The sequence below is a fragment of the Pseudophryne corroboree genome, unplaced genomic scaffold, assembly GCF_028390025.1.
Source record: "Pseudophryne corroboree isolate aPseCor3 unplaced genomic scaffold, aPseCor3.hap2 scaffold_845, whole genome shotgun sequence".
In the NCBI taxonomy this organism is placed as follows: domain Eukaryota; kingdom Metazoa; phylum Chordata; class Amphibia; order Anura; family Myobatrachidae; genus Pseudophryne; species Pseudophryne corroboree.
This window is the reverse complement of record NW_026970424.1, coordinates 91,323-163,411: the sequence shown is the minus strand read 5'-3', so window position 1 is coordinate 163,411 and position 72,089 is coordinate 91,323. Positions and strand designations below refer to the sequence as shown.

Here is a 72,089-nt window from a genome sequence, read left to right as displayed (position 1 = left end):
CCTTTCCCGCCAGAGGATAGGTCACGTTGGGAAACACCCCCTAGGGTAGATAAAGCGCTTACACGTTTATCAAAAAAGGTGGCACTACCGTCTCCGGATACGGCCACCCTAAAGGAACCTGCTGATAGAAAGCAGGAGACTACCCTTAAAGCTATATACACACACGGGCATTATATTGCGACCAGCGATTGCATCGGCATGGATGTGCAGTTCTGCTGCTGCGTGGTCAGATTCCCTGTCGGATAATATTGATACTCTGGATAGGGACAATATTTTGCTGACGATAGAGCATATAAAAGACGCTGTCTTATACATGCGTGATGCACAGAGGGATATTTGCCGGCTGGCATCAAAAATAAGCGCAATGTCCATTGCCACCAGAAGGGGGTTATGGACTCGGCAGTGGTCAGGTGATGCCGATTCAAAAAGGCACATGGAAGTTTTGCCTTATAAGGGGGTGGAACTGTTTGGGGATGGTCTTTCAGATCTCGTTTCCACAGCTACAGCTGGGAAATCGACATTTTTGCCACAGGCTACCCCACAGCAAAAGAAAGCACCGTATTATCAAGTACAGTCCTTTCGGCCCCATAAAAACAAGAGGGCTAGAGGCGCATCCTTTCTGCCGAGAGGCAAAGGTAGAGGGAAAAAACTGCAGCATACAGCCAGTTCCCAAGAGCAGAAGTCCTCCCCCGTGTCCGGTAAGTCCACAGCATGACGCTGGGGCTTCACAGGCGGACCCGGGTACGGTGGGGGCCCGTCTCAGAAATTTCAGCGCACAGTGGGCTCTCTCACAGGTGGATCCCTGGATCCTTCAAGTAGTATCTCAGGGGTACAGGCTGGAATTCGAGACGTCTCCCCCCTGCCGTTTCCTAAAATCTGTCTTACCAGCAACTCCCTCTGCCAGGGAGGCAGTGTTGGTGGCTATCCAAAAACTGTATTCACAGCAAGTGATTGTTAAGGTACCCCTCCTTCAACAAGGAAAGGGTTACTATTCCACAATGTTTATGGTACCGAAACCGGACGGTTCGGTGAGACCCATCTTAAATTTAAAATCCTTGAACACATATATCAAAAGATTCAAGTTCAAGATGGAATCGCTCAGGGCGGTTATTGCAAGCCTGGACAAGGGGGATTACATGGTCTCCCTGGACATCAAGGATGCCAACCTGCATGTCCCCATTTACCCTCCTCACCAGGAGTACCTCAGGTTTGTGGTACAGGACTGTCACTATCAGTTCCAGACGCTGCCGTTTGGGTTATCCACGGCACCGAGGGTCTTTACCAAGGTAATGGCCGAAATGATGATACTCCTTCGGAAGAAGGGGGTTTTAATTATCCCGTACTTGGACGATCTCCTGATAAAGGCGAGGTCCAAGGAACAGTTGTTGGTGGGGGTAGCACTTTCTCGGGAAGTGCTGCAGCAGCACGGCTGGATTCTCAATATCCCAAAGTCACAGCTGGTCCCGACGACACGTCTTCTGTTCCTGGGAATGATTCTGGACACAGACCAGAAAAAAGTGTTTCTTCCAGTGGAAAAAGCCGAGGAGTTGTCATCTCTAGTCAGAAACCTCCTAAAACCAGGACAGGTGTCGGTACATCAATGCACGCAAGTCCTGGGAAAAATGGTAGCTTCGTACGAAGCAATTCCATTCGGAAGGTTCCACGCAAGGATTTTCCAGTGGGTCCTGTTGGACCAATGGTCCGGGTCGCATCTCCAGATGCAGCAGCGGATAACCCTGTCGGCAAGGACCAGGGTGTCACTACTGTGGTGGCTGCAGAGGGCTCATCTCCTAGAGGGCCGCAGATTCGGAATACAGGACTGGGTCCTGGTGACCACGGATGCCAGCCTTCGGGGCTGGGGAGCAGTCACACAGGGAAGAAATTTCCAAGGGCTGTGGTCAAATCAGGAGATTTCACTACACATAAATATCCTGGAGCTAAGAGCCATTTACAATGCCCTATGCCAAGCAGGTTCCCTGCTTCAAAACAAACCGGTTCTGAGCCAATCAGACAACATCACGGCGGTCGCCCATGTAAACAGACAGGGCGGCACAAGAAGCAGGAGGGCAATGGCAGAAGCCACAAGGTTTCTCCGGTGGGCGGAAAATCACGTGCTAGCACTGTCAGCAGTGTTCATTCCGGGAGTGGATAACTGGGAAGCAGACTTCCTCAGCAGACACGACCTTCACCCGGGAGAGTGGGGGCTTCATCCAGAAGTCTTCCAATTGATTGTAAACCGTTGGGAAAGACCACAGGTAGATATCATGGCGTCCCGCCTCAACAAAAAGCTAAAAAGATATTGCGCCAGGTCAAGGGACCCTCAGGCGATAGCTGTGGACGCTCTAGTGACACCGTGGGTGTACCAGTCAGTTCACGTGTTTCCCCCTCTGCCTCTTATTCCCAAGGTGCTGAGAATAATACGAAGGGGAAGAGTGAGAACTATACTTGTGGTTCCGGATTGGCCAAGAAGAACTTGGTACCCGGAACTTCAAGAGATGCTCTCAGAGGACCCATGGCCTCTACCACTAAGGCGGGACCTGCTGCAGCAGGGGGCCTGCCTGTTCCAAGACTTACCGCGGCTGCGTATGACGGCATGGCGGTTGAACGCCGGATCCTGAAGGAAAAAGGTATTCCGGAGGAATTCATTCCTACCCTGATCAAGGCCAGGAAGGATGTGACTGCAACCCACTATCACCGCATTTGGCGAAAATATGTGGGTTGGTGTGAGGCCAAGAAGGCCCCAACGGAGGAATTTCAACTGGGTCGTTTCCTGCATTTCCTGCAAGCAGGGGTGACGATGGGCCTCAAATTGGGGTCCATTAAGGTCCAGATTTCGGCTCTGTCGATTTTCTTTCAAAAGGAACTGGCTTCGTTGCCTGAAGTTCAGACTTTTGTCAAGGGAGTTCTGCATATTCAACCTCCTTACGTGCCTCCAGTGGCACCTTGGGATCTCAATGTGGTTTTGGGATTCCTGAAGTCACATTGGTTCGAGCCACTTAAAACCGTGGATTTGTAATATCTCACGTGGAAAGTGGTCATGTTGTTGGCCCTGGCTTTGGCCAGGCGTGTATCAGAATTGGCGGCTTTGTTGTGTAAAAGCCCTTATCTGATTTTCCATTTGGATAGGGCAGAGTAGAGGACTCGTCCTCAGTTTCTCCCGAAGGTACTATCAGCGTTTCACTTGAACCAACCTATTGTGGTGCCTGCGGCTACTAGGGACTTGGAGGATTCCAAGTTGCTGGACGTAGTCAGGGCCCTGAAAATGTATGTTTCCAGGACGGCTGGAGTCAGGAAAACTGATTCGCTGTTTATCCTGTATGCACCCAATAAGCTGGGTGCTCCTGCTTCTAAGCAGACCATTGCTCACTGGATTTGTAACACTATTCAGCTTGCGCATTCTACGGTAGGACTACCGCAGCCAAAATCAGTAAAAGCCCACTCCACAAGGAAGGTGGGTTCATCTTGGGCGGCTGCCCGAGGGGTCTCGGCACTGCAACTTTGCCGAGCGCCTACTTGGTCAGGGTCTAACACTTTTGCTAAATTTTACAAAATTGATACCCTGGCTGAGGAGGACCTTGAGTTTGCTCATTCGGTGCTACAGAGTCATCCGCACTCTCCCGCCCGTTTGGGAGCTTTGGTATAATCCCCATGGTCCTTACGGAGTCCCCAGCATCCACTAGGACGTCAGAGAAAATAAGAATTTACTCACCGGTAATTCTATTTCTCGTAGTCCGTAGTGGATGCTGGGCGCCCATCCCAAGTGCGGATTGTCTGCAATACTTGTAAATAGTTATTGTTCCACAAATCGGGTTGTTATTGCGAGCCATCTGATCAGAGGCTCCGTTGTTATCATACTGTTAACCGAGGTTCATATCACGAGTTGTACTGTGTGATTGGTGTGGCTGGTCTGAGTCTTACATGGGATTCAAAATCCTTCCTTATTGTGTACGCTCTTCCGGGCACAGTATCTTAACTGGGGTCTGGAGGAGGGTCATAGGGGGAGGAGCCAGTGCACAGCAGATAGTCCTGAATCTTTCTTTAATTGTGCCCAGTCTCCTGCGGAGCCGCTATTCCCCATGGTCCTTACGGAGTCCCCAGCATCCACTAGGACGTCAGAGAAAATATAAATCAGTCAGATAACGAGTAGTAACCAGTGACTAGTAATGACGTCTGTATGCAATGACTCCACATATCAGGAGAACCACCTTTCTGTATCTCCAGCACCCGCTACAGAAATATAACATCTGAAGAATGAATGAGGCTGGGGAGAGAGTAGCAGCCTGTAATAATGATAATATATGCTGTTATATAAACAGTGCTATAACCATTCTTCTGGTAGAGATCCTTCCTCTGATAGATATAAAGAAGCTCTGGTGTATATAGGCTGAATCCCCCTTCTACTTTTGTCCCATGTGCCGTGGGGCAGTGACTGGGAACAATGAGAGCAGGGAAAGCACCAACACCAGAGCAGAAGGAAAGATGAAGTGCAGCAGCTTCTGCTGTCCCCGGGATCAGTCGCTCCCTCCCCTGTTGCGGGTACACATTGCAGAGGAGGTGAGCGGTATCCCGGGAATGAGACAGCCGCTCTGAGTACCTGCCCGAAATGCTGGCTGCAGTGTCAATGCCGCTGGGGAATCTGTAGCGCTGCGGAGAGAGCGGTGTCAGTACCGCTAGGAGACCTGTAACGCTGCACTGGGAGCCGCTCGAGAGCACAGACGCCGGGTCGGGGTTTGAAAGCCACACACCCGGAGACAGTGTACGTCTGAGCTTCCGATGACGTACGTTTCATGTTTGCTTGATCACATCGGTGCCTGGGTTTTACAATGATATACGTGTTATAGGAAAACATTTCCTCTCAATACCAATATTATTACATATGTGCTGAATTGTACATATATGTTTCTTTGTGCCTGTGAGAACGATCCTACTGTTATACATTATAGGGAGTAACACTGTCTTAACGTGTGATACGCTACAGGTAGTAACAAAGTGATCATTGTAACACATAGCGGTTACCAGAAAAGGCCACTTAGGTTGTATGCAGTAGTAACGCTCTGCAGGGAGCACTTAGGTTGTATGCAGTAGTAACGCTCTGCAGGGAGCACTTAGGTTGTATGCAGTAGTAACGCTCTGCAGGGAGCACTTAGGTTGTATACAGTAGTAACGCTCTGCAGGGAGCACTTAGGTTGTATACAGTAGTAACGCTCTGCAGGGCGCATCTTTAAAAGAGTTTTTTTCTGAGCTCACAATCCCATTGTGAAAGGATCTCATAAATTTGATAAATAAAACCTGTGTTTAAATCCCTTTTCTATTTCACTTGCTTATATCAGTTATTGCTCTACACATATACCCATACATAGGTAGTGCTGGTAAATCAATTATTTTATTTCTTTCATTAATTTTTGTCTTTCCTAGGCTGACAATCAATTGCCTTATGTCATGCCTATTAAAAAAATCTATCTTAAATAAAAATAATAAGTTATGTTTTCATTTATTCTTGAAACAAAAAAGAGCGCGCCACACATTAAGGCTTCTTTATATATAAACCCTCCATCCACAATTCCCACATACTTAATGGAATCGCTCCGTCTTAGCTCCTACTTCAATTTCTCCAGCTGATTCTGTAAAAGCCTGATGAGGGGAATCACCTGACTCAAGCTGGCAGTGTCTGAACTGGCTTCACGTGTGGCAAGTTTGAAGGGTTTGAGAACCTTGCAAAACACAGAAATCAATCTCCATTGCGCTTGAGTTGATGTATTCCCCCTCCTTTGCCTGTATCGTAGGTGGATGTGTTGGATTGGCCTTTTGCTGCTCCTCCATCCTCTGAAGTATATAGAGTGTTGAATTCCCCTCGTTACCACTGTCTTTCCTCGTGGTGGTTCTACACATTAGACATGCCCCACATCTATGAAAACCCTGATTACAAGTTCTAACTAAAGAGTTCTCAGGCAGATTAGTTAAGAGTAGCCTGCCTGAGAACTCTTTAGTTAGAACTTGTAATCAGGGTTTTCATAGATGTGGGGCATGTCTAATGTGTAGAACCACCACGAGGAAAGACATTCCACGTAAAACCACAGGTCTTACTGCTAGGTCCACGTAAAACCACAGAGTTCACAGTGAATGGTAAAAAATATAAAATAAAAGATTTCATAACCTGTCATTCCAGAAATGTCATCTACTTGCTGGAATGCAGATGTGGACAGATTTATGTGGGAAAAACATCTAGACCCCTAAAAACTAGAATGGCGGAGCATGTATATAATATCCGCAAGGGTCTAGATGGTCACCCGTTCTCAGAACATTTTAACAGAGTACATAAAAAATGTGAAAACCATATCATAAGATATTTGGGGATCCAACATGTGAAACCTAGTTGGAAGAACAGGGATCTTGATAAACGCCTCGCACAAAGCGAGATGCGTTGGATATTTGATTTTAATTCCTTACGACCCAACGGTCATAATGTAGACTTTGAATTAAAATGGTTTTTAGATTAAAATACGTACTCATATATTCAGTTTTATTTTTTCACCATTTTTTTATAGTCTGTACTTGATTTTAAACTTATTTGTTCTTCTCTTTTTCATATATATGAATTATGGAAACTTCATGCACGGACGCACTTTATGTGGAAAACCTGCCTCAAAGTATTTGAAGGAGATCCTCATCGGGTAATAGGGATGGACATGTGGGAATACGAAGTACCACTTAGTTTGGTCAGATGAGGTGTCTTCTCCCTATTTGTTTTAAAAGGAGCAATTCCCGTCCAAAAAAGGTGTGCATATGGAATAATTTCAGTAAACATCTGTGGTTCCCTTATTCAAGATGGCGGAGATGTCTTCAAGTTATAACCTTACATCCATACAGCCTATAATTGTTCTTGGAAAAGACACACTTTGAAAGAATGTACAATTCTCCCATGACATGTCCATCTAAAAATTGTGTTATGTATACTTTTTGTTATGTGCACAATGGAACTGCCTGCTATAACAGATGACACGATCACTGCCCTTTTAGTCCTGGAACGCAAAAAATACCGCTTCCGGGTGTGGATTGAGATCTCACGTGCAGTATTCAACTTCCGTCTGTGTAAGTTTGGAGCGCATCACTTCCGGCGCGACTGGAACGCACGCGGCAATGGTTCCAAGCTGACGTCGGTAAAATGACGTGGAGCTCAAACACTGCCGGCAATGTAGGAGCACTGAGTACATAATTTCCTATGGGACTGGAACGCACGTGGAGATCATTCGGGGCTGACGCTTCCGCAATGTCACGGATGCGCCATGACAGGTGTAAGTGGTCTTAATTAGAAAAAGGGTATAAATATGGATTCAATACTAGTTCCTCTATTCATTACTTGAAAAAGGTCACAGAGGAGTGACCGAAACGCGTTGTATTCGAACAGAGGACTTCATCGGGTGAGCAGCTATACCAGTGGAAGGACCGTTACGCTGAAAGAAACTCACTGCGGTGGTGCTGGGCTATTTTCAGCCTAGGACCTCATTGCTTTATTTAAAGCTAGCCCACCGCAGCTCCAATACATGGTGAGAGATCCATATCTATTCTTTGCACGGCCACTTCCATCAAACTTTTGCTGCTAAGTCACCATTTGCACTTTATTCGTGTTTTATGTCAGTTTGTATTAATAAATTTTTATCTTGTGAGATTTCATAAATTGGTCCGCAATTTGTCATCAATTCATCCCCACACAATTTAGGGGTTGGTCTGTAAACTCAGAGCGCCAAAGGTTACCGCACACATCTATTTGTCATATGTAATAATGTGTAATGGGCATAACGGTGTGTAATAATGTGTAATGGGCATTACGGTGTGTAATAATGTGTAATGGGCAATACAGTGTGTAATAATGTGTAATGGGCATAACGGTGTGTAATAATGTGTAATGGGCATTACGGTGTGTAATATTGTGTAATGGGCATTATGGTGTGTAATAATGTGTAATGGGCATTACGTGTGTAATAATGTGTAATGAGCATTATGGTGTGTAATAATGTGTAATGGGCATTAAGTGTGTAATAATGTTTAATGGGCATTACGTGTGTAATAATGTGTAATGAGCATTATGGTGTGTAATAATGTATAATGGGGGTAATTCCAAGTTGATCGCAGCAGGAAATTTTTTAGCAGTTGGGCAAAACCATGTGCTCTGCAGGGGGGGCAGATATAACATGTGCAGAGAGAGTTAGATTTGGGTGGGGTGAGTTCAATCTGCAATCTAAATTGCAGTGTAAAAAGATAGCAGCCAGTATTTACCCTGCACAGAAACAAAATAACCCACCCAAATCTAACTCTCTCTGCAAATGTGATATCTGCCCCCCCCTGCAGTGCACATGGTTTTGCCCAACTGCTAAAAAATTTCCTGCTGCGATCAACTTGGAATTACCCCCAATGGGCATTACAGTGTGTAATGAGCATTACGGTTTGTAATAATGTGTAATGGTCATTACAGTGTGTAATAATGTGTAATGGGCATTACAGTGTGTAATAATGTGTAATGTCATTACGGTGTGTAATAATATGTAATGTGCATTATTGTGTGTAATAATGTGTAATGGTCATTACGGTGTGTAATAATGTGTAATGGGCATAACAGTGTGTAATAATGTGTAATGGGCATTATGTGTGTAATAATGTGAAATGGGCATAACAGTGTGTAATAATGTGTAATGTGCATAACGGTGTGTAATGTATATTGGGCATTATGATGTGTAATAATGTGTAATGGGCATAACAGTGTGTAATAATGTGTAATGGGCATTATGTGTGTAATAATGTGTAATGGGCATAACAGTGTGTAATAATGTGTAATGTGCATAACGGTGTGTAATAATGTATATTGGGCATTATGATGTGTAATAATGTGTAACGGTGCTGGAGATAAGTTTCTATTTTTCAGCTGGAAGCTCATAATTCAAGTTGCTGTTTGTGCGTGTTAAGCACACCAGTGCTGACAGGAGTATACCGGTGTATGAACAGAGAGGGATGCAAAGCAAACGAACTCACAGACAGACATGGGAGTATAACATAACATACACAGAAGGTGATGGAATAACTAATAAACACAAAGTGAACAAAGAAGCTTGAAGGCTCAGGAATTGGGTGTCTCCCTAGTGTCAGGAATGCTCAGATGGAATAGAGCGGACAATGAGGCGAGATGTAGTGATTTAACATGTGGAGCACCCGAAATGATGTTGCTAAGAGCAACAGAAGGAACCCTAAAGGGTTACCAACGGGTGTGGAAATAAACTCCTTGGTCAGAGATAGAAGTATAGACACAAGGACAGTATCCACAATCCTAACCCCCACTTGCAGGGCACAGGTTCAGCTTACTGTCACTAAACTGACACCTGGACGCCCTGCACAGTGAGAGAGGCAGGCAGGTCTGAGAGTACAGCCGCAAATCTGCTGGGTTCACAGAATAGCAAAAGAACCCCTGCAGGTTAAACAACTGACTCCAGTCTTACTGCTAGGTCCGGATTGGCAGAATGATGTACCGAATCCCAAGGCCTATTTGTAGTAAGCAACAAGTAAATACAAAGTAACACAGCACTAGCTAACTCTCTGGAACTGACTAACAAACAAAGATTCAGCAGCATTTGCATAGCCTGAGAGGATGGTTTATATAGCAGGTGCTGTCCACGCGCCACTCAGACCTCACAGACTGTGAGCACAAAACTAGCGCGGATTCCCTGCCGTGCAGAGCCTGTAACCACTGCACAGTAAAAACCCGGACCGGAGTATCAGCTGCGCTCAGGTTACTTCGCTAACACTTGCCTCCCGGTTGCCATGGCGATGTGGCAGCACAGAGCAGGAGATCCTAACAGTGCGTTACTATACAGGTTGTATGACACAGGTGTGTACATTACACTAGTACTTTGTAGTTAACTTGTGTGTAATATTTTTCCCACAAATATATCAGCAGAGAAATATCGCAAATTCTAGTCTGGATTAATTGAATTGTATCACGAGAACGAGTGCCTGTGGTGTGTAATAAGCGTGGACTATGCCAAGAGGACACAGAGGAATCGGGCATATGACCAGATGATCAGATACAGTAGAGTCAGGAACATCTAACAGTGTTTTTGTAGGATTACAAGAAGTACATGTATTCACAATGTTCAGGAGACGGGACGGATGAGGTTTACAAGACAACGCTGTGGTATTATGACCTCATGAAAACCACTTTGGAGCAAGAGACAAGGATAAGGTCACAGTGTAATCTGGATCCGGATTCTCCCACTCTTGTTGAGGAGGCATCGGAGATTCTGGATCTGGTAAGTACATCCACATTTGTATTGTATTGTACCCACACATTTTTACATGGAGTTAATTTTTGCTTTATATTGCTGGATATTACACCGGAGCTGGAAGTGAAGCCTTTCATGAGCGAGACAACTGAAGTGGACGACCCAACCCCACAGCCATGACCCCCGAAACAGCGGAGGTCATCCGGAAACCCACTTCTGCCCCGCCCAGCTCACAACAGTTTTTTTTACTCTCGCCGAGGAGGTTCTTAATAGGCCCCCGGACTTGGAGCAATCGTTTGGCAATTACATCATGGTGGAAATGTGACTGATGAAGGAGGATCAAAAGAAGATCTACAAGCGTCTGGTTCTTGATGCTACCTCATTCACAAATGACAAATCTCTTGTTGAGGTGTGTGAGATAACACTTGGGATAAGGTTGGTTTATTATCCTCCCTGCGCTATCGCCCCTCGGTGTCTAATGTTGTAGATTTCTTGATAAAAGTAACATTTCTTGATACAAGTAAATGACTTAATCTGTTTGCTACTAGATGTCACATGTTACACATAAATCCCCGCTGTTCTTGCAGTCTGGGTTGAACATTGCATTGACTATGTAACAGAAGACTATATTATGTTCCTCCAATAAGTGTGAATGGAATAAAATAGTCTCATCTTGTGCCTGTATTCTGTATAAATGTATTATTCCTATCAGAAAGGTGTTACCTGGGTGTTATATATATATAGTTACTTGGATACTAGTGGGCTTAGAGAGTGTTTGATCCCAGGATGTAATGATATTATCTTCATATACAAATTATGGATCGTACTTCATTGTCCTGGTTGAGGCCTTTGGGTGTTCGGGTCACCATGTGGATTATCATACGCAGGTCCTCCCTGTTGATGGTGTGTATGTAGTCACCCCCTCTCCAGGTTTTCTTAACCTCCTTCAGTCCTGTGACCTTGAGTAGTGTGGGATTTGATTCATGATGTTCTTTGTAATGTAAGGAAAGTGGATGTTCTTCCAAACCTTTTTTTTATATTCCGTATGTGTTCATTTATTCTCATTTTGAGTGGCTGTATAGTCCTTCCTATGTATTGTTGCGGACAGGGACATTCTAACATATATATGATGCCCTTGCTGTGGCATGGTAAGTTGTCCTGTGTGTTACATGTTGTGGAATGTGAAACAGACATTACTGTTTGGGTAGGTGTGGTGCTTCTAGCTTTTGTTGTGTTGCAGCCCATGCAGGTCCCTTAGTGGTAGAAGTCCCCTTCTTATGTGTTCCATCTATAGTAGTTTGTTTTGGTGGTACGTGGCTGTGTACCAGCTTCTTCTTAATGTCTGGTGCTTTCAGGAACACTACTTTTGGTTTTGGAGGTATGATATCTGCTAGGTCTATCATTTCCCTTACCCATGGTATATGCTGTCTGTACCTTTTCTGTATCGTACTGTTTCTCTCTAAATTTTAAACTTAGTTCTTGTCCTTGTGTCTCATAATCGCTGACTCTGGAGCAGTTCCTCCTGAGTCTTTTGAATTGGCCTACTGGGACACTGTTCAACCAGTTTGGGTGGTGGCAGCTGGAGGTTAGTATGAAGCTACGGACGTCCACTGGTTTGTTGAACGTGTTGGTATGCATTTCGTTATCTGTGATGAATATGTAAATATGTAATTAGTACCAGTGTTGGATTCTTGACCTCATTGTCCTGGACTTCTGATCATTGTGATCTATGCACTTCTTATGTTCCTTATAAAAGCACTGTTCAGAAATCTGCCCTTTATCTTCTATACCCAATGTATGGTAGCAGCACTGATATTCTGTGGGATACGCCTGATTCCTCTACTGGTTACTGTTGGCATAGTCCTTGCTAAAAAGACACTTGTTCTCATGATAGAGTCACTGAATCCAGACCAGAATTGGTGATTTTCTTCTATTTTTTTATATATATAAAGTTTTTTTTAAAAAGTGTTTTTCTTGTTTAATTAATGGTTGTTAATGCAAATGTAATTTTGTGTAACATATTTTTGTAAGAATCAGAGGGTCAGCGAGACATTATGGAGCCAATGTATCATTTACTATTTGCTACTAATTCCCTCAAAACAACCAGACCTCCCAAATGTAAGTAGAAGGGACTGCAGCAGGTATCTCCCATACCTTCATACATGGACATCTCCAGGCAAGGGTCAGGTAAGTTTATTTTTCCAAATACAACAACCCTAATTCACCTACAAGTTAAAAAACAACATTTGAACAGACATAATTAATTTAAAACTAACAAATAAAACTTTCTTTACACAGAAAGAGACCCCCCCCTTCCCTCCCGTAATATCATCCCACTATTCAAATGATTTGTCAAAATCGGACACAGCCAAAATCACACCGGAAATCTTTTGATTTTAAACTACTTTATTTCATATCTTTAATTCACATATTTTTGTCTATATTTTAAACTTAAAAAATACTTTACTCAGCAGTTTGCTTGTGGTGGCGAAATGCACATGCGCAGCGGCCGCGCAGACACACACATTGTGGCGGCATCCCTGAGGGGCGAAAGCGGGCGGGCCGGGACCATTTTCCAGGGGCTGCGTGATATCACACCCGCGGTCATCTCTGAGTAACCCCCTATAAGCTTCCAGAGTGCACCTCATATCTCATCTTTTCCAAGTTACTACAAATGATATGAGATCGGTAGCAGCACTACTTTCAGGATTATTACAAAGAACACACATAAAGGCTGACACAGCAAATAACAGTAACACACACAAGGGATTCATTAGAAATAAGGAAGCATAATCATCATTAAGTCTAGTTATCAGCTGATTCTGTGCAGGACCCATACACCTCTTTACTGCCTCCAGCATTCCCTGGTACTGCACTGCGGCCATCTGCCCTGTCTCCCCCCACTACTGCCACCCACAATGTCTCCCCCCACTACTGCCATCTGCCCTGTGTTCCCCCACTACGGCCAACGCCCTGTCTCCCCACACACCTGCCACCCGCCCCGTCTCCCACCAACATCTCCCCCCATTACTGCCACCCACCCTGTCCCCCCCTACTGCCATCCACCATCTCCCCACCACTACTGCCACCCACCTGTCTCCCTCCACTACTGCCGCCTGCCCCGTCTCCCTCCACTACTGCCACCTGTCCCATCTCCCTCCATTGTTGCCACCCACCCTGTCTCCCCCCACTACTGTCACCTGCCTTGTCTCCCCCCACTGCTGACACCCACCCTGTCTCCTTCCACTACTGCCACTCGGCCTGTCTCCCCCCACTACTGTCACGCACCGTCTCCTCCCACTACTGCCATCGCCGTCTCCCTGCACTACTGCCACGACCCTGTCTCATTCCACTACTGCCACCCACCATCTCTCCCCCACTACTGCCACCGCCCTGACTCTCCCCACTACCACCCACCTGTTTCCCTGACATCCAAGCACTAGTTGGGGATTTATGGTACTAACAGTCCTTCATCAACAGATGGAAGTAACCAGGGCAGTACAGAGGCAGAAGCTGCTTCTGGTACATGGACCCTGGTCATGTAGGGCTGGGAGAGTAAGATTATGTAATAGGGGCCTACAGTAAGTCAGTACGGAGGCAGAAGCTGCTTCTGGTACATGGACCCTGGTCATGTAGGGCTGGGAGAGTCAGTAAGATTATGTAATAGGGCCCTACAGTAAGTCAGTAAGGAGGCAGATTCTGCTTCTGGTACATGGACCCTGGTCATATAGGGCTGGGAGAGTCAGTAATATTCTGTAATAGGGAACTACAGTAAGTCAGTAAGGAGGCAGAAGCTGCTTCTGGTACATGGACCCTGGTCATGTAGGGCTGGGAGAGTCAGTAAGATTATGTAATAGGGGCCTACAGTAAGTCAGTAAGGAGGCAGAAGCTGTTTCTGGTACATGGACCCTGGTCATGTAGGGCTGGGAGTCAGTAAGATTCTGTAATAGGGGACTACAGTAAGTCAGTAAGGAGGCAGAAGCTGCTTCTGGTACATGGACCCTGGTCATGTAGGGCTGGGAGAGTCAGTAAGATTATGTAATAGGGGCCTACAGTAAGTCAGTAAGGAGGCAGAAGCTGCTTCTGGTACATGGACCCTGGTCATGTAGGGCTGGGAGAGTCAGTAAGATTATGTAATAGGTGCCTACAGTAAGTCAGTAAGGAGGCAGAAGCTGCTTCTGGTACATGGACCCTGGTCATGTAGGGCTGGGAGAGTCAGTAAGATTGTGTAATAGGGGCCTACAGTAAGTCAGTAAGGAGGCAGAAGCTGCTTCTGGTACATGGACCCTGGTCATGTAGGGCTGGGAGAGTCAGTAAAATTATGTAATAGGGGCCTACAGTAAGTCAGTAAGGAGGCAGAAGCTGCTTCTGGTACATGGACCCTGGTCATGTAGGGCTGGGAGAGTCAGTAAGATTATGTAATAGGGCCTACAGTAAGTCAGTAAGGAGGCAGAAGCTGCTTCTGGTACATGGACCCTGGTCATGTAGGGCTGGGAGAGTCAGTAACATTATGTAATAGGGGCCTACAGTAAGTCAGTAAGGATAGCAGATGCTGCTAATTAGCAATCCTTTTTCTAGCGTGCTCGGGGCTGCCCATCGCAGGGCGAGGCAGCCCAGTATGCTGACCGGCGCCTCCCCCTTTTATGAAGCAGAAATTGCGATCGCTCCACAATTTCTGCTTCATCTTAGAAACTAGTGAAGCATCCTGCCAGCTTAGCTGTGCCTGCAGGATGCCCACCGCGTTCTTCTAGATTGCGATGGCTGCGTGTGATGTCATGCAGCCACAGTGAACATGACCGTTTGTCCGCCTCCCTTTCTCGCAACACCGCACTTGTAACGCTCCATCTTCTCACTGGAAACGGAGCTTTACCCCACACCCCGTGACAGCCTCTACCTGATTAACAAGAAGCAATCACATTTCCTACAGCCCCCTGTAGAGAATGCAGGTGCATACGCAGGACGGGCGCTGCGCATGCGTCCGCAAGTTTTTCTCAATAATTCCGTTTGGATCACACACTGCAACCCAACCTGAATTAGGCCCAGAGTCACCATCTTCCAGGCAGCCGGTGGCGGGAGCAGAGAATGGGTGTTATGTGGCAGGAACAGGCTGGTTAGGTAACAGCCTGGCTGCTGCATTCTGTACAAGCTACAAGCGGTGCAATTCTTTTGCTGGGAGACCCAGGTAGAGGATATTGCAGTAGTCTATGTGTGATGATACAAGTGCATGTATGACTGTAGGTAGATTTTCTGAGGGAATAAAGTGCTGGAGTCTGGCTATGTTCCTCAGATGAGGATCTGAGTGTGGCTGATACCTGATGTCTAAGTGTCACTCCACCATCCAGGACACCAAGATTCTGCACAGGATCAGCATTATGTAAACCTGAACCCCCAAGCGTAAGTCTGGTTGGTAACAAAGCTGAGCTGTAGCCCTGTCCTTTGTTGGTGAGCTTCTATCATAAAGACCTGTTTTACCAGGACTGAGTCACAGCCAACTGGCATCACCCACACCTGGAGCTCAGCTAGACATTTAGTATTGGTACTGGGTTCTCAGTACCCAGAACAAAAGACAGACCATCTGCATAGCAGTGGTAGATGAGGGCATGACAGCCGATTATTTCACCCAGTGGTTGCATGTATATTGCAAAAAGCACAGGACATAGGATAAGAACCTTGAAGAACAACGCATGGCAATAATAAGTATACTCCAGAAGATTAAAATGGCTTCTCACCTGTGTGATTTCTCTGGTGTGTAACAAGATGTGATTTCTGTCTAAAACATTTCCCACACTCAGAACATGGAAATGGCTTCTCACCTGTGTGACTTCTGTGATGTATAACAAGATATGAGTTCTGTGTAAAACATTTCCCACACTCAGAGCAAGAATATGGCTTCTCACCTGTGTGACTTCTCTGATGTTTAACAAGATCTGATTTCAGGGCAAAACATTTCCCACACTCAGAACATGGAAATGGCCTCTCACCTGTGTGACTTAGCTGATGTCTAACAAGTTGTGATTTCCGGTCAAAACATTTCCCACACGCAGAGCAAGAAAATGGCTTCTCACCTGTGTGACTTCTCTGATGTATAACAAGATGTAATTTGTCTGCAAAACATTTCCCACACTCAGAACATGGAAATGGCTTCTCACCTGTGTGACTTCTGTGATGTATAACAAGATATGAGTTCTGTGTAAAACATTTCCCACACTCAGAGCAAGAATATGGCTTCTCACCTGTGTGACTTCTCTGATGTTTAACAAGATCTGATTTCAGGGCAAAACATTTCCCACACTCAGAACATGGAAATGGCCTCTCACCTGTGTGACTTAGCTGATGTCTAACAAGTTGTGATTTCTGGGCAAAACATTTCCCACACTCAGAGCAAGAAAATGGCTTCTCACCTGTGTGACTTCTCTGATGTCTAACAAGATGTAATTTGTCTGCAAAACATTTCCCACACTCAGGACATGGAAATGGCTTCTCACCTGTGTGACTTCGCTGATGATCAACAAGATGTGATTTCTGTGAAAAACATTTCTCACACTCAGAGCAAGAAAATGGCTTCTCACCTGTGTGACTTCTCTGATGTCTAACAAGCTCTGGTTTGTCTGCAAAACATTTCCCACACTCAGAACATGGAAATGGCTTCTCACCTGTGTGACTTCTCTGATGTCTAACAAGCTCTGGTTTGCCTGCAAAACATTTCCCACACTCAGAACATGGAAATGGCTTCTCCCCTGTGTGACTTCTCTGATGTATAACAAGATGTGATTTCCGGGCAAAACATTTCCCACACTCAGAACATGGAAATGGCTTCTCACCTGTGTGACTTTGCTGATGTGTAACAAGACTTGATCTCCAAGTAAAACATTTTCCACAGTCAGAACATGGAAATGGCCTCTCACCTGTGTGAGTTCTCTGATGTCTAACAAGTTGTGATTTCCGGCCAAAACATTTCCCACACTCAGAACATGGAAATGGCTTCTCACCTGTGTGACTTTGCTGATGTGTAACAAGACATGATTTCCAAGTAAAACATTTTCCACAGTCAGAACATGGAAATGTCCTCTCACCTGTGTGACTTCTCTGATGTCTAACAAGAGCTGATTTGTATGTAAAACATTTTCCACACTCAGAACATGGAAATTGCCTCTCAGCTGCCTTAGCTGGCTGATGGGTAATAAGCTTTGTGTTCTGTGTAAAACATTTGGCATCTATAGAACAGGGAAACACTGTATCTACTGTCAGAGCTGTAACAAATGCTCCAATATCAGAGTGATCAGGAGAACATTTCCCAGGATCAGGGGGATCAGCTGATAGAGCTGGATGTATAATTGGGGTAATGGGATTATTTCCTGGAGAATCCTGTCTACTGTCATTATCTTTTATGTCACAATCCGGGGATAACATTAGATGTCCTTCTGAGATATTCCTGCTTGTGTGTCCATCTGCTGGAAATAAAATACATTATGGAAATACAAAAATGAGAACACACAATAACAAATGTAATATTATAATAAGACTTAGATATCTCTCTCTCTTGTACTTGTAACTAACCATGAAGTATAAATGGAGATGTAGTCACTCGCCAAGTCCTATGTCAGCACCAATGTAAAACAATGGATGGGGAATATATCGTATGAATTGGAGATTCTAGCTGAACAATAACATCAGTCATATGAGCTGATGGATCAGAGAAATGTCTCCTAACGTTACTCCTGGAAGCATTGGTAAGGTAGCATTCCTTTATGTGTGTGCGCATACACTGGTAAGCCTGTACAAGTGTTACTCGCCCTTATATAAGGTATATTGCTACAGCAGAGTACGTGTGGAACAAGGTACCTTACATGCAATACACCATATAATACCCTGTAATCATCATCATCTTCCAGGTTATAATCCACTTTTACACCCCCCATCATCAGTGTCTTACCTCTATTCTCTCAATAGTAATAAGGATGATGTGTGTACAGTAAGTATGATATAGAGAATTACATATCAGGATCTATACAGCTGCCGCCATACTTCTGCTTCTCATACGTGTGCTACTGGCAGCAGTGAACATCTGAGTGAGAGTGCAGGGAAGACAGCAGAGTCTGATGAGAAAGAGATTGGATCTGCCTTTGCAGGGATGTACCACACCTGTCACCCCTGTTAGTATATAAAATAATAAATAAGAGGGGCCTGAGTCCATCCAGACATGCTTTCTGGAGCTTTTATTACTACGTGGCTTCTTATCTACCCTACCCGATAGCTGTCGGCCACCACTGGAACCAAGAAACAATCTATTAAGTCCCCCACTTCTCCTGCCCTAAAGCCGCTCACTCCGGGCACCGTTCACTGCCGCAGCCTAGTGACGCAGCTGAAGCCACGGGCTGTATTCTGGAGCTAAGTGTGCCCAGTCTTTCCTGCACACTCCGGATAGCTGACTTGGAGGCACTTTTGCCTCAGGTGGGAGCACTGGCTCTTCCGCTACTGCTGGGGGCAGAACAGGCTGCGCACAGTCACCGGAGCCCGGCAGTGATATTGGGAAGTGAGGTGATGATCAAGCACTCTTGCTCCGTTGCCCTTTCTCCGAATTTCACTAGCCGATCTGCTAAGGTATCCGTGTCGCCCCACCTGGGACGTTGGACCTCCGGCCCTGCTAGGTATGAAACATGGCTGCTGCTAATAGAGAGGCTGGGGCTTGTGGGTCTCACCGGTTCTGTACAAAGGTCCACTGGTAGGCCACCCTCTTCAATGCCAACGCCCTTAGTACTCTACCTCCGCCCAGCGGGACTCCTCCAAGCTCACGACTGCCGCCCTCATGATGCTTCTGGACACATTGAAAGGGATATCCACACCCTTCTCCTGATACACGATCTCCAGATCGTCCTTTGACATTCCACTGAAGACCGCCATTTTGTGCGTTCTCCTGCACTGCAGTTACTCCTCTCCTAACTCGGCTTCTCCAATCAGGTGACCGAAAAGCCACCTAGGATTATCCCACCGCTATGCCAGCAATTTCTGTGACTGGATGGTTCTGTACGAAAGCCCTCACCCTGCCTTGCGTCCTGCTCCAGTCACAGAATGGATGTTTAGGTCACACGGGATCTGGCCAATTAGGGGATTCCCAATGACCATTAGTAACCGCCTATTACTGACTCCACCCACTGCGTAATGGGCAGGTACTACACTGCCACCACCAGACTCCTTGTCGCTATGGAGTCTGGAACCATGGTACTGCTCTGTATGTGTCTACACGCTATCTTACCACACCTGTGTGGTGTCGACGAATCACCACTAGTCGCTGGACTTGGCCTCTGCACAGTAGCTGGCGGGAGGCGAAGCTTGGAGACGCTGAGTGCACCCTGGACAGCCGGAAAACGGAACTATGTTTGGCATAGCACTGCAGATCACAAGATGAAGCGGTCATCTTGAGGCAGATGTTTATTCACCCAGTCTTAAAAAACACTGTTCCCTATTGCTAGTGGCAACAGCAATACAGCAAGATGTTTACAGCAGAGTGAAAATAGTATAATACCTCTGGAGGCTAACAGGCCTCCTCTTTTTATCTTACGCCAATACACATACCACAGGGGGCAAGTCCACCGTGCTGTTCTCAACCAATCATTGTTTACCCATGTGATGTGCATGCCTTGGCCACATGCACAGCTATCATTGTCCTCTACGGACGGTGGGGAGTAGTCGCTCTCCTTTGACCGTCCCATCCTGGAGGGTTGGTATCCACCCTGGTGACGCTCAGTCTAGGCTGGGGGAAGTTTTCCCATCTAAACTACTTCCAGGAATCTGCCCGGGTACCCAGCTAACCATCTCCAGTCTAAAATTGGGCTCCAGAGATGGGCAGCCTAGATCCCAGGTCAGGCTTTCCTGCCCACCAAAGGTGATCCCTAAGGAGCTCCAGAAAACCACTCAGCTTGTTTTAAAGCTGAGCTGCTCCTCTCTCTCCTCATGATACTTCCATGTGGGAGGCTAGAGAGGAAGGCATTCCATTTTGGGGGGAAAGTACTGGGGGAATCCACCAGCCTACACCAGGCATGTCCAAATTGCGGCCCTCCAGCTGTTGTGAAACTACATATCCCAGCATGCCCTGACAGTTTTGCTGTCAGAGAATGCTAAAGCTGTGTCAGGGCATGCTGGGATGTGTAGTTTCTCAACAGCTGGAGGGCAGCAGTTTGGACATGCCTGGCCTACACAGTAATGGATTCCCCCCTCCTGGGACACACAAACAAGTGCATTCCACCTTAAATACAATTCAAATACACTATACACATTGGCCCTCATTCCGAGTTGTTCATTCGCTAGCTGTTTTTAGCAGCCGTGCAAACGCTAAGCCGCCACTCTCTGGGAGTTTATGTTAGCTTAGCAGAAGTGCGTTCGAAAGGAACGCAGCGCGGCTACAATATTTTTTTGTGCAGTCTTAGCTTGCGATCACTTCAGACTGTTCATTTCCTGTTTTGATGTCACAAACACGCCCTGCGTTCGGCCAGCTACACCTGCACTTTTCCTGGCACGCCTGCGTTTTTTTGAACACTCCCCGAAAACGGTCAGTTGACACCCAGTAATGCCCTCTTCCTGTCAATCACTCTGCGGCCAGCAGTGCGACTGAAAAGTGTCGCTATACCTTGTGTGAAACGACATCAATCGTTGTTAAAGAACGCCGTGCGTGCGCATTGCACCGCATACGCATGCGCAGAAGTGCCGATTTTTTTGCATGATCGCTGCGCAGCGAACGAAAGCTGCTTGCAAACAACTCGGAATGACCCACATTGTTGCTTAATAAATAAATAAATATATATATATATATATATATATATACACACATACATATATACATATATATATATATATATATATATATATACACACATACATACACACACATATACACAGTGTTTGCAAATACGCACTGTAGCGCGTATTTTACCCAGATCGGAGGACGGGGACTCACTTTTCAAAAACGTGTGGATCCCCGAGGACGCGCTCCGCTGCAGCCAATTCTTGGCTCTCAATTAACTGCGCTTCCTGCCTGTAAAGAGGAGGTGGAGCCTTACCACTACCAGTCCTCTGGTGGTGCCTCCCCCTCCTGGTCACATGCAGCCGCGGATTCACATGGGGGCCGGGCAGAGAATGAAGACGGCTCTACGGCTGCTCTACGCTGTGCTGCGGGCGGGAGGTGAGCGCCGGTGACAGCGTAAGTGCTGTGGGGTAGGGTAAGTAGCCTAGGAGCGGGTGGCTGAACTTGGGTGGTGGCTTTCCTTGCATGCCTTGTGTGTCTTCTGGGAGTGTCATGGGCTTGTAGCCCGACCTCAGTGGTTGTTTCAGGCATCCACTACAGTAAGTTTCCCTGATATTCCCAGCGCCATTCACAAATAAGCTAAGGATCTATGAGACTATAACATGAATCAATTGTGCAGGCACTGCTGCTACCTGTGGTGCACCCGCTACTTCTTCAGTCAAAAGCATTTATACAAGTGATCTGAGCCCGGGCAACATCATATAAGGCTAGAAATGAGAAGACACACCGGCATCCCAATCGCAGCACTGCCGACGCCTAACCCTCCCACTCACAGCCTAACCGTAACCTCCACCCAGCAGTGCCAAAACCTAACCTCCCTTACCCACAGCCTAACCCTAACCTCCCCCCAGCAGTGCCTAACCCTAACCTCCCTTACCCACAGCCTAACCATAACCTCCCCCCAGCAGTGCCTAAACCTAACCCCCTTACCCACAGCCTAACCCTAACCTCCCCCCAGCAGTGCCTAAACCTAACGCCCCTTACCCACAGCCTAAACCTAACCTACCCCCAGCAGTGCCTAAACCTAACATCCCCTAACCCACAGCCTAACCCTAACCTCTCCCCAGCACTGCCTAAACCTAACCCCCTTACCCACAGCCTAAATCTAACCCGCCCCCCCTAGAGACTAACCCTATCCCCCCTCTCTGCAGCCTAACCCTAACCTCCGCCCAGGAGTGCCTAAACCTAACCCCCTTACCCACAGCCTAACCCTAACCTCCACCCAGCAGTGCCAAAACCTAACCCCCTTACCCACAGCCTAACCCTAACCTCCCCCCAGCAGTGCCTAAACCTAACCCTCCCACTCACAGCCTAACCCTAACCTCCCCCCAGCAGTGCCTAAACCTAACCCCCCTTACCCACAGCCTAACCCTAACCTCCCCCCAGCAGTGCCTAAACCTAACTCCCCTTACCCGCAGCCTAACTCTAACCTCCCCCCAGCAGTGCCTAAACCTAACCCCCCTTACCCACAGCCTAACCCTAACCTCCCCCCAGCAGTGCCTAAACCTAACTCCCCTTACCCACAGCCTAACTCTAACCTTCCCCCAGCAGTGCCTAACCCTAACCCCCCTTACCCACAGCCTAACCCTAACCTCCCCCCAGCAGTGCCTAAACCTAACGCCCCTTACCCACAGCCTAAACCTAACCTCCCCCCAGCACTGCAGACACCTAACGCTCCCACTCACAGTCTAACCATAACCTCCCCCCAGCACTGCCTAAACCTAACCCCCCTTACCCACAACCTAACCCTAACCTCCCCCCAGCAGTGCCTAAACCTAACCCCCCTTGCCCAGAGCCTAACCCTAACCTCCCCCCAGCAGTGCCTAACCCTATCCCCCCTTACCCACAGCCTAACCCTAACCTCCCCCCAGCAGTGCCTAAACCTAACCCCCTTACCCACAGCCTAACCCTAACCTCCCCCCAGCAGTGCCTAACCCCAACCTCCTCCCAGCAGTGCCTAAACCTAATCCCCCTTACCCACAGCCTAACCCTAACCTCCCCCCCCAAGCAGTGCCTAACACTATCCCCCCTTACCAACAGCCTAAACCTAACCTCCCCCCAGCAGTGCCTAACCCTATCCCCCCTTGCCCACAGCCTAACCCTAACCTCCCCCCAGCAGTGCCTAACCCCCCTTACCCACAGCCTAAAACTAACCCCCCTTACCCCCAGCCTAACCCTAACCTGCCCCCAGCAGTGCCTAAACCTAACCCCCTTTTCCCACAGCCTAACCCTAACCTCCCCACAGCAGTGCCTAAACCTAACCCCCGCCTTACCCAAAATCTAACCCTAACCTTCCCCCAGCAGTGCCTAACCCCCCTTACCCACAGTCTAACCTCCCCCAAGCAGTGCCTAACCCTATCCCCCCTTACCCACAGCCTAACCCTAACCTCCCCCCAGCAGTGCCTAACCCTATCCCCCCTTACCCACAGCTTAACCCTAACCTCCCCCAAGCAGTGCCTAACCCGCCTTACCCACAGCCTAAACCTAACCCCCCTTACCCACAGCCTAACCCTAACCTCCCCCCAGCAGTGCCTAAACCTAATCCCCCTTACCCACAGCCTAACCCTAACCTCCCCCCAGCAGTGCCTAAACCTAACCCCCCTTACCCACAGCCTAACCCTAACCTCCCCCCAGCAGTGCCTAACCCTAACCTCCCTTAACCACAACCTAACCCTAACCTCCCCCCAGCAGTGCCTAAACCTAACCCTCCTTACCCACAGCCTAACCCTAACCACCCTTACCCACAGCCTAAACCTAACCCCCTTACCCACAGCCTAAACCTAACCCCCCTTACCCACAGCCTAACCCTAACCCCCCTTACCCACAGCCCAACCCTAGCCCCCCTTACCCACAGCCCAACCCTAGCCCCCCTTACCCACAGCCTAACCCTAACCCCCCTTACCCACAGCCTAACCCTAACCCCCCTTACCCACAGCCTAACCCTAACCCCCCTTACCCACAGCCCAACCCTAGCCCCCCTTACCCACAGCCCAACCCTAGCCCCCCTTACCCACAGCCTAACCCAAACCCCCCTTACCCACAGCCTAACCCTAACCACCCTTACCCACAGCCTTTTCAGGACACTATAGTGTGTATAATAGCGTCTCTCCCCTTATTTACACCCCTGTACCAGTTTCCTGTGTATCCTGAGTGTCTGGAGGGGCTGTGTGTCCTTGCTGCTGTAGCTGTAAGCAGAGGAAGGCGCCAAAACGCCACTGGTCTCGCTCTAAGGAAGCTCCGCCCCCTGTAATGGAGCCGGAGCTATACATTTATTTATACTGGCAAATGTCTCCTAACAGGTGTAAAATGTAACATGAATGCCTGTTTCCACCACCGCTGCCAGTGTACACAGGGGGCTATAGCGGATCCCTCCGTAGAGCGTCCGTATGCCGCTCCTGTGATCGCGCTGCAGCAAGAGCCGGGGGACCCCCCTAGCGGGGCCCCCGGTTTGTACTCACCACTCTTCTCACCTCCCGGCATTGTTAGGGGGTGTGCGACGTGCTGCGATTGCATTTGCTAATGCACAATGCCCTGCGGTACCAACAACCTCTCAGTACGGTGGTCCTGCAGCGGGGAAGCGGCTCTGACGCCTGAAGAGACCGGTAACCACCCCCACTCCCCCAACTCCCTCAGTATACTGTTATACTGTTGCCCAAACAGTATACCGACAATAACAACGTTTAAAATAAACGGAGGAAAAATTCTCTGGAGCTCCAGAGTGGCATCCTCTCCTGAGGGCACACTGTTCTAAACTGGCTGCAGGAGGGGGCATAGAGGGGAGGAAGAAAGCACACCCAGTGGAAGAAATCTAAAGTACACCGGCTCCTTTGGACCCCATCTATACCCCATCGTACAAAGTCCCCAATATCCCTTGTGGATGTTAGAGAAAATAGGATTTTAATACCTACCGGTAAATCCTTTTCTCTTAGTCCGTAGAGGATGCTGGGGTCATCATAGAACCATGGGGTATAGACGGGATCCGCAGGAGACATGGGCACTTCAAGACTTTGAAAGGGTGTTAACTGGCTCCTCCCTCTATGCCGCTCCTCCAGACTCCAGTTATAGAAACTGTGCCCAGGAAGACGGACATTTCGAGGAAAGGAATTATTGTTAAACTAAGGTGAGATTCTTACCAGCTCACACCTCAAGTATGCCGCAGAACGTGGCATTCAACAGAACACAAGCCAACGGCATGAACAATTGCAGCAACATGCTGACAATAACGTAACACAACATTTGTGTAACCACAACTAATAACTGCAGATAAGGTACGCACTGGGACGGGCGCGCAGCATCCTCTACGGACTAAGAGAAAAGGATTTACCGGTAGGTATTAAAATCCTATTTTCTCATACGTCCTAGAGGATGCTGGGGTCATCATAGAACCACGGGGTTATACCAAAGCTCTAGAACGGGCGGGAGTGCGCGGATGACTCTGCAGCACCGACTGACCAAACTTAAGGTCTCCATTGGCCGAGGTGTCAAACTGTAGAACTTTGCTAATGTGTTTGACCCCAACCAAGTAGCTGCTCGGGAAAGTTGCAATGCCGAGACCCCCCGGGCAGCCGCCCAGGATGAGCCCACCTTTCTAGTAGAATGGGCCTTTACAGATTCCGGTAACGGCAATCCAGCAGTGGACTGAGCATGCTGAATCGTGTTACAGATCCAGCGTGCAATGATCTGCTTGGAAGCAGGACACCCAATCTTGCTGGGAGCATACAGGACAAACAGAGCCTCTGTTTTCCTAATCTGAGCCGTTCTGGAGACATAAATCTTCAAAGCTCTAACCACATCCAGAGATTTTGACTCAGCGAAGGCGTCAGTAGCCACAGGCACCACAATAGGTTGTTTCATGTGGAAAGAGGAAACCACCTTCGGTAGAAATTGTTGAGGTGTCCTCAATTCAGCTCTATCTTCATGGAAGATCAAATAAGGGCTCTTGTGAGACAAGGCCGCTAACTCAGACACCCGCCTTGCAGATGCCAAGGCCAACAGCGATGACCACTTTCCAGGTGAGGAATTTCAACTCCATCGTCCGTAAAGGTTCAAACCAATGTGATTGAAGGAACTGCAACACCACATTAAGATCCCATGGTGCAACTGGAGGCACAAATGAAGGTTGGATGTGCAACACGCCTTTCACGAAAGTCTGAACTTCTGGAAGGGAGGCCAATTGTTTCTGAAAGAAAACCGATAAGGTCGAAATCTGTACCTTAATTGAGCCCAATTTTAGGCCCGCATCCACACCTGCTTGTAGAAAATGGAGAAAACGTCCTAGCCGAAACTCTTCCGTAGGAGCCCCCTTGGATTCACACCAAGAAACATATTTTTTCCAAATACGGTGGTAATGTTTAGACGTTACCCCTTTTCTGGCCTGAATAATTGTGGGAATGACTTCACTGGGAATACACTTACGGTCTATGATTTTGCGCACAACCGCCATGCCGTCAAACGTAGCTGTGGAAAGTCCTGATACACGCACAGCCCCTGTTGTAACAGGTCCTCGCGCAGAGGAAGAGGCCAGGGATCTCCTATGAGTAATTCCTGAAGATCTGGATATCAAGCCCTCCTTGGCCAATCTAGGACAATGAGGATCGCCCGGATCTTTGTTCTTCTTATGATCTTTAGAACCTTTGGAATAAGAGGAAGTGGAGGTAATACATACACCGACTGAAACACCCATGGTGTCACCAGTGCATCCACTGCAATTGCTTGAGGGTCCCTTGACCTGAAACAATATCTCTGAAGCTTCTTGTTGAGACAAGATGCCCTCATGTCTACTTGAGGAACTCCCCAACGACTTGTCACCTCTGTGAAGACTTCCTGGTGGAGGCCCAACTCTCCTGGATGGAGATCGTGTCTGCTGAGGAAGTCTGCTTCCCAGTTGTCCACTGCTGGAATGAAGATCGCTGACAGAGGGCTTGTATGCTTTTCCGCCCAGCGGAAAATCCTTGTGGCTTCTGCCAATGCCGCTCTGATTTTCGTTCCGCCCTGATGGTTTATGTACGCTACTGCTGTTACATTGTCCGACTGGATCAGTACAGGCAGATCTCGAAGATGTTCCGCTTGCAGAAGGCCGTTGTAAATGGCCCTTAACTCCAGAACATTTATGTGGAAACAAGTTTCCTGACTTGACCATCTTCCTTGGAAGTTTTCTTCCATTGTGACTGCCCCCCCAGCCTCGGAGGATTGCATCCGTGGTCAGCAGGATCCAGTCCTGAATCCCGAACCTGCGCCCCTCTATGAGGTGAGAGCTGTGCAGCCATCACAGGATTGATACCCTGGTCTTGGAAGACAGGATTATCCTCCGGTGTATGTGTAGGTGGGACCCGGAACACTTGTCCAACAGGTCCCACTGGAACACTCTGGCATGGAACCTGCCAAACTGAATGGCCTCGTAGGCCACAACCATCTTTCCCAGCCACCAAATGCATTGATGGATTGACACTCTTGCTGGTTTCAGAATTTGTTTGCCCAGACTCTGAAGTTCCAGAGCCTTGTCCACTGAAGAAAGACTCTCTGTAGTTCTGTGTCCAATATCATTCCCAAAAACGACAACCGCATCGTCTGAATCAACTGCGATTTTGGCAAGTTTAGGGGCCAACCATGTTGCTGAAGAACCGTCAGGGAGAGTGCAACGTTTTGCACCAACTGGTTCCTGGATCTCGCCTTTATCAGGAGATTGTCCAAGTATGGGTCCTTGCTTGCGAAGGAGAACCATCATCTCCGCCATCACTTTGGTGAAAATCCTCAGAGCCGTGGACAGACCAAACTGCAACGTTTGAAATTGGTAATGACAATCCTGAATTGCAAACCTCAGGTAAGCCTGATGCGGAGGATAAATGGGAACATGTAAGTAGGCCGGAAGCATGATTTCCTGATTAAGGTGGAAAGAGGACACCACCTTCAGTAAATACCCGGGACGTGTTCTAAGAACCGCCCGATCACGGTGAAAAATCAGATAAGGTAACCTACAAGACAAGGCACCCAAATCCGACACCTGTCTAGCAGAGACAATAGCCAGCAGAAACAATACCTTAAGGGAAAGCCACTTAAGGTCTGCAGATTCAAGAGGCTCAAACAGAGACCCTTGCAACGCCTCCAGAACCACCGACAGGTCCTAAAAAGAGCCACAGGCGGGACATAAGGAGGTTGAATCCGCAACACACCCTGAGTGAACGCATGCACATCAGGTAAGGTCGCAATTTTTCTCTGGAACCAAACCGACAAGGCAGAAATATGAACATTGATGGAGGCCAGACGAAGGCCCAAGTCCAGGTCCTGTTGTAGAGGGGCCAAAAGTTTGGCCGTACTAAACTTGTAAGCATCATAATTGTTAGATGCACACCTAGCAAAGTAAAAATTCCAGACCTTATGGTAAATCCGAGCAGAGGTCGGTTTCCGGGCCTTCAACATGGTTTGAATGACCGCCTCAGAAAATCCTTTGGCCTTCAAGACGGAAGCTTCAAGAGCCACGCCGTCAAAGCCAATCGGGCTAAATCCTAATATACACAGGGGCCCTGAACGAGGAAATCTGGACACTGCGGAAGTAGAAGGGGATTCTCTATCGAGAGACCCTGAAGGTCTGAGAACCAATGCCATCTGGGCCACGCTGGAGCGATCAGAAGCAGGATTCCTCCTTCTTTCTTGAACTTCCTTATTACTCTGGGCAGGAGTGACACCGGAGGGAACATGTATGGCAGCCGAAAGTTCCATGGAATTGCCAGTGCGTCCACGAACGCTGCTTGAGGATCCCTTGTCCTTGCTCTGAAGACCAGAACCTTGTGATTGTGTCCAGATGCCATCAGGTCCACATCTGGAAGGCCCCACTTGTCCACAAAGAGTTGAAACACTTCTGGATGGAGGCTCCACTCTCTGGCATGTACGTCCTGACGAATGAGAAAGTCCGCTTCCCAGTTTAGGACCCCCGGAATGAACACTGCCAATATGGCTGACAGATGACGTTCCACCCACTAAACAATCCGTGATACTTCCCTCAATGCCATGTGGCTTTGAGTGCCGCCTTGATGATTGATGTACGCCACCGTGGTGGCGTTGTCCAACTGTACTTGAACAGGTCTGTTCTGTATTAAATGAGGGCCAAGTTGAATGAGTTGAACACCGCCCGCAATTCCAGAATGTTTATCAGGAGGAGAGACGACTCCTTGATCCACCAACCCTGAAGGGAGTGTTGTTCCAACACAGCACCCCAACCTCTCAGACTGGCATCCGTCGTCAGAAGGACCCAGCTGAAGATCCAGAAGGGACGAACCCTGCTAAATCGTTGGTCCTGAAGCAACCAGTTCAGTGACAGATGGACCTCCGGAGACAAGGAGATCATTTGAGACCTGATCTGGTGAGGCAAGCCATCCCACTTGGTAAGAATTAGCTTCTGCAGAGGGCAGGAATGGAATTGAGCATACTCCACCATGTTGAAAGCAGACACCATGAGACCTAGCACTTGCATTGCCGAATGTATCGACACTTGCGGACAAGATAGGAGGCATCGAATCCTGTTCTGAAGCTTCAGGACTTTCTTCTGAGACAAAAACAACTGCTGGTTGTGAGTGTCCAACAACGCCCACAGGCAGGAGCAGATTGGGAACAAAAAGCATCCCTGGAAAAAATAAGAATTTACTCACCGGTAATTCTATTTCTCGTAGTCCGTAGTGGATGCTGGGAACTCCGTAAGGACCATGGGGAATAGCGGCTCAGCAGGAGACTGGGCACAGATAAGAAAGCTTTAGGACTACCTGGTGTGCACTGGCTCCTCCCCCTATGACCCTCCTCCAGACCTCAGTTAAGATACTGTGCCCGGAAGAGCTGACACGATTAAGGAAGGATTTTGAATCCCGGGTAAGACTCATACCGGCTACACCAATCACACCGTACAACTTGTGATATTAAACCCAGTTAACAGTATGATAACAAGTGGAGCCTCTGAACAGATGGCTCTCAACAATAACCCGATTAGTTAACAATAACTATGTACAAGTATTGCAGCAATCCGCACTTGGGATGGGCGCCCAGCATCCACTACGGACTACGAGAAATAGAATTACCGGTGAGTAAATTCTTATTTTCTCTGACGTCCTAGTGGATGCTGGGAACTCCGTAAGGACCATGGGGATTATACCAAAGCTCCCAAATGGGCGGGAGAGTGCGGATGACTCTGCAGCACCGAATGAGCAAACTCAAGGTCCTCCTCAGCCAGGGCATCAAATTTGTAAAATTTTGCAAAAGTATTAGACCCTGACCAAGTAGCCGCTCGGCAAAGTTGTAAAGCAGAGACCCCTCGGGTAGCCGCCCAAGATGAGCCCACCTTCCTTGTGGAATGGGCTTTCACCGATTTAGGATGCGGCAGTCCCGCCGCAGAATGCGCAAACTGAATTGTGCTACAAATCCAGCGAGCAATCGTCTGCTTAGAAGCAGGAGCACCCAGCTTGTTGGGTGCGTACAGGATAAATAGCGAGTCAGTTTTCCTGACTCTAGCCGTCCTTTTCAGGGCCCTGACAACGTCCAGTAACTAGGCATCCTCCAAGTCCCTAGTAGCCGCAGGCACCACAATAGGTTGGTTCAAGTGAAAAGCTGATACCACCTTCGGGAGAAACTGGGGACGAGTCCTCAATTCTGCCCTATCCATATGGAAGATCAGATAAGGGCTTTTACAAGACAAAGCCGCCAATTCTGACACACGCCTGGCCGAAGCCAGTGCCAACAACATGACCACTTTCCACGTGAGATATTTCAGATCCACGGTTTTAAGTGGCTCAAACCAATGTGATTTCAGGAACCCCAAGACCACATTGAGATCCCAAGGTGCCACTGGGGGCACAAAAGGGGGCTGAATATGCAGCACTCCCTTGACAAATGTCTGAACTTCAGGCAATGAAGCCAGTTCTTTCTGGAAGAAAATCGACAGAGCCGAAATCTGGACCTTAATGGACCCCAATTTGAGGCCCATAGTCACTCCTGCTTGCAGGAAATGCAGAAATCGACCCAGTTAAAATTCCTCCGTTGGGGCCTTCCTGGCCTCACACCACGCAACATATTTTCGCAAAATGCGGTGATAATGTTGTGTGGTTACATCCTTCCTGGCCTTGATCAGGGTAGGGATGACTTCCTCCGGAATACCTTTTTCCTTCAGGATCCGGTGTTCAACCGCCATGCCGTCAAACGCAGCCGCTGTAAGTCTTGGAACAGGCAGGGTCCCTGTTGGAGAAGGTCCCGCCTTAGCGGTAGAGGCCATGGGTCCTCTGTGAGCATCTCTTGAAGTTCCGGGTACCAAGCTCTTCTTGGCCAATCCGGGACCACGAGTATCGTTCTTACTCCTCTCCTTCTTATAATTCTCAGCATCTTGGGAATTAGAGGCAGAGGAGGGAACACATAAACTGACTGGTACACCCACGGTGTCACTAGAGCGTCCACTGCTATCGCCTGAGGGTCCCTTGACCTGGCGCAATATCTTTTTTGTTTTATTGTTGAAGCGGGACGCCATCATGTCCACCTTTGGCCGTTCCCAATGGTTTACAATCATTTGGAAGACTTCTGGATGAAGTCCCCATGGAGGTCGTGCCTGCTGAGGAAGTCTGCTTCCCAGTTGTCTACGCCCGGGATGAACACTGCTGTCAGTGCTAACACGTGATTCTCTGCCCATCGGAGAATCCTTGTGGCTTTTGCCATTGCCCCCATGCTTCTTGTGCCGCCCTGTCTGTTTACATGGGCGACCGCCGTGATGTTGTCTGATTGTATCAGTACCGGCTGGTTTTGAAGCAGAGGTCTTGCCTGGCTTAGGGCATTGTAGATGGCCCTTAATTCCAGAATATTTATGTGAAGAGAAATCTCCTGATTTGACCACAGTCCCTGGAAATTACTTCCCTGTGTGACTGCCCCCAGCCTCGAAGGCTGGCATCCGTGGTTAACAGGACACAGTCCTGTATCCCGAATCTGCAGCCTTCTAGGAGATGAGCACTCTGCAGCCACCACAGGAGCGACACCCTGGTCCTTGGTGACAGGGTTATCCTCTGATGCATCTGAAGATGCGATCCGGACCACTTGTCCAACAGGTCCCACTGGAAGGTTCTTGCGTGGAATCTGCCGAATGGAATTGCCTCGTATGAGGCTACCATCTTTCCCAGGACTCTCGTGCATTGATGCACTGACACCTGTCCTGGTTTTAGGAGGCTTCTTACTAGAGACGACAACTCTTTTGCTTTCTCCTCCGGAAGAAACACTCTTTTCTGGTCTGTATCCAGAATTATCCCCAGGAACAGAAGGCGTGTCGTAGGAACCAGCTGTGACTTTGGGATATTGAAAATCCAGCCGTGCTGTTGTAGCACTTCCTGAAATAGTGCTACCCCCACCAACAACTGCTCCTTGGACCTCGCCTTTATCAGGAGATCGTCCAAGTACGGGATAATTAAAACCCCCTTCTTTCGAAGGAGTATCATCATTTCGGCCATTACCTTGGTAAAGACCCTCTGTGCCATGGATAACCCAAACGGCAGCGTCTGGAACTGGTAGTGACAGTCCTGTACCACAAACTTGAGGTACTCCTGGTGAGGAGGGTAAATTGGGACATGCAGGTAAGCATCCTTGATGTCCAGTGATACCATGTAATCCCCTTCCTCCAGGCTTGAGATAACCGCCCTGAGCGATTCCATCTTGAACTTGAACCTCTTTATATATGTGTTCAAGGATTTCAAATTTAAAATGGGTCTCACCGAACCGTCCGGTTTCGGTACCACAAACATTGTGGAATAGTAACCCCTTCCTTGTTGAAGGAGGGGCACCTTGATAATCACCTTTTGTGAATACAGTTTGTGTATAGCCTCTAACACTGCCTCCTTGTCGGTAAGGCAGATTTTAGGAAACGGCGGGGGGGAGGCGTCTCGAATTCCAGTCTGTACCCCTGAGATACTACCTGAAAGATCCAGGGATCCACTTGTGAGCGAGCCCACTGTGTGCTGAAATTCTTGAGACGGGCCCCCACCGTACCTGGGTCCGCCTGCGAAGCCCCAGCGTCATGCTGTGGACTTGGCGGAAACGGGGGAGGACTTCTGCTCCTGGGAGCTGGCTGTCTGCTGCAGCTTTTTTCCTTTACCTCTGCCTTTTGGCAGAAAGGACGCGCCTCTCGCTCGCTTGCCCTTATGGGGCCGAAAGGACTGTGCTTGATAGTACGGTGCTTTCTTTTGTTGGGGGGCAGCTGTCGCCGTGGAAACGAGGTCCGACAGACCTTCCCTAAATAACTCCTCCCCTTTATAAGGCAAAACTTCCATGTGCCTTTACGAGTCGGCATCACCTGACCACTGCCGAGTCCATAACCCTCGCCTGGCGGAAATGAACATTGCACTTACTCTTGATGCCAGCCGGCAAATATCCCTCTGTGCATCATACATGTATAAAAGCGCATCTTTTATATGCTCTAGAGTCAGTAATATAGTGTCCCTATACAGGGTATCAATATTCTCTGTCAGGGAATCTGACCACGCAGCCGCAGCACTATACATCCATGCTGAGGCAATAGCTGGTCGCAGTATAACACCTGTATGTGTGTATATATACTTTAGGATAGCCTCCTGCTTTCTATCAGCAGGTTCCTTTAGGGCGGCCGTATCCGGAGACGGTAGTGCCACCTTCTTTGACAAACGAGTGAGCGCTTTATCCACCCTAGGAGGTGTTTCCCAACGTGCCCTATCCTCTGGCGGGAAAGGGTACGCTAACAATAACCGTTTAGAAATTACCAATTTCTTATCTGGGGAAGCCCACGCTTATTCACATACGTCATTTAATTCCTCAGATGCAGGAAAAACTACGGGTAGTTTTTTCTCACCAAACATAATACCCTTTTTAGTGGTACCTGGGGTAATGTCAGTAATGTGTAAAACATTTTTCATTGCCTCAATCATGTAACGGGTGGCCCTATTGGAAGTTCCATTAGTCTCCTCGTCGTCGACACTGGAGTCGGTATAAGTGTCGACGTCTGTATCTGCCATCTGAGGTAGCGGGCGTTTTAGAGCCCCTGATGGCCTTTGAGACGCCTGGACAGGCACAAGCTGTGTAGCCGGCTGTCCCATGTCGTCAAACCTTTTGTGTAAGGAGTTGACACTTTCACGTAATTCCTTCCATAAGTCCATCCACTCAGGTGTCGATCCCGCAGGGGGTGACATCACATTTACAGGCATTTGCTCCGCCTCCACGTAAGCCTCCTCATCATACATGTCGACACAGCCGTACCGACACACAGCACACACACAGGGAATGCTCTGACAGAGGACAGGACCCCACAAAGCCCTTTGGAGAGACAGAGGGAGAGTATGCCAGCACACACCAGAGCGCTATATATACTGGGATATCACTATACAGAGTGTTTTCCCTTATAGCTGCTTTTATATCATACACTGCGCCTAAATTGAGTGCCCCCCCCTCTCTTTTTTACCCTTTCTGTAGTGCAGGACTGCAGGGGAGAGCCAGGGAGCGATCCTTCCAGCAGAGCTGTGAGGGAAAATGGCTCCGGTGTGCTGAGGGAGATAGCTCCGCCCCTTTTTCGGCTGACTTTTTCCCGCTTTTTCTGGAAATCTGGCAGGGGTTAATTTACACCTATATAGCCCTTTGGACTATATATGGTGTATATTTGCCAGCCAAGGTGTCTTATTGCTGCTCAGGGCGCCCCCAGCGCCCTGCACCCATCAGTGACCGGAGTGTGAGGTGTGCATGAGGAGCAATGGTGCACAGCTGCAGTGCTGTGCGCTACCTTGTTGAAGACAGAGTCTTCTGCCGCCGATTTTCTGGACCACTTCTTGCTTCTGGCTCTGTAAGGGGGACGGCGGCGCGGCTCCGGGAACGGACATCGAGGTCGGGCCCTGCGTTCGATCCCTCTGGAGCTAATGGTGTCCAGTAGCCTAAGAAGCCCAAGCTAGCTGCAAGCAGGTAGGTTCGCTTCTTCTCCCCTTAGTCCCTCGCTGCAGTGAGCCTGTTGCCAGCAGGTCTCACTGAAAATAAAAAAACCTATTTAAAACTTTCTTTCTAGCAGGCTCAGTAGAGCCTCCTAGTGTGCATCCAGTTCGGCCGGGCACAAAGATCTAACTGAGGTCTGGAGGAGGGTCATAGGGGAGGAGCCAGTGCACACCAGGTAGTCCTAAAGCTTTCTTATTTGTGCCCAGTCTCCCGCGGAGCCGCTATTCCCCATAGTCCTTACGGAGTTCCCAGCATCCATTAGGACGTCAGAGAAATATGTACTAGTGGCCCCACATGGGCAGCACCAGAGGTGTAAGGTCTAGCCATGGGCCATGGCAGCAGCTCCCTCCCCCCAAGACTTTCCAGATAGTGGGCATGTCCAGCATCAAGGGGGAAGATAAAAAGAAATAACATTAAATATTAGGAGCACATTATATTATACACCTTCAGAATTTAGGAAACTATATAATTCTTTAGGTCAGGGGTGTCAAAGACAAGGCCCGCGGGCCAAATCCGGCCCGCCAGACCTCGTCTGATGGCCCGCGGTGCCGCCGTCATGAAACCCCCTTCTCCCGAGTGCCCAGCTCGGGGGGGGGCGGGGTTTCGCGGAATGACGCGATTGCGTCGTGACGTCACGGCGCAAACGCGTCATTCAACGAAACCCCGTCGGAGGAGGGAGAAGGGAGCCGCGCAGACGAGGAGGGAGAGGCGGCTGAAGAGCGGCGAGAACCGCTTCAAATGTAAGTCAGCCCCTCTCCCTTCCTCTCTTTCTCTCTCTCTCCCTCCTTCCACCACCTGCCGCTATGTGTAAAATGGGGACCTGTGCCTGCCGCAATGTGTAAAATGGGGACCTGTGCCTGCCGCAATGTGTAAAATGGGGACCTGTGCCTGCCACAATGTGTAAAATGGGGACCTGTACCTGCCGCTATGTGTAAAATGGGGACCTGTACCTGCCGCTATGTGTAAAATGGGGACCTGTGCCTGCCACAATGTGCAAAATGGGGACCTGTACCTGCCGCTATGTGTAAAATGGGGACCTGTGCCTGCCGCAATGTGTAAAATGGGGACCTGTACCTGCCGCAATGTGTAAAATGGGGACCTGTGCCTGCCACAATGTGTAAAATGGGGACCTGTGCCTGCCACAATGTGTAAAATGGGGACCTGTACCTGCCGCAATGTGTAAAATGGGGACCTGTGCCTGCCACAATGTGTAAAATGGGGACCTGTGCCTGCCGCAATGTGTAAAATGGGGACCTGTGCCTGCCACAATGTGTAAAATGGGGACCTGTGCCTGCCGCTATGTGTAAAATGGGGACCTGTGCCTGCCACAATGTGTAAAATGGGGACCTGTGCCTGCCACAATGTGTAAAATGGGGACCTGTACCTGCCGCTATGTGTAAAATGGGGACCTGTGCCTGCCGCAATGTGTAAAATGGGGACCTGTGCCTGCCACAATGTGTAAAATGGGGACCAGTACCTGCCGCTATGTGTAAAATGGGGACCTGTACCTGCCGCTATGTGTAAAATGGGGACCTGTGCCTGCCACAATGTGCAAAATGGGGACCTGTACCTGCCGCTATGTGTAAAATGGGGACCTGTGCCTGCCACAATGTGTAAAATGGGGACCTGTGCCTGCCGCTATGTGTAAAATGGGGACCTGTGCCTGCCACAATGTGTAAAATGGGGACCTGTGCCTGCCACAATGTGTAAAATGGGGACCTGTACCTGCCGCTATGTGTAAAATGGGGACCTGTGCCTGCCGCTATGTGTAAAATGGGGACCTGTGCCTGCCACAATGTGTAAAATGGGGACCTGTGCCTGCCGCTATGTGTAAAATGGGGACCTGTGCCTGCCACAATGTGTAAAATGGGGACCTGTGCCTGCCGCAATGTGTAAAATGGGGACCTGTGCCTGCCACAATGTGTAAAATGGGGACCTGTGCCTGCCGCAATGTGTAAAATGGGGACCTGTGCCTGCCACAATGTGTAAAATGGGGACCTGTGCCTGCCGCAATGTGTAAAATGGGGACCTGTGCCTGCCACAATGTGTAAAATGGGGACCTGTGCCTGCCGCAATGTGTAAAATGGGGACCTGTGCCTGCCACAATGTGTAAAATGGGGACCTGTGCCTGCCACAATGTGTAAAATGGGGACCTGTACCTGCCGCTATGTGTAAAATGGGGACCTGTGCCTGCCGCAATGTGTAAAATGGGGACCTGTGCCTGCCACAATGTGTAAAATGGGGACCTGTACCTGCCGCTATGTGTAAAATGGGGACCTGTACCTGCCGCTATGTGTAAAATGGGGACCTGTGCCTGCCACAATGTGCAAAATGGGGACCTGTACCTGCCGCTATGTGTAAAATGGGGACCTGTGCCTGCCACAATGTGTAAAATGGGGACCTGTGCCTGCCGCTATGTGTAAAATGGGGACCTGTGCCTGCCACAATGTGTAAAATGGGGACCTGTGCCTGCCACAATGTGTAAAATGGGGACCTGTACCTGCCGCTATGTGTAAAATGGGGACCTGTGCCTGCCGCTATGTGTAAAATGGGGACCTGTGCCTGCCACAATGTGTAAAATGGGGACCTGTGCCTGCCGCTATGTGTAAAATGGGGACCTGTGCCTGCCACAATGTGTAAAATGGGGACCTGTGCCTGCCGCAATGTGTAAAATGGGGACCTGTGCCTGCCACAATGTGTAAAATGGGGACCTGTGCCTGCCACAATGTGTAAAATGGGGACCTGTGCCTGCCACAATGTGTAAAATGGGGACCTGTGCCTGCCGCAATGTGTAAAATGGGGACCTGTGCCTGCCACAATGTGTAAAATGGGGACCTGTGCCTGCCGCAATGTGTAAAATGGGGACCTGTGCCTGCCACAATGTGTAAAATGGGGACCTGTGCCTGCCGCAATGTGTAAAATGGGGACCTGTGCCTGCCACAATGTGTAAAATGGGGACCTGTGCCTGCCACAATGTGTAAAATGGGGACCTGTACCTGCCGCTATGTGTAAAATGGGGACCTGTGCCTGCCGCAATGTGTAAAATGGGGACCTGTGCCTGCCACAATGTGTAAAATGGGGACCTGTACCTGCCGCTATGTGTAAAATGGGGACCTGTACCTGCCGCTATGTGTAAAATGGGGACCTGTGCCTGCCACAATGTGCAAAATGGGGACCTGTACCTGCCGCTATGTGTAAAATGGGGACCTGTGCCTGCCACAATGTGTAAAATGGGGACCTGTGCCTGCCGCTATGTGTAAAATGGGGACCTGTGCCTGCCACAATGTGTAAAATGGGGACCTGTGCCTGCCACAATGTGTAAAATGGGGACCTGTACCTGCCGCTATGTGTAAAATGGGGACCTGTGCCTGCCGCTATGTGTAAAATGGGGACCTGTGCCTGCCACAATGTGTAAAATGGGGACCTGTGCCTGCCGCTATGTGTAAAATGGGGACCTGTGCCTGCCACAATGTGTAAAATGGGGACCTGTGCCTGCCGCAATGTGTAAAATGGGGACCTGTGCCTGCCACAATGTGTAAAATGGGGACCTGTGCCTGCCACAATGTGTAAAATGGGGACCTGTGCCTGCCACAATGTGTAAAATGGGGACCTGTGCCTGCCGCAATGTGTAAAATGGGGACCTGTGCCTGCCGCAATGTGTAAAATGGGGACCTGTGCCTGCCACTATGTGTAAAATGGGGACCTGTACCTGCCGCTATGTGTAAAATGGGGACCTGTGCCTGCCACAATGTGTAAAATGGGGACCTGTACCTGCCACAATGTGTAAAATGGGGACCTGTGCCTGCCGCAATGTGTAAAATGGGGACCTGTGCCTGCCGCAATGTGTAAAATGGGGACCTGTACCTGCCGCTATGTGTAAAATGGGGACCTGTGCCTGCCACAATGTGTAAAATGGGGACCTGTACCTGCCGCTATGTGTAAAATGGGGACCTGTGCCTGCCGCAATGCCGCAATGTGTAAAATGGGGACCTGTGCCTGCCGCAATGTGTAAAATGGGGACCTGTGCCTGCCGCAATGTGTAAAATGGGGACCTGTACCTGCCACAATGTGTAAAATGGGGACCTGTGCCTGCCGCAATGTGTAAAATGGGGACCTGTACCTGCCGCTATGTGTAAAATGGGGACCTGTGCCTGCCGCAATGCCGCAATGTGTAAAATGGGGACCTGTGCCTGCCGCAATGTGTAAAATGGGGACCTGTGCCTGCCGCAATGTGTAAAATGGGGACCTGTGCCTGCCGCAATGTGTAAAATGGGGACCTGTGCCTGCCGCAATGTGTAAAATGGGGACCTGTAACTGCCGCTATGTGTAAAATGGGGACCTGTACCTGCCGCTATGTGTAAAATGGGGACCTGTAACTGCCGCTATGTGTAAAATGGGGACCTGTGCCTGCCACAATGTGTAAAATGGGGACCTGTACCTGCCGCTATGTGTAAAATGGGGACCTGTGCCTGCCGCAATGTGTAAAATGGGGACCTGTACCTGCCGCAATGTGTAAAATGGGGACCTGTAACTGCCGCTATGTGTAAAATGGGGACCTGTGCCTGCCACAATGTGTAAAATGGGGACCTGTACCTGCCGCTATGTGTAAAATGGGGACCTGTACCTGCCGCAATGTGTAAAATGGGGACCTGTAACTGCCGCTATGTGTAAAATGGGGACCTGTGCCTGCCACAATGTGTAAAATGGGGACCTGTACCTGCCGCTATGTGTAAAATGGGGACCTGTGCCTGCCGCAATGTGTAAAATGGGGACCTGTGCCTGCCACAATGTGTAAAATGGGGACCTGTGCACTATAAAAGGGGGCACATGGCTGGGCACTATAAAAGGGGGCACATGGCTGGGCACTTTAAAAGGGGGCAGATGGCTGGGCACATATAAGGCAGGTGGAGCGGTAAATTTTGGATAGACCTACAGATACAACCGGCCCTTTGATGGGGACCAAACTGCTGATGCGGCCCCCGATGAATTTGAGTTTGACACCCCTGCTTTAGGTAGATATATTTTCTTGCTTATTACACCAACCGTATCCCAATCACTATTCACTCAATCTTATATGTCAGCCAAGCAGGCAGACAGAGCATACACTAGATCATCTGCAATCACAGGCTAAGTGGCAAAGTCATTTTCATATATGCTAATTATTCTGTATCTTATTCGTTATGCCTATAAATAGGACCGCATGTCCTCAAACAAAACAGGCCCCACAGGTGCGTCGGCCTACCGGGAGTCTTCCCTGCAAGCCCTATGGCCAATCCGCCTCTGCCCATAGGTGCACCATGCTCCAAGCAGGGACCAGGGAAGATTTCTTCCAGTTGATGAGCCACCCGTGGGCTTGCAGAAACTGGATAGTCAGATCCAGATGGCGTAGGAGAGTTTCTGGGGAATTTGCCAGTATCAACAAGTCGTCCAGGTACGGTAGGATCCTGACCCCTTGACGGCGGAGCACAGCCGTCATGACCACCATAACCTTGGTGAAGACTTGCGGAGCCGTGGTCAAACCAAAGGGTAACGCCCAAAATTGGTAATGGAGGTTGCCAACCGCAAACCTCAGGTATTGCTGATGCGACATTGCAATGGGAATATGCAGGTAAGCATCCTGTATGTCCAGGGAGACCATACAATCCCCAGGTTCCAATGCCAGAACAATAGAGCGAAGAGTTTCCATACGAAACTTGGAGACCTTCACAAATTTGTTCAAGGACTTGAGGTTGAGAATGGGCCGGGAAGACCCATTCGGTTTCGGGACTAGGAACAGCGGTGAATAGTACCCCTTGCCTCTCTGAGCCAGAGGTACCTGTACTACCACTCTTGTGTCCAGTAGGGACTGTACCACCGAATGAAGAGTTTTTGCCTTTACCTGATCCGAAGGGATGTCTGTCAGGCAAAATCTATGAGGGGGGTGATTTTTGAAGGATACGGTGTAACCTCAAGTGACGACTTCCCGTACCCATGCATCGGAAATGGTCTTCAACCATTCCTGGGTATACCCTAGAATTCGCCCCCCCCCCCCCCCCCACTCTGGGATCCCCCATGCGGCAGGCTTTTTAGTTTTGGAAGCAGGCTGATGGGTAGCCCAGGCCTGTTTGGGCTTATTTGGTTTGGCAGTGCGTACCTGTTTCGAGTACGCCTGACCCTTTGCTTACCCTGAAGGACAAAAGGGAGTACTCTTAGCCTTCGGCACCGAAGGGGCAGTACTAGGTAAACACGTTGTTTTAGCAGAAGCTAAGTCAGCCACTATCTTATTGAGGTCTTCTCCAAAAAGAATGTCTCCCTTAAACAGGAGTACCTCCAGGGTTTTCTTAGAAGACAGATCCACAGACAAGGACTGCAACCATAGAATCCGGCGAGCCAGTATGGACGTAGTAGAAACCTTGGCCGCCAGAATACCTGTATCCGAAGCCGCTTCCTTAATGTAATGACACGCTGTGACAATATACGACAAGCATTGTCTAGCATGATCAGAAGCGTTGGACGGCAACTCCGCCTCCAGCTCCTGAGCCCACGCTTCCACAGCTTCTGCAGCCCATGTCGCGGCAATTGTGGGCCTATGTGCAGCACCTCTTAGAGTGTAAATTGCCTTTAAACAACCCTCCACACGCTTATCCGTCGGCTCTCTCAGGGACGTGACAATAGTTACGGGCAGAGCTGAGGATACCACCAGCTGCGCCACCTGCAAATCCACTGGCGGGTGTGATTCCCAATTTTTACTTAGCTCCGCAGCGAGGGGGTAGCGAGCCAGCATCTTCTTGTGAGGCGTGAATTTCTTTAAAAATCTATTTCCTAGGGCTACAGCCCCCGTGTTGTATGCCTGCTTACTGCATGGCACCAACTACAAAACTGAGCTTCTGTGCACAAAGGTGGGGTTATAGAGGAGGCGGCGCTATGCATTCTGGGAAGAAGGTCAACGCTTTGAGCCTGTTGGTGCATCGGATCAAGCGCCTACTCTACATCCCAATGTCATTCCCTGTGGAGCCCAGTGTACCCAGCAGCAGAAATACATATTCCACATTAGTCTGTACTGACAGAGGAGGGTGTAGGATAAGAGATTGCTGTAGTGACTGAGGAAGGAGAATATGTGACTTCTGTAATAAGTGTTTATTACTCACCTGTGTTGATATCTGTAGGGATTTCCTCCTCCTTACACTGCTGATCACCTCTCACATACGTCTCTTCTTCTCCCTCTGTATCTTCTGCCTTTATATCAGTCACATACGTCTCTTCTTCTCCCTCTATATCTTCTGCCTTTATATCAGTCACATACGTCTCTTCTTCTCCCTCAATATCTTCTGCCTTCATATCAGTCACATACGTCTCTTCTTCTCCCTCTATATCTTCTGCCTTTATAGCAGTCACATACGTCTCTTCTTCTCCCTCTATATCTTCTGTTTTAATATCAGTCACATACGTCTCTTCTTCTCCCTCTATATTTTCTGCCTTTATATCAGTCACATACGTCTCTTCTTCTCCCAATGTATCTTCTGCCTTTATATCAGTCACATATGTCTCTTCTTCTCCCTCTATATCTTCTGCCTTTATATCAGTCACATACATCTCTTCTTCTCCCTCTATATCTTCTGCCTTCATATCAGTCACATACGTCTCTTCTTCTCCCTCTATATCTTCTGCCTTTATATCAGTCACATACGTCTCTTCTTCTCCCTCTGTATCTTCTGTTTTAATATTAGACAGACGTTCTACCTACAAATAAAAAAATAAGAATTTACTTACCGATAATTCTATTTCTCGTAGTCCGTAGTGGATGCTGGGGACTCCGTCAGGACCATGGGGAATAGCGGGCTCCGCAGGAGACAGGGCACATCTAAAAAAGCTTTTAGGTCACATGGTGCGTACTGGCTCCTCCCCCTATGACCCTCCTCCAAGCCTCAGTTAGGTACTGTGCCCGGACGAGCGTACACAATAAGGAAGGATCTTGAATCCCGGGTAAGACTCATACCAGCCACACCAATCACACCGTACAACTTGTGATCTGAACCCAGTTAACAGTATGATAACAAAACGAAGTAGCCTCTGAAAAGATGGCTCACAACAATAGTAATAACCCGATTTTTGTAACAATAACTATGTACAAGCATTGCAGACAATCCGCACTTGGGATGGGCGCCCAGCATCCACTACGGACTACGAGAAATAGAATTATCGGTAAGTAAATTCTTATTTTCTCTAACGTCCTAGTGGATGCTGAGGACTCCGTCAGGACCATGGGGATTATACCAAAGCTCCCAAACGGGCGGGAGAGTGCGGATGACTCTGCAGCACCGAATGAGAGAACTCCAGGTCCTCCTTAGCCAGAGTATCAAATTTGTAAAATTTTACAAACGTGTTCTCCCCTGACCACGTAGCTGCTCGGCAAAGTTGTAATGCCGAGACCCCTCGGGCAGCCGCCCAAGATGCGCCCACTTTCCTAGTGGAGTGGGCCTTTACAGATTTAGGCTGTGGCAAGCCTGCCACAGAATGTGCAAGTTGGATTGTGCTACAGATCCAACGTGCAATCGTCTGTTTAGACGCAGGAGCACCCATCTTGTTGGGTGCATACAATATAAACAGCAAGTCAGACTTTCTGACTCCAGCCGTCCTAAACTATATATATATATATATATATATATATTTTTAGGGTCCTGACAACGTCTAGTAACTTGGAGTCCTCCAAGTCCCTAGTAGCCGCAGGCACCATAATAGGTTGTTTCAGGTGAAAACCTGACACCCCCTTAGGAAGAAAACTGGAGACGAGTCCCAGTTCTGCCCTGTCCGAATGGAAAATTAAATATGGGCTTTTGTAAGACAAAGCCGCCCATTCTGACAATCGCCTGGCCGAGGCCAGGACCAACAGCATGGTCACTGTCCATGTGAGATATTGGTCAACAGCATGTTCACTTTCCATGTGAGATATTTCAAATCCACAGATTTGAGCGGTTCAAACCAATATGATTTTAAGGAATCCCAACACTATGTTGAGATCCCACGGTGCCACTAGAGGCACAAAAAGGGGTGTATATGCAATACTCCCTTGACAATCTGGACTTCAGGAACTGAAGTCAATTCTTTCCGGAAGAAATTCTACAGGGCCGAAACTTAAACCTTAAAGAACCCCAATTTTAGGCTCAAAACACTCCTGTTTTCAGGAAGTGTAGAAATCGACCTAGTTGAATTTTCTTCGTGGGGCCTTCCTGGCCTCACCCACGCAACATATTTTCACCACATGTGGTGATGACGTTGTACGGTCACCTCCTTCCTGGCTTTGACCAGGGTAAGTATGACCTCTTATGGAATGCCTTTTTCCTTCAGGATCCGGCATTCAACCGCCATGCCGTCAAACGCAGCCGCGGTAAGTCTTGGAATAGACATGGTACCTGCTGAAGCAAGTCCCTTCTTAGCTCCCCAGGCCCTTAGTCCTCTGTGAGCATCTCTTGAAGTTCCGGGTACCAAGTCCCTCTTGGCCAATCCGGAGTCACGAGTATAGTTCATACTCCTCTATGTCTTATAATTCTCAATACCTTGGTTATGAGAAGCAGAGGAGGGAACACATACACCGACTGTTACACCCACGGTGTTACCAGGACATCCACAGCTATCGCCTGAAGGTCTCATGACCTGGCGCAATACCTGTCCCGTTTTTTGTTCGGGCGGGACGCCATCATTTCCACCTTTGGTCTTTGCCAATGGTTCACAATCATGCGGAAAAACTTCCCTATGAAGTTCCCACTCTCCCAGGTGGAGGTCATGCCTGCTGAGGAAGTCTGCTTCCCAGTCGTCCACTCCCGGAGAGAACACTGCTGACAGTGCTATCACATGATTTTCCGCCTAGCGAAAAATCCTTGCAGTTTTTTCACTGCCCTCCAGCTTCTTGTGTCGCCCTTTCTGTTTACGTGGGCGACTGCCGTGATGTTATCCCACTGGATCAATACCGGCTGACCTTGAAGCAGAGGTCTTGCTAAGTTTAGAGCATTATAATTTTGCTCTTAGCTCCATCTATGTGGAGAGAATTCTCCAGACTTGATCACACTTTCCTGGAAATTTTTTTTTTTTTTTTTTCCTTGTGTGACTGCTCCCCAGCCTCTCAGGCTGGCCTCCGTGGTCACCAGCATCCAATCCTGAATGCTGAATCTGTGGCCCTCTAGAAGATGAGCACTCTGTAATCACCACAGGAGAGACACCCTTGTCCTTGGATATAGGGTTATCCGCTGATGCATCTGAAGATGCGATCCGGACCATTCGTCCAGCAGATCCCACTGAAGAGTTCTTGCGTGAAATCTGCCGAATGGAATTGCTTCGTAATAAGCCACCATTTTTACCAGGACTCTTGTGCAATGATGCACTGACACTTTTCCTGGTTTTAGGAGGATCCCGATTAGCTCGGATAACTCCCTGGCTTTCTCCTCCGGGAGAAACACCTTTTTCTGGACTGTGTCCAGAATCATCCCTAGGAACAGTAGACGTGTCCTCGGAAAAGCTGCGATTTTGGAATATTTAGAATCCACTCGTGCTGTCGTAGAACTATTAAAGATAGTGCTACTCCGACCTCCAACTGTTCTCTGGACCTTGCCCTTATCAGGAAAGCGTCCAAGTTTCTTTTAAGAAGAATCATCATTTCGGCCATTACCTTGGTAAAGACCCGGGGCGCCGTGGACAATCCAAACGGCAGCGTCTGAACTGATAGTGACAGTTCTGTACCACGAACCTGAGGTACCCTTGGTGAGAAGGGCAAATTTGGACATGTAGGTAAGTGTCCCTGATATCCAGTGACACCATATCGTCCCCTTCTTCCTGGTTCGCTATCACTGCTCTGAGTGACTCCATCTTGATTTGAACGCTTGTATGTAAGTGTTCAAATATTTCAGATCTCACCGAGCCGTTTGGCTTCAGTACCACAATATAGTGTGGAATAATACCCCCTCCCTTGTTGTAGGAGGGGTACTTTGATTATCACCTGCTGGGAATACAGCCTGTGAATTGTTTCCAATACTGCCTCCCTGTCGGAGGAAGACGTTGGTAAAACAGACTTCCGGAACTTGTGAGGAGGAGACGTCTCGAATTTCCAATGTACACCTGGGATACTACATGTAGGATCCAGGAGTCCCTTTGCGAGTGAGCCCACTGCGTGCTGAAACTCTTGAGATGACCCCCTACCGCACCTGAGTCCGCTTGTACTGCCCCAGCGTCATGCTGCGGACTTGGCAGAAGCTGTGAAGAGCTTCTGTTCCTGGGAATGGGCTGCTTGTTGCAGTCTTCTTCCCTTTCCTCTACCCCTGGGCAGATATGACTGGCCTTTGCCCGCCTGCCCGTATGGGGACGAAAGGACTGAGACTGAAAAGACTGTGTCCTTTTCTGCTGAGATGTGACTCGGGGTAACAAAAGGTGGATTTTTCAGCTGTTGCCATGGCCACCAGGTCCGATGGACCGCCCCTTTATACGGCAATACTTCCATGTGCCGTCTGGAATCTGCCTCACCTGACCACTGTCGTGTCTTCGTCTGGCAGATATGGACATCACATTTACTCTTGATGCCAGAATGCAAATATCCCTCTGCGCATCACGCATATATAGAAATGCATCCTTAAAATGCTCTATAGACAATAAAATCTTGTCCCTGTCAAGGGTATCAAAATTTTCAGTCAGGAAATCCGACCAAGCCCCCTCAGCGCTGCACATCCAGTCTGAGGCGATTGCTGGTCGTAGTATAACACCAGTATGTGTGTATATACTTCTTAGGCTATTTTTCAGCTTCCTATCAGCTGGCTCCTTGAGGGCGGCCGTATCTGGAGACGGTAACGCCACTTGTTTTTATAAGCGTGTGATCGCCTTATCCACCCTAAGGTGTGTTTCCCAACTCGCCCTTACTTCTGGCGGGAAAGGGTATACCGCCCATAACTTTCTATCGGAGGAAACCCACGTATCATCATACACTTCATTTAATTTATCTGATTCAGGCAAAACTACAAGTAGTTTATTCACACCCTACAAAATACCCTTATTTGTGGTACTTGTAGTATCAGAAATGTCAGGAATCGACTCACCAAGCTGACATCTGTCCGCCGCTGCGGACTCCGTCCTGGCTTCCTGCGGTCACCTGTCGTCCACGTCCCTGCCATCGGACGCCATCATGGGCCTGGGAGCGCTCCTGTGACAGCAGGCGTGTAGCACGCCGCGTTCCCGCTAGGCCGCGGCATGGGCGCCGCCATGACAGTTTCCAACAGTCAGCATACAGCGGCCAATCCGGTGCTTGGCCGCACCCACTTTCCCTCACTCCACCAATGTCTGTGAACCAAGGGGTATATAAGAGACTGCAGGATCAGTCTGCAGGCATCCTGGACTTTGTGTCACTCCTGCGACTCATGTGAAAGGATCTGTTCCTGTTTCCTCCGTGTTCCTGGCTCTCTACCTAAGACTTGTACTCCTGGTTATTACACAGCTCCGTGGAACTTCAAGTCCCAGCAATACCTGCATTCATCAACAGGCTTCACACCCATCATCATCTTGTGTGCTTCAGCCTTGCAGTAGAGACTGACTCCAGGTGTGTTTCATTCCTCCACCTGTGATACAGCTTGCTTGCTGTCAGTGCTTCACCACCTGCACTGGGGACATAGTCAGACTCCTGCCTCTGCTACCAGGTTTGCCAATTAACATCTTCACTGCCAAGTTCCATGTTTTAACCTGCACTGGTTTCCATACCAGAATCATCTTTACAAAGTTATCATTTCATCTGTTTATCATACTACCGGTTATCATTTCTCCAGTCATCATTCATTCTGTTGCCATAGACTTTCAGCTATTACGCTGTGTGATTGACATTTGCATTTATTATTATTATTATTTCTGCTGCCGTTCTGTGAATCATCTGTTGAATAAATATCATTGCGCTCATGCGCAGAAACATAATCCAGCCTCCTCGTTTTCTCCCATCCACCTCCACTGACCCACTAGCGCCTCCTCCGGGGACACAGCCAAAACACAATCTGACAGTAAGTCCAGGATCGATGGACTCGGATGGTGGACGGAGTGTGGGGTCAGAGGCCTTGCAAAATCTGGTCTCCCGTCTGGATGGTCAAGAGGCTGCGCAGCAGCAGATGTTCCAGTTCCTGCAAGGGATGTCCTCCCGGATAGATACACTACAGCAATCCCTGCCTAGTGTACACGCTTCTACAGTTCCTGTTACTCCAGCACCTGCCAGTGCTGTGAGTTCCTCTATGCCGGCTGCATCAGCTCCAGTGTCACGTCTGCACCTGCCCGTGCCAAGCAAGTATGATGGCAGTCCAAAGTTATGTCGCGGGTTTCTCAACCAATGTGAAATCCAGTTTGAATTGTTGTCACATAACTTCCCCACGTCTAGATCCAAGGTTGCCTACATCATCTCTCTACTTTCTGGATCTGCTCTGAGCTGGGTGTCTCCTCTGTGGGAACGTGCTGACCCTCTGATTAACAACTACACAGAATTCGTGTCAACCTTCAGACGGATCTTTGACGAGCCTGGTCGTGCAACATCAGCTTCTGCTGACCTAATCCAACTTCGTCAAGGTACCCGTAGTATGGGACAATATGTCATTCAGTTCCAGACGTTGGCTGCAGAGATTCAGTGGAACAATCAGGCTCTGGTAGCAGCTTTCTGGCATGGACTCTCTGACCGGATCAAAGACGAACTGGCGACCCGTGATCTTCCTGTACAATTGTCTGAATTAATCTCCTTGTGCATCAAGTTGGACTCTCGCATCCGCGAACGCAATAATGAACGCGCTCGGAGTGAGCCACGCAGATCAAGGATGATACCTTCCGTACAGTTCCAGTCTCCTTCTTCTGACGAGCCTATGCAAATAAATAGGTCCCGCCTAACTCCTGAAGAGCGGGCAAGAAGACTTCGTGAGAGACTTTGTCTGTATTGTGCGGCTGCCGGCCACCAGATTAACTCCTGCACAGTGCGTTCGGGAAACGCCAGATCCTGACTTGTAAAGGAGGAGTCAAGTTGGGATCTTCTAGACAAGCTCCTTCTAATCAAGACCTTATCCTTCCTGTGACGTTAGAGACTTCAGTTGGGCTCCAGTCCGCATCAGCATTAGTGGACTGTGGAGCTGCAGGAAACTTCATCACCCAAGCTGCGGTAAATAAATTTTGCTTGCCTATATGTGAACTTTCCTGTCCAGTTTATATTACCGCCGTGGATGGTAGTCGAATCTCCAAGGGGAATATTTCTCATCAAACTGTACCAGTGGTCTTGGGAGTTGGATTCCTACACTCTGAACTGATTAAGTTCTTAGTCATTCCTCAAGCCACCCAGGAGATCGTCTTGGGCATGCCCTGGCTCCAGCTACATAATCCACAGTTTGACTGGTCAACGTTACAGCTTACCTCATGGGGTTCACATTGCCATCAGTCCTGTTTAGCCCAAGTTTGTCCAATAAAGTCTACTGAAGTAAAGACACAGTCAAGTCTTCCTGCGGCTTATCAAGATTTCTCTGATGTTTTCAGTGAGAAGGCCACAGATGTCCTGCCGCCCCATAGAGAATGGGATTGTCCCATCGATCTCCTTCCTGGCAAGAAGCCACCTAGGGGGCGCACCTACCCGTTGTCTGTTCCTGAAACTGAGGCGATGAGCGATTATATCAGGGAGAATCTACAGAAGGGATTCATCCGTCCTTCATCATCACCCGCTGGTGCAGGCTTCTTCTTTGTTAAAAAGAAGGATGGAGGACTGCGTCCATGCATTGACTACCGGGGTCTCAATGACATTACCATTAAAAATAGTTATCCATTACCACTCATTACCGAATTATTTGACAGAGTTAAAGGAGCCCGCATCTTCACCAAGTTAGATCTCCGCGGTGCCTACAATCTCATCAGAATCCGGAGTGGTGACGAATGGAAGACAGCTTTTAACACTCGAGATGGCCATTACGAGTACCTGGTAATGCCATTCGGGTTGAGTAATGCTCCAGCAGTGTTCCAACACTTTGTGAACGAAATCTTCCGTGACGTTCTGTATAAGTACCTCGTTGTTTATCTGGATGATATCCTCATCTTCTCCCAAGACCTTCCATCTCATCGTCTACAAGTCCGTGAAGTCCTCCGACGTCTTCGTGAGAACCGGCTCTACGGTAAACTATCTAAATGCACCTTTGAAGTTCCCTCTATACCCTTCCTGGGTTATATAATTTCCGGATCGGATCTCCAGATGGACCCGACAAAGTTGGAGGCCATTGCCAATTGGTCCATTCCAAATTCTCTCAAGTCTATTCAGCGGTTCCTGGGATTTGCCAACTACTATAGGAAATTTATTCGGGGATTCTCCACTCTCATCGCTCCTATTACCAACCTGACTCGGAAAGGGGCAAACCATTCCAACTGGTCAGAAGAAGCTTTAGCAGCCTTCCAGAAGATCAAGCTGGCCTTTATGTCTGCTCCAGTTCTGTCTCAGCCAGATGTAAACAGACCGTTCGAGTTGGAGGTGGATGCCTCTACAGTTGGAGTTGGAGCTGTTCTCTCTCAGAAGGGAACCGATGGGAAAATCCACCCCTGTGGATTTTATTCTCGAAAATTTCTTCCTGCAGAAGCTAACTACTCCGTTGGAGATCAAGAACTACTGGCGATCAAGCTGGCCCTCGAGGAATGGAGGTATCTCCTAGAAGGGGCCAAACATCCGTTCAACATCTACACGGATCATAAAAACCTGCTATATTTAAAGGCAGCCCAGTGCCTTAATCCTCGCCAGTCCAGGTGGGCTATGTTTTTCTCACGTTTTAACTTTAAGCTTAATTTCCGCCCAGGTTCGCAGAATGTTAAAGCTGACGCTTTATCCCGATCTATGGAATCCGAAGAGGAAACGCCTGACTCAGTTCCACATTCCATCCTGAGTCCAGTGGTATTCGCTGCATCTCAAGTCTCCCCAGCTCCTCCTCCTGGTAAGACTTTTGTTTCCCCAGATCTCCGCCCCAAGTTGCTATCTTGGGCCCATCAATCCAAGTTCACCGGTCATCCTGGTGTCCTGAAGACCTTCAAGTTTCTCTCTGAGACATACTGGTGGCCAAAGATGAAGGCTGACATCAAGGATTTCGTGGCATCCTGTCCTAAGTGTGTGCAGCACAAGACTCCTCGTCAGTCTCCAGCAGGTCAGTTACAACCATTATCTGTTCCTAGTCGTCCCTGGTCACACCTGTCCATGGATTTTATCACCGACCTTCCTCCTTCTCAAGGATACAATACCATCTGGGTCGTAGTGGACAGATTTACCAAGATGGCCCATTTTGTTCCTCTCCAGGGTCTCCCTTCTGCCCCAAAACTTGCCCAAATCTTCCTACGGGAGATTTTCCGCTTACACGGTCTACCCTCAGAAATAATATCTGACCGAGGTGTACAGTTTGTAGCAAGGTTTTGGAGGGCTCTCTGTTCTGCCATGCAAGTCAAGCTGAAGTTTTCGTCATCTTACCATCCTCAGACGAATGGGCAGACAGAGAGGGTAAATCAAGAACTAGAGACGTTTTTAAGATTGTATGTTTCATCTTCTCAGGATGACTGGTTCGATCTGCTCCCATGGGCCGAGTTTGCCCACAACTTCCGCTACCACACTGCCACTGGGACAACACCATTCTTTGCAGTATATGGGCAGCATCCTCGTGTTCCAGACTTCCAAGAACTCCCTCATATGGATGTTCCTGCTGCCACTACTGCTCTGACTCAGTTTTCTTCAATCTGGAGGAAGATTCACATTTCTCTCAAGAAGGCCTCCAGCCGGTATAAATACTTTGCTGACCGCAAAAGACGCGCGGTTCCTAGCCTGAAACCTGGGGACAAGGTTTGGCTGTCGACCCGTAACCTCCGTCTTAGGGTCCCGTCTATGAAATTTGCACCACGTTTCATTGGTCCCTTTCCTGTCGAAAAAGTCATTAACCCTGTGGCCTACAAACTGAAGTTACCACCTTCTCTTCGAATACCTAATGCTTTTCATGTTTCTCTCCTCAGACCTTTAGTCCTGAACCGTTTTCAGAGTGCTCTTCCAGTTGGCCCCAAAATTCGAACTCAGCGGGGCGTGGAATTCGAGATTGGCAAAATTCTGGACTCCCGTTGCCGGTATGGACGTCTCCAGTACCTGGTCGATTGGTCCGGTTATGGCCCAGAGGAGAGAAGTTGGGTAAATTCGTTGGATGTCCATGCTCCAAGGTTGGTCCGTGTCTTCCATAACACTCATCCTTCCAAGCCACGTGGGTGTTCGGTGTCCACCCTTAAAGGGGGGGTACTGTCAGGAATCGACTCACCAAGCTGACATCTGTCCGCCGCTGCGGACTCCGTCCTGGCTTCCTGCGGTCACCTGTCGTCCACGTCCCTGCCATCGGACGCCATCATGGGCCTGGGAGCGCTCCTGTGACAGCAGGCGTGTAGCACGCCGCGTTCCCGCTAGGCCGCGGCATGGGCGCCGCCATGACAGTTTCCAACAGTCAGCATACAGCGGCCAATCCGGTGCTTGGCCGCACCCACTTTCCCTCACTCCACCAATGTCTGTGAACCAAGGGGTATATAAGAGACTGCAGGATCAGTCTGCAGGCATCCTGGACTTTGTGTCACTCCTGCGACTCATGTGAAAGGATCTGTTCCTGTTTCCTCCGTGTTCCTGGCTCTCTACCTAAGACTTGTACTCCTGGTTATTACACAGCTCCGTGGAACTTCAAGTCCCAGCAATACCTGCATTCATCAACAGGCTTCACACCCATCATCATCTTGTGTGCTTCAGCCTTGCAGTAGAGACTGACTCCAGGTGTGTTTCATTCCTCCACCTGTGATACAGCTTGCTTGCTGTCAGTGCTTCACCACCTGCACTGGGGACATAGTCAGACTCCTGCCTCTGCTACCAGGTTTGCCAATTAACATCTTCACTGCCAAGTTCCATGTTTTAACCTGCACTGGTTTCCATACCAGAATCATCTTTACAAAGTTATCATTTCATCTGTTTATCATACTACCGGTTATCATTTCTCCAGTCATCATTCATTCTGTTGCCATAGACTTTCAGCTATTACGCTGTGTGATTGACATTTGCATTTATTATTATTATTATTTCTGCTGCCGTTCTGTGAATCATCTGTTGAATAAATATCATTGCGCTCATGCGCAGAAACATTATCCAGCCTCCTCGTTTTTTCCCATCCACCTCCACTGACCCACTAGCGCCTCCTCCGGGGACACAGCCAAAACACAATCTGACAAGAAATATGTAACACCTCCTTCATGCCCTTAACATGTAACGTGTGGCCCTAAAGGAAAATACGTTTGTTTCTTCACCGTCGACACTGGAGTCAGTGTCCGTGAGGTAAATGGGCGTTTTTACAAGCCCCTGACGGTGTCTGAGACGCCTGGACAGGTACTAATTTGTTTGCCGGTCGTCTCATGTCGTCAACCGGCTTGCAGCGTGTTGACATGATCACGTACTTCCACAAGTAAGCCATCCATTCCGGTGTCGACTCCCTAGAGAGTGACATCACCATTACAGGCAATTTGCTCCGCCTCCTCACCAACATTTTCCTCATACATGTCGACACACACGTACCGACATACAGCACACACACAGGGAATGCTCTGATAGAGGACAGGACCCACTAGCCCTTTGGGGAGACAGAGGGAGAGTTTGCCAGCACACACCAAAATGCTATAATTATACAGGGACAACCTTTATATAAGTGTTCCTCCCTTATAGCATTTAATATATATTTATATCGCCAAATCAGTGCCCCCCCTCTCTGTTTTAACCCTGTTTCTGTAGTGCAGTGCAGGGGAGAGCATGGGAGCCTTCCCCTCAGCCTTTCTGTGAGGGAAAATGGCGCTGTGTGCTGAGGAGAATAAGCTCCGCCCCCTTTTCGGCGGGCTTTTTCTCCCGGTTTTTAAGAACTGGCCTGGGTTAAAATACATACGTATAGCCTTAATGGCTATATGTGATGTATTTATTTTGCCAATAAGGTACTTATATTGCTGCCCAGGGCGCCCCCAGCAGCGCCCTGCACCCTCCGTGACCAGGTCAGTGAGCCGTGTGACAACAATGGCGCACAGCTGCAGTGCTGTGCGCTACCTTCATGAAGACTGTGAAGTCTTCTGCCGCCTGTTTCCGGACCTCCGTTCTGCCGTCTTCTTCAGCGTCTGTAAGGGGGATCGGCGGCGCGGCTCCGGGACGAACCCCAGGCTGACCTGTGTTCCGACTCCCTCTGGAGCTCAGTGTCCAGTAGCCTAAGATCCCAATCCATCCTGCACGCAGGTGAGTTGGAGATCTCTCCCCTAAGTCCCTCGTTGCAGTGATCCTGTTGCCAGCAGGAATCACTGAATGAAACCTAAAAAAAAACTTTTCTAAACAGCTCTTTAAGAGAGCCACCTAGATTGCACCCTTCTCGGACGGGCACAAAAACCTAACTGAGGCTTGGAGGAGGGTCATAGGGGGAGGAGCCAGTACGCACCATGTGACCTAAAAGCTTTTTTAGATGTGCCCTGTCTCCTGCGGAGCCCGCTATTCCCCATGGTCCTGACGGAGTCCCCAGCATCCACTAGGACGTTAGAGAAAACAAAACCTATAATGACATTTGCATACAGTCAGGTTAAACTGAGGTGAAACAATATAATATCAGTGCATAAGACACACAGCTCCTCTACAGATCATATAGTGATGGTCACTTTGGTATATTGGATGAGACCCTAAATACCGCCTACCTGATCCTCCTGTGGGATCCTGTGATTCTCCTCTGTACAATCCTGGTAATACAGGAGACGGGGACATCTCTCTGGGGTATCTCTGTTACTGGGCCCATCTATAGGAGACACACAGTGACTGAGTACAGTGTATATATGTGATTATCAGGTGATGTGTGTATATAGGGGGCCCCATACCTGCTCTCCCCTGTACAATACATGACAGTCTCCTCTTACCCAGTGATGTGAGGGGCCGGTGATTCTCCATCATCATGTCCTTGTACAGACCCCTGTGTTCCTCTATATATTCCCCCTCCTGCATGGAGACATAGACAGTGACATCCTGACACCTTATATGAACCTGACACACACAATGATACAGTCATCACCCAGACACCCCTCCCCCCCCGGTGTTACTGTATAATGCCCCATTCCCAGCAGTCACCTATCCAGTCATCACCCAGACACGTCCCCTGGTGTTACTGTATAATGTCCCATTCCCAGCAGTCACCTCTCCAGTCATCACCCAGACACATTACCTGGTGTTACTGTATAATGTCCCATTCCCAGCAGTCACCTCTCCAGTCATCACCTAGACACATCCCCTGGTGTTACTGTATAATGCCCCATTCCCAGCAGTCACCTCTCCAGTCATCACCCAGACACATCCCCTGGTGTTACTGTATAATGTCCCATTCCCAGCAGTCACCTATCCAGTCATCACCCAGACACGTCCCCTGGTGTTACTGTATAATGTCCCATTCCCAGCAGTCACCTCTCCAGTCATCACCGAGACACGTCCCCCGGTGTTACTGTATAATGTCCCATTCCCAGCAGTCACCTCTCCAGTCACCACCCAGACACATCCCCTGGTGTTACTGTATAATGTCCCATTCCCAGCAGTCACCTCTCCAGTCATCACCCAGACACATCTCCTGGTGTTACTGTATAATGCCCCATTCCCAGCAGTCACCTCTCCAGTCATCACCCAGACACATCCCCTGGTGTTACTGTATAATGTTCCATTCCCAGCAGTCACCTCTCCTTTCAGCAGCTGAATGATCTTGTTGGTGAGTTCCAGGATCTTCTGGTCACTGTGTCTCTCATGTATTAGTGAGTGAGGTGGAGGCACCGTGATGGGGCTGTGGGTCGTGCTTAGTCCGCCTGACACAAGAGGATGGCTGCTGGGTGTCTCACACTCACCAGATATCTTCTTCACAACTGTGTAACCCTGCAAAATGGGGAGACATCAATATCGCTGCAAATACTCCCAGATCCCCTCACTTCCCCAGTCACGTCCCTGTATTATTACTAGAGATATAAGTTATGTCACTGTGATGCTCACAGATCCCCTCACCTCCCCAGTGATATCTCTGTATTATAACTATAGATATAAGTGATGTCATAGTGACACTCCCAGATCCCTTCACCTCCCCAGTCATGTACCTGTACTACAACTATAGATATAAGTGACATCACTGTGATGGTCCCAGATCCCATCACCTACCCAGTCATATTCCTGTATTATTACTATAGATATAAGTAATGTAAATGTGACGCTCCCAGATCCCCTCACCTCCCCAGTCATGTCTCTGTATTATTACTATAGAGAGAAGTGGTCACTATGATGCTCCCAGATTCCCTCACCTCCCCAGTCATGTCCCTGTATTATTACTATAGATATAAGTGATGTCACTGTGATACTCCCAGATCCCCTCACCTCCCCAGTCATGTTCCTGTATTATTATTACAACTCCCAGGAGTCTGATATACATTTGCTTCATACTGCTCCAATTATCATCTGTTACACATGCCAGGGATATTACGGTCTCTGCTTTAATACATCCTATATTTTGAGCAATATTTCCAATCCCCACAGTATCCCTTATCCAAAATGCTTGGGACCAGAGGTATTTTGGATATTGGATTATTCCGTATTTTGGAATAATTGCATACTATAATGAGATATCATGGTGATGGGACCCAAGTCTAAGCACAGAATGCATTTATGTTACATATACACCTTATACACACAGCCGGAAGGTAATTTTTGCTAATATTTTTTTAGAACTTTGTGCATTGAACAAAGTTTGTGTACATTGAGCCATCAAAAAGCAAAGGTTTCACTATCTCACTCTCACTCAAAAAAGTCTGTATTTCGGAATATTTGGATATGGGATACTCAACCTGTAGTAATAATAATAACGACACTAAAGGCTGCACCCCAGTATAAAAATAACAGATGAATTTAAAAGCACGACACCACAGACCATTCCTCCAGTATTGTAGGACATCACCATCACTCCCAATGTATAATAATAATACCAGGACACCACAAGCTGCTGTCCCTGTATAATAATAACCGTACACAAAAACCTGCTCCCCCTGTATAACACTAATAACAGCACACCCCATTCTGCTCTCCCTTTATATTAATAATAAAATTACACAATAGGCTGCTCCCCCAGAAAAAATATAATAGGACACTACAAGTCGCTCCCCCTGTATAATAATAACAGGACACCACATGCCGCTCCCCTGTATAATAATAATAACAGGACACCACAGGCTGCTCCTCCTGAATAATAATAATAATAATAATAACAACAGGACACCACAGGCTGCTCCTCCTGTATAGTAATAATAACAGGACACCAAAGGCTGCTCCTCCTGTATAATAATAATAATAATAACAACAGGTCACCACAGGCTGCTCCTCCTGTATAATAATAATAATAATAATAACAGATCACCACAGGCTACTCTCCCGTATAATAATAATAACAGGACACCACAGGCTGCTCCCCCTGTATTATTATAATGATAATAATAATAATAATAATAACAACAATAACAGGACACCAAAGGCTGCTCCTCCTGTATAATAATAAGACACCACAGGCTGCTCCCACTGTATAGTAATAATAACAGGACACAAATGGCTGCTCCACCTGTTTAATAATAATATCAGGACACCACAGGCTGCTCCCCCTGTATAGTAAGACGCCATTACCTGATCTCCACGGACACTGGGAGGCAGCAGCAGTCGATGAAAACTCACTTCCTGTATGTGGAACGCACAGTCCGGAAGTAAGGTGGAACGCACAGTCCGGAAGTAGGTCATGATTGGCAAAGGCTGCTTTCTGGTTATTGGCCCTTCCCCTCTACACCACGCCCGCACCTCCGCCCCAGTAATATTTGAACCATAGATGTCCTCAGTGCAGGAGGCCGGCGGCCATTTTCTTGTAGACCAGTCCGGCTGCAGCAATAGGTTCCCAGGCCGAGTAGTGACGTCAGGAGCGGCGGCCATTTTCCCCTGGTCTGAGCTCCGCCTTCCTTCTATCATTCCCACAAGGCAGCAGGAGCAGAGAGCAGCCATATTATTATTATTATTCTATAGGCTGAGCAGCTCTGGTGTCAGGTTCTGTACTACAGGGGGAGCAGCCTCTGGTGCCTTGTTATAGTGCAGCTGGAGCAGCCTCTGGTGCTGCACTATCCCTGTACAGGTGACTGACACTCTAGTGTCCTATTACCGTAATACAGGTGGAGCAGACCCCGCCGTTACCGTAATACAGGTGGCGCAGACCCCGCCGTTACCGTAATACAGGTGGCGCAGACCCCGCCGTTACCGTAATACAGGTGGTGCAGACCCCGGCGTTACCGTAATAAAGGTGGCGCAGACCCTGCCGTTACCGTAATACAGGTGGTGCAGACCCCGGCGTTACCGTAATAAAGGTGGTGCAGACCCCGGCTTTACCGTAATAAAGGTGGCGCAGCCCCTGCCGTTACCGTAATAAAGGTGGCGCAGCCCCTGCCGTTACCGTAATACAGGTGGCGCAGACCCCGCCGTTACCGTAATACAGTGGCGCAGACCCCGCCGTTACCGTAATACAGGCGGCGCAGACCCCGCCGTTACCTTAATACAGGTGACGCAGACCCAGACGTTACCGTAATACAGGTGGCGCAGACCCCGCCGTTACCGTATTACAGTGGCGCAGACCCTGCCGTTACCGTAATACAGGTGGTGCAGACCCCGGCGTTACCGTAATAAAAGCGGCTTAGACCCCGGAGTTAAAGACCCCGGCGTTACCGTAATACAGGTGGTGCAGACCCCGGCGTTACCGTAATACAGGTGGTGCAGACCCCGGCGTTACCGTAATACAAGCGGAGCAGACCCCGGAGTTAAAGACCCCGGCGTTACCGTAATACAGGTGGCGCAGACCCCAGCTTTACCGTAATACAGGTGGCGCAGGCCCCGCCGTTACCGTAATACAGGTGGCGCAGAGCCCGCCGTTACCGTAATACAGGTGACACAGACCCCGCCGTTACCCTAATACAGGTGGCGCAGACCACGCCGTTGCCGTACTACGGGTGGAGCAGACCCTGCCGTTACCGTAATACGGGTGGCGCAGACCCCACCGTTACTGTATTTCCATAAATGGAACATTACAGGTGTTGTGTGTTGTGTCCTTTGGCATTGTACTATACAGGGGGAGCGACCTGTGTTGTATTAATATTCAGGGGAGCAGCATGTGTTGTCATAATATACAGGGGTAGCGGCCTGTACTGTCATAATATACAGGTGGAGGGTCCTGTGGTGTCTTATTATTATTATATAGGGTGAGCGGCATGTATTGGCTTTCTATATTAGCATCCTGTGCTGTCCTAGTATACAGGGGGAGCGGCCTGTGTTGTCATAATATACAGGGATAGCATCCTGTGCTGTCATAGTATACAGCGGGAGCGGCCTGTGTTGTCATAATATACAGGGGTAGCATCCTGTGCTGTCATCGTATACAGGGGGAGCGGCCTGTATTGTCATAATATACAGGGGTAGCATCCTGTGCTGTCATAGTATACAGGAGGAGCGGCCTGTGTTGTCATCCTGTGCTGTCATAGTATACAGGGTGAGCGGCCTGTATTGTCATAATATACAGGGATAGCATCCTATGCCGTCATTGTATACAGGGGAGCGGCCTGTTCTGTCATAGTATACAGGGGCAGTGGCCTGTGTTGTCATAATATACAGGGATAGCATCCTGTGCTGTCATACTATACAGGGGGAGCGGCCTGTGTTTCATAATATACAGGGGTAGCATCCTGTGCTGTCATCGTATACAGGGGGAGCGGCCTGTATTGTCATAATATACAGGGGTAGCATCCTGTGCTGTCATAGTATACAGGAGGAGCGGCCTGTGTTGTCATCCTGTGCTGTCATAGTATACAGGGGGAGCGGCCTGTATTGTCATAATATACAGGGATAGCATCCTGTGCCGTCATTGTATACAGGGGAGCGGCCTGTTCTGTCATAGTATACAGGGGCAGTGGCCTGTGTTGTCATAATATACAGGGATAGCATCCTGTGCTGTCATACTATACAGGGGGAGCGGCCTGTGTTGTCATAATATACAGGGGTAGCATCCTGTGCTGTCATCGTATACAGGGGGAGCGGCCTGTATTGTCATAATATACAGGGGGAGCATCCTGTGCTGTCATAGTATACAGGAGGAGCGGCCTGTGTTGTCATCCTGTGCTGTCATATTATACAGGGGGAGTGGCCTGTGTTGCTATAATTTACAGGGGTAGCATCCTGTGCTGTCATGGTATACATGGGGAGCAGCCTGTGTTTTCATTATATACAGGGGTAGCATCCTGTGCTGTCATAGTATACAGGGGGAGCGACCTGTGTTGCTTAAATATACAGGGGTAGCAGCCTGTGTTGTCATAGTATACAGGAGGAGCGGCCTGTGTTTTCATAATATACAAGAGTAGCATAATGTGCTGTCATAGTATACAGGGGGAGCGGCCTGTATTGTCATAATATACAGGGGTATCATTCTGTGCCGTCATTGAATACAGATGGAGCGGCCTGTGCTGTCATAATATACAGGGGTAGGGGCCTGTGGTGTCTTGTTACTATTATTATATAGGGAGAGCAGCATGTATTGGCTTTCTATACAGAAAGAGTGGCCTGTGCTGTCATTGTATACAGGGGTAGCATCCTGTGCTGTCATAGTATACAGGGGGAGCGACCTGTGTTGCTAAAATACACAGGGGTAGCAGTCTGTGTTGTCATAGTATACAGGAGGAGCGGCCTGTGTTTTCATAATATACAAGGGTAGCATAATGTGCTGTCATAGTATACAGGGGGAGCGGTCTGTATTAACATAATATACAGGGGTAGCATCATGTGCTGTCATAGTATACAGGGGGAGTGGCCTGTGTTTACATAATATACAGGGGTAGCATCATCTGCTGTCATATTATACAGGTGGAGCGGCCTGTGTTGTCATAATATACAGGGGTAGCATCCTGTGCCGCCATTGTATACAGGGGTAGTAGCATAATATACAGGGGCAGCGTCCTGTACTGTCATAGTATACAGGAGGAGCGACCTGTGTTGTCATAATATGCAGGCGGAGGGGCCTGTGGTGTCTTGTTACTATTATTATATAGGGAAAGCAGCATGTATTGGCTTTCTATACAGAAGGAGCGGCCTGTATTGTCATAATATATAGGGGTAGCATCCTGTGCCGTCATTGTATACAGGGGGAGCGGCCTGTGCTGTCATAGTATACAAGGGGAGCAGCCTGTGATGTCTTGTTACTATTATATAGGGTGAGCAGCATGTATTGGCTTTCTATACAGAAGTGGCCTGTGCTGTCATAGTATAGAGGGGTAGCATCCTGTGCTGTCATAGTATACAGGAGGAGCGGCCTGTGTTGCTGTAATATACAGGGGTAGCATCCTGTGCTTTCATAGTGTACAGGGGGAGCGGCCTGTGTTTTCATAATATACAGGGGTAGCATCCTGTACTGTCATAGTATACAGGGGGAGCGGCCTGTATTGTCATAATATAGAGGGATATCATCCTGTGCCATCATTGGATACAGGGGGAGCAGCCTGTGCTGTCATAGTATACAGGGGGAGGGTCCTGTGGTGTCTTATTATTATTATTATATAGGGTGAGCGGCATGTGTTTGCTTTCTATATTAGCATCCTGTGCTGTCCTAGTATACAGGGGGAGCGGCCTGTGTTGTCATAATATACAGGGATAGCATCCTGTGCTGTCATAGTATACAGCGGGAGTGGCCTGTGTTGTCATAATATACAGGGGTAGCATCCTGTGCTGTCATCGTATACAGGGGGAGCGGCCTGTATTGTCATAATATACAGGGGTAGCATCCTGTGCTGTCATAGTATACAGGAGGAGCGGCCTGTGTTGTCATCCTGTGCTGTCATAGTATACAGGGGGAGCGGCCTGTATTGTCATAATATACAGGGATAGCATCCTGTGCCGTCATTGTATACAGGGGAGCGGCCTGTTCTGTCATAGTATACAGGGGCAGTGGGCTGTGTTGTCATAATATACAGGGGTAGCATCCTGTGCTGTCATCGTATACAGGGGGAGCGGCCTGTATTGTCATAATATACAGGGGGAGCATCCTGTGCTGTCATAGTATACAGGGGGAGCGGCCTGTGCTGTCATAATATACAGGGGTAGCAGTCTGTGTTGTCATAGTATACAGGAGGAGCGGCCTGTGTTTTCATAATATACAGGGATAGCATCCTGTGCTGTCATAGTATACAGGGGGAGCGGCCTGTGCTGTCATAATATACAGGGGTAGCATCCTGTGCTGTCATAGTATACAGGGGGAGCGACCTGTGTTGTCATAATATACAGGGATAGCATCCTGTGCTGTCATAGTATACAGGGGGAGCGGCCTGTGCTGTCATAATATACAGGGGTAGCAGTCTGTGTTGTCATAGTATACAGGAGGAGCGGCCTGTGTTGTCATAATATACAGGGGTAGCATCCTGTGCTGTCATAGTATACAGGGGGAGCGGTCTGTGCTGTCATAATATACAGGGGTAGCAGTCTGTGTTGTCATAGTATACAGGAGGAGCGGCCTGTGTTTTCATAATATACAAGGGTAGCCTAATGTGCTGTCATAGTATACAGGGGGAGCGGTCTGTATTAACATAATATACAGGGGGAGCATCCTGTGCTGTCATAATATACAGGGGGAGCATCCTGTGCTGTCATAGTATACAGGAGGAGCGGCCTGTGTTGTCATCCTGTGCTGTCATATTATACAGGGGGAGTGGCCTGTGTTGCTATAATTTACAGGGGTAGCATCCTGTGCTGTCATGGTATACAGGGGGAGCGGCCTGTGTTTTCATTATATACAGGGGTAGCATCCTGTGCTGTCATAGTATACAGAGGGAGCGACCTGTGTTGCTTAAATATACAGGGGTAGCAGCCTGTGTTGTCATAGTATACAGGAGGAGCGGCCAGTGTTTTCATAATATACAAGAGTAGCATAATGTGCTTTCATAGTATACAGGGGGAGCGGCCTGTATTGTCATAATATACAGGGGTATCATTCTGTGCCGTCATTGAATACAGATGGAGCGGCCTGTGCTGTCATAGTATACAGGGGGAGGGGCCTGTGGTGTCTTGTTACTATTATTATATAGGGAGAGCAGCATGTATTGGCTTTCTATACAGAAGGAGTGGCCTGTGCTGTCATTGTATACAGGGGTAGCATCCTGTGCTGTCATAGTATACAGGGGGAGCGACCTGTGTTGCTAAAATACACAGGGGTAGCAGCCTGTGTTGTCATAGTATACAGGAGGAGCGGCCTGTGTTTTCATAATATACAAGAGTAGCATAATGTGCTTTCATAGTATACAGGGGGAGCGGCCTGTATTGTCATAATATACAGGGGTATCATTCTGTGCAGTCATTGAATACAGATGGAGCGGCCTGTGCTGTCATAGTATACAGGGGGAGGGGCCTGTGGTGTCTTGTTACTATTATTATATAGGGAGAGCAGCATGTATTGGCTTTCTATACAGAAGGAGTGGCCTGTGCTGTCATTGTATACAGGGGTAGCATCCTGTGCTGTCATTGTATACAGGGGTAGCATCCTGTGTTGTCAAAGTATACAGGGGGAGCGGCCTGTGCTGTCATAATATACAGGGGTAGCAGTCTGTGTTGTCATAGTATACAGGAGGAGCGGCCTGTGTTTACATAATATACAGGGATAGCATCCTGTGCTGTCATAGTATACAGGGGGAGCGGCCTGTGCTGTCATAATATACAGGGGTAGCATCCTGTGCTGTCATAGTATACAGGGGGAGCGACCTGTGTTGTCATAATATACAGGGATAGCATCCTGTGCTGTCATAGTATACAGGGGGAGCGGCCTGTGCTGTCATAATATACAGGGGTAGCAGTCTGTGTTGTCATAGTATACAGGAGGAGCGGCCTGTGTTGTCATAATATACAGGGGTAGCAACCTGTGCTGTCATAGTATACAGGGGGAGCGGCCTGTGCTGTCATAATATACAGGGGTAGCAGTCTGTGTTGTCATAGTATACAGGAGGAGCGGCCTGTGTTTTCATAATATACAAGGGTAGCCTAATGTGCTGTCATAGTATACAGGGGGAGCGGTCTGTATTAACATAATATACAGGGGGAGCATCCTGTGCTGTCATAATATACAGGGGGAGCATCCTGTGCTGTCATAGTATACAGGAGGAGCGGCCTGTGTTGTCATCCTGTGCTGTCATATTATACAGGGGGAGTGGCCTGTGTTGCTATAATTTACAGGGGTAGCATCCTGTGCTGTCATGGTATACAGGGGGAGCGGCCTGTGTTTTCATTATATACAGGGGTAGCATCCTGTGCTGTCATAGTATACAGAGGGAGCGACCTGTGTTGCTTAAATATACAGGGGTAGCAGCCTGTGTTGTCATAGTATACAGGAGGAGCGGCCTGTGTTTTCATAATATACAAGAGTAGCATAATGTGCTTTCATAGTATACAGGGGGAGCGGCCTGTATTGTCATAATATACAGGGGTATCATTCTGTGCCGTCATTGAATACAGATGGAGCGGCCTGTGCTGTCATAGTATACAGGGGGAGGGGCCTGTGGTGTCTTGTTACTATTATTATATAGGGAGAGCAGCATGTATTGGCTTTCTATACAGAAGGAGTGGCCTGTGCTGTCATTGTATACAGGGGTAGCATCCTGTGCTGTCATTGTATACAGGGGTAGCATCCTGTGTTGTCATTGTATACAGGGGTAGCATCCTGTGTTGTCATAGTATACAGGGGGAGCGGCCTGTGCTGTCATAATATACAGGGGTAGCAGTCTGTGTTGTCATAGTATACAGGAGGAGCGGCCTGTGTTTTCATAATATACAGGGATAGCATCCTGTGCTGTCATAGTATACAGGGGGAGCGGCCTGTGCTGTCATAATATACAGGGGTAGTATCCTGTGCTGTCATAGTATACAGGGGGAGCGACCTGTGTTGTCATAATATACAGGGATAGCATCCTGTGCTGTCATAGTATACAGGGGGAGCGGCCTGTGCTGTCATAATATACAGGGGTAGCAGTCTGTGTTGTCATAGTATACAGGAGGAGCGGCCTGTGTTGTCATAATATACAGGGGTAGCAACCTGTGCTGTCATAGTATACAGGGGGAGCGGCCTGTGCTGTCATAATATACAGGGGTAGCAGTCTGTGTTGTCATAGTATACAGGAGGAGCGGCCTGTGTTTTCATAATATACAAGGGTAGCCTAATGTGCTGTCATAGTATACAGGGGGAGCGGTCTGTATTAACATAATATACAGGGGTAGCATCATGTGCTGTCATAGTATACAGGGGGAGTGGCCTGTGTTTACATAATATACAGGGGTAGCATCATCTGCTGTCATATTATACAGGTGGAGCGGCCTGTTTTGTCATAATATACAGGGGTAGCATCCTGTGTCGTCATTGTATACAGGGGTAGTAGCATAATATACAGGGGCAGCGTCCTGTACTGTCATAGTATACAGGAGGAGCGACCTGTGTTGTCATAATATGCAGGCGGAGGGGCCTGTGGTGTCTTGTTACTATTATTATATAGGGAAAGCAGCATGTATTGGCTTTCTATACAGAAGGAGCGGCCTGTATTGTCATAATATACAGGGGTAGCATCCTGTGCCGTCATTGTATACAGGGGGAGCGGCCTGTGCTGTCATAGTATACAAGGGGAGCAGCGTGTGATGTCTTGTTACTATTATATAGGGTGAGCAGCATGTATTGGCTTTCTATACAGAAGTGGCCTGTGCTGTCATAGTATAGAGGGGTAGCATCCTGTGCTGTCATAGTATACAGGAGGAGCGGCCTGTGTTGCTGTAATATACAGGGGTAGCATCCTGTGCTTTCATAGTTTACAGGGGGAGCGGCCTGTGTTTTCATAATATACAGGGGTAGCATCCTGTGCTGTCATAGTATACAGGGGGAGCGGCCTGTATTGTCATAATATAGAGGGATATCATCCTGTGCCATCATTGGATACAGGGGGAGCAGCCTGTGCTGTCATAGTATACAGGGGGAGGGGCCTGTGGCGTCTTGTTACTATTATTATATAGGGTGAGCAGCATGTATTGACTTTCTATAAAGAAGAAGTGGTCTGTGCTGTCATAGTATACAGGGGTTGCATCCTGTGCTGTCATAGTATACAGGGGGAGCAGTCTGTGTTGTCATAATATATAGGGGTAGCATCCTGTGCTGTCAAAGTATACAGTGGGAGCGGCCTGTGTTGTCATAATATACAGGTCTAGCATCCTGTGTCGTCATTGTATACAGGGGTAGTGGCATAAGTATAGTTTTTTCACTGGTATGCTACTCTGGGCTTTCTGGCTTATGCTGGTGTTTTGGGGTGCCACACCCTGCACCTAGATATAGCGCTAGGGACTCCAAATATACAGAGACGCCTTGATGCGGCTTTGGGGCTTATTCACACATTTGCGCAAATATGTGTAACGAAGATCTCTGAATTCTATTATCATGTGGGATTTATATCTGGTTACGGTTATCATTCAGGGTTCTGGGGGAAACCAATTGCCTTTCTTTCTTGCTCAGAAATACCCCTCCCTTTCGAGCACCTGAATGATATCACTAAGCTAATTGAGCATCTACCAATATATATGTTTGTAGTGGCATAATATACAGGGGTATCGTCCGGTACTGTCATAGTATACAGGAGGAGCGACCTGTGTTGCCATAATATACATGCGGAGGGGCCTGTGGTTTCTTGTTCCTATTATTATATAGGGTGAGCGGCATGTATTGTCTTTCTATACAGAAGGAGTGGCGTGTGTTGTCATAATATACAGGGGTAGCATCCTGTGCTTTCATAGTGTACAGGGGGAGCGGCCTGTGTTTTCATAATATACAGGGGTAGCATCCTGTGCTGTCATAGTATACAGGGGGAGCGGCCTGTATTGTCATAATATAGAGGGATATCATCCTGTGCCATCATTGGATACAGGGGGAGCAGCCTGTGCTGTCATAGTATACAGGGGGAGGGTCCTGTGGTGTCTTATTATTATTATTATATAGGGTGAGCGGCATGTGTTTGCTTTCTATATTAGCATCCTGTGCTGTCCTAGTATACAGGGGGAGCGGCCTGTGTTGTCATAATATACAGGGATAGCATCCTGTGCTGTCATAGTATACAGCGGGAGTGGCCTGGGTTGTCATAATATACAGGGGTAGCATCCTGTGCTGTCATCGTATACAGGGGGAGCGGCCTGTATTGTCATAATATACAGGGGTAGCATCCTGTGCTGTCATAGTATACAGGAGGAGAGGCCTGTGTTGTCATCCTGTGCTGTCATAGTATACAGGGGGAGCGGCCTGTATTGTCATAATATACAGGGATAGCATCCTGTGCCGTCATTGTATACAGGGGAGCGGCCTGTTCTGTCATAGTATACAGGGGCAGTGGGCTGTGTTGTCATAATATACAGGGATAGCATCCTGTGCTGTCATACTATACAGGGGGAGCGGCCTGTGTTGTCATAATATACAGGGGTAGCATCCTGTGCTGTCATCGTATACAGGGGGAGCGGCCTGTATTGTCATAATATACTGGGGGAGCATCCTGTGCTGTCATAATATACAGGGGGAGCATCCTGTGCTGTCATAGTATACAGGAGGAGCGGCCTGTGTTGTCATCCTGTGCTGTCATATTATACAGGGGGAGTGGCCTGTGTTGCTATAATTTACAGGGGTAGCATCCTGTGCTGTCATGGTATACAGGGGGAGCGGCCTGTGTTTTCATTATATACAGGGGTAGCATCCTGTGCTGTCATAGTATACAGAGGGAGCGACCTGTGTTGCTTAAATATACAGGGGTAGCAGCCTGTGTTGTCATAGTATACAGGAGGAGCGGCCTGTGTTTTCATAATATACAAGAGTAGCATAATGTGCTTTCATAGTATACAGGGGGAGCGGCCTGTATTGTCATAATATACAGGGGTATCATTCTGTGCCGTCATTGAATACAGATGGAGCGGCCTGTGCTGTCATAGTATACAGGGGGAGGGGCCTGTGGTGTCTTGTTACTATTATTATATAGGGAGAGCAGCATGTATTGGCTTTCTATACAGAAGGAGTGGCCTGTGCTGTCATTGTATACAGGGGTAGCATCCTGTGCTGTCATAGTATACAGGGGGAGCGACCTGTGTTGTCATAATATACAGGGATAGCATCCTGTGCTGTCATAGTATACAGGGGGAGCGGCCTGTGCTGTCATAATATACAGGGGTAGCAGTCTGTGTTGTCATAGTATACAGGAGGAGCGGCCTGTGTTGTCATAATATACAGGGGTAGCAACCTGTGCTGTCATAGTATACAGGGGGAGCGGCCTGTGCTGTCATAATATACAGGGGTAGCAGTCTGTGTTGTCATAGTATACAGGAGGAGCGGCCTGTGTTTTCATAATATACAAGGGTAGCCTAATGTGCTGTCATAGTATACAGGGGGAGCGGTCTGTATTAACATAATATACAGGGGTAGCATCATGTGCTGTCATAGTATACAGGGGGAGTGGCCTGTGTTTACATAATATACAGGGGTAGCATCATCTGCTGTCATATTATACAGGTGGAGCGGCCTGTTTTGTCATAATATACAGGGGTAGCATCCTGTGTCGTCATTGTATACAGGGGTAGTAGCATAATATACAGGGGCAGCGTCCTGTACTGTCATAGTATACAGGAGGAGCGACCTGTGTTGTCATAATATGCAGGCGGAGGGGCCTGTGGTGTCTTGTTACTATTATTATATAGGGAAAGCAGCATGTATTGGCTTTCTATACAGAAGGAGCGGCCTGTATTGTCATAATATACAGGGGTAGCATCCTGTGCCGTCATTGTATACAGGGGGAGCGGCCTGTGCTGTCATAGTATACAAGGGGAGCAGCCTGTGATGTCTTGTTACTATTATATAGGGTGAGCAGCATGTATTGGCTTTCTATACAGAAGTGGCCTGTGCTGTCATAGTATAGAGGGGTAGCATCCTGTGCTGTCATAGTATACAGGAGGAGCGGCCTGTGTTGCTGTAATATACAGGGGTAGCATCCTGTGCTTTCATAGTGTACAGGGGGAGCGGCCTGTGTTTTCATAATATACAGGGGTAGCATCCTGTGCTGTCATAGTATACAGGGGGAGCGGCCTGTATTGTCATAATATAGAGGGATATCATCCTGTGCCATCATTGGATACAGGGGGAGCAGCCTGTGCTGTCATAGTATACAGGGGGAGGGTCCTGTGGTGTCTTATTATTATTATTATATAGGGTGAGCGGCATGTGTTTGCTTTCTATATTAGCATCCTGTGCTGTCCTAGTATACAGGGGGAGCGGCCTGTGTTGTCATAATATACAGGGATAGTATCCTGTGCTGTCATAGTATACAGCGGGAGTGGCCTGTGTTGTCATAATATACAGGGGTAGCATCCTGTGCTGTCATCGTATACAGGGGGAGCGGCCTGTATTGTCATAATATACAGGGGTAGCATCCTGTGCTGTCATAGTATACAGGAGGAGAGGCCTGTGTTGTCATCCTGTGCTGACATAGTATACAGGGGGAGCGGCCTGTACTGTCATAATATACAGGGATAGCATCCTGTGCCGTCATTGTATACAGGGGAGCGGCCTGTTCTGTCATAGTATACAGGGGCAGTGGGCTGTGTTGTCATAATATACAGGGATAGCATCCTGTGCTGTCATACTATACAGGGGGAGCGGCCTGTGTTGTCATAATATACAGGGGTAGCATCCTGTGCTGTCATCGTATACAGGGGGAGCGGCCTGTATTGTCATAATATACAGGGGGAGCATCCTGTGCTGTCATAATATACAGGGGGAGCATCCTGTGCTGTCATAGTATACAGGAGGAGCGGCCTGTGTTGTCATCCTGTGCTGTCATATTATACAGGGGGAGTGGCCTGTGTTGCTATAATTTACAGGGGTAGCATCCTGTGCTGTCATGGTATACAGGGGGAGCGGCCTGTGTTTTCATTATATACAGGGGTAGCATCCTGTGCTGTCATAGTATACAGAGGGAGCGACCTGTGTTGCTTAAATATACAGGGGTAGCAGCCTGTGTTGTCATAGTATACAGGAGGAGCGGCCTGTGTTTTCATAATATACAAGAGTAGCATAATGTGCTTTCATAGTATACAGGGGGAGCGGCCTGTATTGTCATAATATACAGGGGTATCATTCTGTGCCGTCATTGAATACAGATGGAGCGGCCTGTGCTGTCATAGTATACAGGGGGAGGGGCCTGTGGTGTCTTGTTACTATTATTATATAGGGAGAGCAGCATGTATTGGCTTTCTATACAGAAGGAGTGGCCTGTGCTGTCATTGTATACAGGGGTAGCATCCTGTGCTGTCATAGTATACAGGGGGAGCGACCTGTGTTGTCATAATATACAGGGATAGCATCCTGTGCTGTCATAGTATACAGGGGGAGCGGCCTGTGCTGTCATAATATACAGGGGTAGCAGTCTGTGTTGTCATAGTATACAGGAGGAGCGGCCTGTGTTGTCATAATATACAGGGGTAGCAACCTGTGCTGTCATAGTATACAGGGGGAGCGGCCTGTGCTGTCATAATATACAGGGGTAGCAGTCTGTGTTGTCATAGTATACAGGAGGAGCGGCCTGTGTTTTCATAATATACAAGGGTAGCCTAATGTGCTGTCATAGTATACAGGGGGAGCGGTCTGTATTAACATAATATACAGGGGTAGCATCATGTGCTGTCATAGTATACAGGGGGAGTGGCCTGTGTTTACATAATATACAGGGGTAGCATCATCTGCTGTCATATTATACAGGTGGAGCAGCCTGTTTTGTCATAATATACAGGGGTAGCATCCTGTGTCGTCATTGTATACAGGGGTAGTAGCATAATATACAGGGGCAGCGTCCTGTACTGTCATAGTATACAGGAGGAGCGACCTGTGTTGTCATAATATGCAGGCGGAGGGGCCTGTGGTGTCTTGTTACTATTATTATATAGGGAAAGCAGCATGTATTGGCTTTCTATACAGAAGGAGCGGCCTGTATTGTCATAATATACAGGGGTAGCATCCTGTGCCGTCATTGTATACAGGGGGAGCGGCCTGTGCTGTCATAGTATACAAGGGGAGCAGCCTGTGATGTCTTGTTACTATTATATAGGGTGAGCAGCATGTATTGGCTTTCTATACAGAAGTGGCCTGTGCTGTCATAGTATAGAGGGGTAGCATCCTGTGCTGTCATAGTATACAGGAGGAGCGGCCTGTGTTGCTGTAATATACAGGGGTAGCATCCTGTGCTTTCATAGTTTACAGGGGGAGCGGCCTGTGTTTTCATAATATACAGGGGTAGCATCCTGTGCTGTCATAGTATACAGGGGGAGCGGCCTGTATTGTCATAATATAGAGGGATATCATCCTGTGCCATCATTGGATACAGGGGGAGCAGCCTGTGCTGTCATAGTATACAGGGGGAGGGGCCTGTGGCGTCTTGTTACTATTATTATATAGGGTGAGCAGCATGTATTGGCTTTCTATACAGAAGAAGTGGTCTGTGCTGTCATAGTATACAGGGGTTGCTTCCTGTGCTGTCATAGTATACAGAGGGAGCAGTCTGTGTTGTCATAATATACAGGGGTAGCATCCTGTGCTGTCAAAGTATACAGTGGGAGCGGCCTGTGTTGTCATAATATACAGGTCTAGCATCCTGTGTCGTCATTGTATACAGGGGTAGTGGCATAACTATAGTTTTTTCATTGGTATGCTACACTGGGCTTTCTGGCTTATGCTGGTGTTTTGGGGTGCCACACCCTGCACCTAGATATAGCGCTAGGGACCCCAAATATACAGAGACGCCTTGATGCGGCTTTGGGGCTTATTCACACATTTGCGCAAATATGTGTAACGAAGATCTCTGAATTCTATTATCATGTGGGATTTATATCTGTTTACGGTTATCATTCAGGGTTCTGGGGGAAACCAATTGCCTTTCTTTCTTGC

General features: G+C 48.4%; 1 protein-coding gene across 2 annotated transcripts; it reads right to left on the bottom strand.

The window, feature by feature from the left end:
* Positions 1-14,562: 14,562 nt before the first annotated feature.
* Positions 14,563-58,077, bottom strand: LOC135043024 (zinc finger protein 84-like). Of its 2 annotated transcripts, none has more exons than XM_063955077.1 (6): positions 57,722-58,077; positions 55,748-55,939; positions 54,946-55,024; positions 54,730-54,827; positions 42,150-42,741; positions 14,563-17,719 (listed from the first exon to the last, which is right to left on the bottom strand). In XM_063955077.1, exons 1-6 carry the CDS (start codon positions 58,052-58,054, stop codon positions 15,981-15,983), a joined length of 3,033 nt encoding a protein of 1,010 aa, XP_063811147.1. In that variant the 5' UTR covers positions 58,055-58,077; the 3' UTR covers positions 14,563-15,980. The 2 variants fall into 2 exon arrangements, with proteins under 2 accessions (XP_063811147.1, XP_063811148.1); XM_063955078.1 differs by having other exon boundaries at positions 14,563-17,716.
* Positions 58,078-72,089: the final 14,012 nt, after the last annotated feature.

Excerpts from the sequence above, each read along its gene's own strand:
- LOC135043024 (XM_063955077.1), bottom strand. The coding sequence starts at position 58,054 with ATGATAGAAGGAAGGCGGAGCTCAGACCAGGGGAAAATGGCCGCCGCT. Across the intron at positions 42,742-54,729 it reads GGATCCCACAGGAGGATCAG|GTAGAACGTCTGTCTAATAT; the intron begins GTAGGCGGTATT and ends TTTTATTTGTAG. Across the intron at positions 17,720-42,149 it reads CCCTACAGATATCAACACAG|CAGATGGACACACAAGCAGG; the intron begins GTGAGTAATAAA and ends TTTTATTTCCAG.